This window comes from Pungitius pungitius, chromosome 10 (assembly GCF_949316345.1).
Source record: "Pungitius pungitius chromosome 10, fPunPun2.1, whole genome shotgun sequence".
NCBI lineage: Eukaryota > Metazoa > Chordata > Actinopteri > Perciformes > Gasterosteidae > Pungitius > Pungitius pungitius.
In genome coordinates, this window is record NC_084909.1 from 942,033 (window position 1) to 1,014,121 (window position 72,089).

At 46.1% G+C, this 72,089-nt stretch overlaps 2 protein-coding genes across 4 annotated transcripts; both read left to right on the plus strand.

Moving 5' to 3' along the window:
* Positions 1-5,891: 5,891 nt before the first annotated feature.
* On the plus strand, positions 5,892-25,067 carry wnt6b (wingless-type MMTV integration site family, member 6b). Its single transcript, XM_037489559.2, has 4 exons — positions 5,892-6,337; positions 13,868-14,088; positions 19,056-19,360; positions 22,335-25,067. Exons 1-4 carry the CDS (start codon positions 6,258-6,260, stop codon positions 22,794-22,796), a joined length of 1,068 nt encoding a protein of 355 aa, XP_037345456.2. The 5' UTR covers positions 5,892-6,257; the 3' UTR covers positions 22,797-25,067.
* Positions 25,068-32,345: 7,278 nt separating this feature from the next.
* wnt10a (wingless-type MMTV integration site family, member 10a) lies at positions 32,346-47,211 on the plus strand. Of its 3 annotated transcripts, none has more exons than XM_037489555.2 (5): positions 32,346-32,708; positions 32,969-33,037; positions 34,409-34,674; positions 38,050-38,423; positions 46,566-47,211. In XM_037489555.2, exons 1-5 carry the CDS (start codon positions 32,623-32,625, stop codon positions 47,133-47,135), a joined length of 1,365 nt encoding a protein of 454 aa, XP_037345452.2. In that variant the 5' UTR covers positions 32,346-32,622; the 3' UTR covers positions 47,136-47,211. The 3 variants fall into 3 exon arrangements, with proteins under 3 accessions (XP_037345452.2, XP_037345455.2, XP_062421176.1); XM_037489558.2 differs by having other exon boundaries at positions 34,495-34,674; XM_062565192.1 differs by having other exon boundaries at positions 32,346-33,037.
* Positions 47,212-72,089: the final 24,878 nt, after the last annotated feature.

Here is a 72,089-nt window from a genome sequence, read left to right on the forward strand (position 1 = left end):
ATTAAACAGCCCCATATTGTACACAGGTTTCCCTGTGTACAGGATTCCCACGTTTTTTTTTTTAAATCAAAAAGCAGGTTTTGTGGAAGTACCAGAGCACTCGATCCATAGTTAAATTCACACAGAAAGGTTGCGATGTCACAACAACAGTCACTGTTCAAAGGGCCGCTAAACTCTGTGTACTTTGTTAAAGTCAGAACTAATAATTTACAATGTGAAGTAAGAAAGGGAAATCTCTTAAATCTCCTGTTTTGAATTTGGCTTTGCCCTTATAGTCCTGCGACTACAGCAATGAGGTGACACGTTATTTATAAAGCAATAAAACCTGGCTAACTTGAGAGCTAAGCGCAGACAGCACGTAGTTAAGTGTCCCCCCCACCACCACCACCCACCTTTGCACAAATGTGTCACCATTGGATCAGATCCCCCCCCCCCAAGAGATCCTTCGAACCTCTCGTGAGCTCAAGTGACCTCAGAAGGCATCTGTACCTGGTTTGTGCTTCCCTTCCACTGACGGTCAGCTGGCCGCGTTGTTCGGGATCCAAATAATGTGGGTCCAATTACAAGAAGGGTCACTGAGCTGACACCGGCCCGGCGAGAGAGAGAGAGAGAGAGGGAGAGAGAGAGAGAGAGAGAGAGAGAGAGGGAGAGAGAGAGAGAAGCAGGACGTGTCTGAATCACACCAAATCATGTGTAGCTTTTGTTGACAGATTGTTGAACCGTCGCGTCCATTACGACAGGATTTACTTTCATTACTTGCCGTAACAAGACCATCACTTTGCATAACTTGGGTTCCTTTCACAGTCCATCTCGACGTGTAAAATCATGCGGACCCGGCAGGTATCGATATTTTATTCCACTCACACTCTGCGCGCCCGTTAGGAAGGAATTTCATGAACACGCGTCTCCTGGGGATTCCTGCGATGACTGCGGTTTGCTTTAAAAAAAAAAAAAAAAAAAAGGGGGTCATGTGTTTCTGATTTAGATTTAATTCAAGTTGTCACATAAAAATATTAGCTCCGATGGGATTTTTCTCCAATATATTTTCGAGCATAACCGCCCGGGAATGTGTTTTTGCGGTCGGGGCAGGGCGAGGCGAGGCCCATTTTTTCGACGGGAAAAAACAAAAGGGCACACGGAAAAAGAAAGACAGGAAAAGAAGAAGGAGCGTGAAAGGGGATCGCATCCAGAGATAGGTGGTGCATTCTGGCAGACAGTAGGAATCCGCTTCACGCCCAGATGAAAGGGGGGGGGGGGGATGTGTGCGTAGCCGTGTGATAGGTGTGGCGGCACAGGGGTTAGGGCCCTGTTAGCTTTTCCCGAGCAGAGGAGGAAAGGGAGGGAACCCCCCCGGAACCCCCGGACCGATGCTCTCTCAGTTCAATGGGCGACGTATTGCAACGGGTTCATTTTGATTTAATTGAATTATTTCTGTACAGATGTTCCCCCCCCTCCCAAAAAAAACAGCGCGACGCAGTTTACGGCGCAAAAGCCGGTGTTTCGTTACGGTGTGAAGCCGCACTTTGTGGCGGTCCACTGAGGATTGTGGGACATGGAAGTGGACGCTCTGCTGTGCAGGAGGCTTCAGCAGCCCGAAACGACAACTACGACGTGGCACGTATTTCACCATCTCAGTTTAACATGTTAGCCGCATTAACATGTTAGCTGCATTAACATGTTAGCTGCATTAGCCTGTTAGCTGCATTAACATGTTAGCTGCATTAACCTGTTAGCGACATTAACATGTTAGCTGCATTAGCCTGTTAGCTGCATTAGCCTGTTAGCTGCATTAACCTGTTAGCGACATTAACATGTTAGCTGCATTAGCCTGTTAGCTGCATTAACCTGTTAGCGACATTAACATGTTAGCTGCATTAGCCTGTTAGCTGCATTAACCTGTTAGCTGCATTAACATGTTAGCTGCATTAACATGTTAGCTGCATTAACCAGGGGGGTAGAGGAAGCGATCCCACCTGCGCTGTAACAGCAAGTCTGCACTGGAAAGTGATTGTGTGAAATTGTATTACAGTGAACCAACTTGAGTGCGATAAATGACACGGCAATGTGCAAAATGTTGGAGCTCAGAGAGGCCAAAACCAAAACCATGAGGAGTTTATTAAAAAGGTGCGATATATAAGGGCACCGGCTCCGAAATTGGGTGCAATCGTTTGCCTCTTTCTCTAAAAACACACCATCGTGTGTTTTACTCACGTCATTCTCATCTTGCTACCAGACAATTTACAGAGCAAAAACTGTTATAAGTTAAATGTAATGACTGAAAAATGCACCACTGGCAAGTTCACAGGGAAGCTCCCGTATCTATCAGGGCGTTCTCCTTTAAAACGCTCGACTAAGTCCCTACAGATGTGGGTTTTTACGCGCTGCAAGGACACGTCACATTGTCTCCACTCTGAGCTCCCATCAAAGATGAAACCGTCAGGGAACAACCAACTTTCGAGGGGACTTCCGGTTAAAAAGAAGAGAATAAGAGCTTTGGGGAGGGAGGCCTCGCTTTGGCCCCGGTTGAAGATGTGACTCAGCGGGAAACCGAAATCTGCTGCAGAAAAAAAAACAACACGACAGAAAGGCTTTAACGGACCACACCGGTGGTCTAAGCTCATAAACCGCGAGTGGCTTGCGCGTCTCTGCCAGCTCAGACCGTGTTTGGACGGATTTAGTGCTGAGCTCAACTTAACTTAATGTATTGAAACTGGAATAAAATTGGTAATTCAACACACTGAACTTATTCTAATTTATAGCTGCGTGGCAATGAAGTTAGAAGCTCGGTCCAGAGGAGTCAACCTGCCTTCAAGGAAACTCCAAATCCAACAGCTGGAGTTTCAACATGCTCTTAAGTGGAACGCTCTTATAATGCAGGGTGTTTTTGACACGTCAGTGGTCACTTTAAGGAGACCAGTGCAGCTGGGGGACACCGTGGTGGTGAACCAAGCTGCCCACAGACAAGAATTTGAACAATACACATAATGTACGATAGGAATCTACTGCATGTGGGCTGGTAGCCATCTGTTAGGGGCTGTGCAGCGTCTCCTCCCAGCAGGAAACCAAAGCTGTGAGCCAAGACCCCAGGCCCAACACCCTGCCGGACTTTGAAATCAGATCTTTATTGTCCATAAAGTCTCAGCCAAGTATGAAGAATCAGCCCTCCCTAACAAAACACAAAGATGAGAGAGGACTTGGGGGGGGCGAGTGAGACACGGACAGGGAAACGGAGAAGGAAGTAAAGAGAGGGTAAGGGGTTTGATGTGGACAGAGCGAGTGAGTACACATCGTAGAAACAATGCTCATGTTCCCAACTGTGTCACAGTTATTTATAGGTCATTGGGAGATAACTCAAATTTCCATAACTTTCTCATTTTGTTCCCGGTGGTTCCAGGTCACATGTCAACACGGCACTCTTCACTGGAGTCAGCTTTCCCTGCTCGAACATCAGAGTAAACTCCTCCTTCCGCCACTGTGGGCTCATTATTCACCCTGTTTTGATCACATGTGAAGGGAGATATGCAGCGAGGGAGAGAGATGCATCAAGAGAAAGGGTGAACAAGTAGGTTGGAAATGAGTGAGACCAGGGGGATCTGTACCCTTCAAAAATCAAATCACTTCATCTTTGGGGTCCTCCTCAAGGTGCTCCTGAGATATCCCCTACCCGAGAGTAGGTCAGAAGTGAAGTCCCGGTGACCTTGACCTTTGAACTTTGACCACCAATCCCTACTCAGTTCCTCCTCGAGTCCAGGCAAGGCCGAAATTTGAAGAAATGCCCTGCGGGCGGGGGGGGGGGGGGGGTGAGAGAGTTTGCATTTACAACAATGGACCAAACGGACGGACAGCTCCGAAAGACAAAGCCGCGCCGCACTGAGCTACTGGGGACAGTACCATCGGTTCTGTGGACAGTGCTGGATCTGAAATGTTCTGCATTCCGGAAAAAGCAATTAAATGTCAGTCAAAGTGCATCCTTCAAGAGGACTGAGCCCAAATGGCGGGAAGATGCACGTGATTTGTAAAAGTCCAAAAGAGGTCTGACAAACAGCCCGAAGCCGCACACGTTGTCTGTCTATTCGCATTATGTGTTGGCGTCATTTGAATAGTGTGCAAACAGTCGGGCCGAGCAGTTTTTCAACGGATTTGATTACGCACTCAGCTTAAAGTGCGCATAAGCTGATCCATAGAAATTAGACTTCATCTAACAGGAGCAGAAGATCCTGATGTAATCACCAGCACAGAAGTTCGAAGCACAACAGGACGGGGATTATTGCGGGAAAGGTGACACAATCCCATTGAGTTGGTACAATGGATATAATGAGGGATGTGTGACTGTGGTGGCTAAACATATCAAAAGCTCTCATATCTGTGACTAAATATGTGGCTTCCAAACACTTCACAAGCTACAAATATATTCAAATCAAACTCAGATGACTCGAGTAAATATCTTCACTTCTCGCATTAACATTAAGAAAAATTCCTATGAAATGAAGATCTTTTAGCACCATGTTTCGTGCACCTTTAGAGTTGACTTATGGCACGTTTTCAGCTGCATTACACACACTAATTGATACTTATGGGAGGCGTGAAATTAAATGTGAAAAGTGGCCTCAAGTAAGCTTGATCTTCATGCTGCAGGGAAATAAATGGGACCAATCAATGTCTGACGGAAAGTGAGGGAAAAGCATCAGAAGTTCTAAAATGTCAAGTATACGTGATGGAAATGAACCAAATCAAGCAAAAGCTCCATTATGTTTTGAATGGACCTGTTTCAAGTGGTTTCAACCCTTGCTCGTGGCTCACACAAAACATATTTCAATGGATGAAAAGGTTAGAAAAATAAATTAAACCTGCCCCCTCGATTCAGATTCCATATTTTTGGGCAAAAATCTGAGATAGATTCCGTTTTATTATATTTCTTACCATTGGGAGTTTAGAAATCTTCGCTTTGAAACTGTCAACCTTCAGCCGGGGCTACAGCCAAGGGCATATGACCGGAGCAGAGGCGAGGCGGGGGGCCGGGGGCCTTTTGAAAGACGCGGCTGAGTCAGCCTCGTGTTACACTTGTGATTGATTGTATCACCGCAGTGGAACGAAGTCGGGTGTCGGGGCTTTTATGGGCGACTACAGTACGGCGGCGTTGGATTTCAATGGATATGCCCTTGGCCAGATAGGTGATAATACTACCCAGTCCACACACACACACACACACACACACGCGTATACACACTTTGAGGAATGCAGGGCACACAAACCCATCTCAGAATAAGGTTATGTGAAACAGCAGTTTCTCTTCCCAGGGAACATGGTTTGATCTTTGGGGGGTTTAAGCCAGAGAAAAGAAACTGGCACGGCCATCAGAAAGGTACCACCACACCTGTGCTGACATCACTTCATTCCACGGGCTCTGATTTCGGGTCCACCGTAAACATAAAGAATGACAGGTCCTGGGACCCCCCCCCCCCCCCGTTTCTCTCCCTCTCCCTCTCCCTGTGTGTGTGCGCGCTAATTAACTAATTGCAGTCTCTCTCTCTCTCTCTCTCTCTCTCTCTCTCTCTTTCTGAGTGACAGCCAGGATCTCGCCGCGGGGTGGAAGTAGACGAGCGCATTTTTTTCCTTCCTTCACGATCCAAAGAAAACAACCATCGACGCACCGTGGCGCACAGACGCCTCTACCTGCAGCCGGTGCGCGCCCGCAAGCCTCTTCCACCGAATCCATCGGCGCGCCAGTGCGCCGCGCGCAACCACGAGACGAGCAACATCACCTCCGCAGTACTATTTTGAAAAATTCAAATGTAGTTCATCGTTGAAAAAAAAAAACATCGCACCAAGAGACACCCGGTGGTGCCCCCCCCCCCCCCCCCCCCCGCGCCCCCCTCCTTGAACACCGCGCGCCGCCTCGCGGGTCAGAACGGACTCCTCCGCGCGGGAGTCTCACGTCTCGTTCCTGCGCGGACCCTTCGTGCCAAGCACGTGTGAAAGGCAGATGGACGACAATGAAGAGGTTAACCACACCTTTGAAAAAAAGCGGACATCTCTCCATTAGCCTCTTGACCAGCTTCGTCGCGCACTAAGATGCGCCCCGCGGAAGAGGAGCTGGATGAGGAACTTGTTGCGCTCTCGTCGGCACACGGTTTGTGGTGAAGCAAAGCAGGTACCCTCTATGCATTTAAGGAAGGATCCAACTCGGTGTCGGCTGAGCTCGTCGGTCGTTTAAGCGTCGCTTGGGGGAAACCCGGTGAGGATTCGCTGGCTTCACCATGACGGTTCGTCTATCACGGATCCAACTGGCCCTGTTCTTTATCTTGCTGTGTCCGGTCAACATCATCGGACTCTGGTGGTAAGTGCTCTGAATTTACCACGTGTTTTATGTTAATCCGGCTCGTGTCTCGCCGGGGGATTTAAATGATCTCATCTGACTTGGTTGTATTTGCGGGCACAAACACGGAGGAGCGTAACCACGTTGAACTATATTTATCACCTACCGGCTTTTCACCCAAATACTCCGGATAGCCCGGGAGCCGTGCGCCTTACAAATATGAAATATAGAATTCACTGCTGCAAATGGCTGGAGGGACATTTCAAAAAGAGTGAACACAGGAAATATAACGTTATATATTAAAACATGATAAGATGTAAGTAATAAAATAAAATAAACTGTCTAATGGATTATGTTTTAAAATATTAACACTTAAAACAGCAGTTTTTAAAAAACTTTTTTTAGTCTTTTAGACCAAGAGATCGTGAACCAATCAAATTAAAGTATGTTTCCATCACAAATGTGATGAAGGAGACAGAGAAGGAGGGTGCTGAGAGAGGTGTCTGCTGCTCATTGCCTGCAGTAATACACGGAGGAGAGAGGACGGGGAGATCCGTGTGTGTGTGTGTGTGTGTGTGTGTGTAGTGGGGGGTTCAGAGGCAGGAATGTCAGGTGGCCCTCTAGGCGCAGTGGATATGTCATCATAAAACAATCCATACAGGCTGAGCTCCGCGAGGTGTGTGACAGTCGGACGGACGTACAGACAGACACGGACAGACCCAGATGGACCCGAGAGATCCGCTGATAACATGTTTCCTACTCGTTAATAGCTCTCTCTGTTAGTCTGAGTGCAGTCCAACGGCCAACATGTCTGTCTGTATCTCCCTCTCTCTCCCTCTCTCTCTCTCTCTCTCTCTCTCTCTCTCTCTCTCTCTCTCGCGCACACAAACCTCCGCAAAGCGGCACTTTTTGAATGTGAAGCTTTGTTATTTGTTTTTTTTTTGTTTTTTTACGAATCCTCCCACTGTTCATTCACAGCCCAGTCAAGGTCAATGTGGGTTGTCGTGCCACAGGAGGGGGGGGGGGGGGGGGGGGGGCTGTGCATGTCCTTGCTGCACTGGCAGCGTCTCTTCACATGCAAACGCCACAGATGTGGGACCTTAAGTCCTTTCGTGTTAACATCTGTGGTGTCGCTGAATGAGAAGATGCAAGGCTACGTGTGTGAAGGACTTGTTGTCCTCGAGATGTTTTCATGGAGAGTTACATCCACACCAAGACGCCCGAAACTGTAAGACTCCTGATCTTTGTCCTCTTTTTGTTGGCAAAAAACAAACAAAAAAACCACCACAGTGCGTTTTAAGCCAAAATCTGTGAAGAAAAAAGGACCGGCAGAGTCCGGGTAAACATGTGTTGGGTCCACACCGCACTCCCCGCCGATGGAGTTTGGGTGTCTTCATAACAATTGGTTATCTTTTACATGTTATTCTGGAAGCTGTATTCAGCAGCCACGCCTCAGAAAACGTGTCCTACGATCAGACAAACGGAAACTACGCCACACGAAGTGGGCCAGTGACACAATAGGAACCATTTGGTTGTCTGGTTTTGAGGTTTAAAAGTCACGACTCAGTTCATTTGTCTTAACCTTACGGCGACGTGTGGACTGCAGGATTTCCATCCTGTGACCAAGCGTCTTAGAGAAGGGCCAAAAACAATACAGGCGTTTACGTTTCCTTAAACACTGTCATCCACCAAGGCTGAATCCAATTACCAGAAAGATTAAAAAAAAATAAAAAAACCTGAAAATATATAGTTTGTAAGACAGTATAACAACAAGATAAGCACGTGTTACCTCATCCTTTATAAATCTAGAGTTTGTGAGGAAAATATTAAGTAGCTGCATGTGTGAAACTATGTTCAATCTCTGTCATTTCCCTCTCAGCGTTTTAGTGGCAGCACCACAGGAGAGATTCATTTTAAATAAAACTGAAGTGGATTACGGGAATCAACTCTGAGAAATCTGCTACTTCCTTTTCATCCCCGCTGACACGCGTTGTCGTCTTCTTTCACTCGCTCACTTGTTCGCGGGGCGGCCTCGCACACACTCACACAGACACACATGTGAATGCCTTCTGGCACAGATTCACACACACACACACACACACACACACACGCACACACACACACACACACGCACACACACACACACACACACACACACACACACACACACACACACACACACACACACACACACGCACACACACACACACGCACACACACACACAGTGGCCAACTGTGGAGCAGCTAGGGTGAAGCCACACCTGTGGGTTGCTCCCCCAGGACAATGATGCTCTCTGTTGAAAGCCGCTGGACATACCATCATGCACCTCTCCTCCTCTGTCTCCGCACGTCTCCAGCCGTACCCGTCGTTTGAAGGAAAATACCCGCGGTGCAGATAGGTTGTCGCTGAGGGGGGGGGGGGGGGAGCCGCAGTGACGGACAGAGAGCGACGGAGATGAAATGCGCGGCGATAGCTGTCCTTTCAGAGCCTGTGCTGATTAGAGAGCTCTAATCATTTGGCCAGAGAGCAGAGAGCTCGGAGACCCAGAGGAGTGAGGAATGTCTTTGCTCTCCTATACTGGTTTTCTTTTGTGTGTGTCACAGCGTGCTGCAGGCCTACAGGTGGACACACACACACACACACACACACATTTGTATGTGTGTGTGTTTCAGTATTCTCCTTTATATGTTTACGTGTGTGTGTGTGTCACTCCTAATACGTCTCCAATCAGTGGATCCTGGTTAATCTATTTAACATGCACACGGAAAGAAGTACAAATGCACTCCTTCAGTTATGGGAGAACGCACAGACGCACAGACGCACAGTCTCTAAAATCAAAACCGCCACGATCACTTGAGGAGAGTTTCATTGTAACTGATCTTATCTGGTCCACTCCTCTCCTGGTTTGAAGAGCTAGATGTCTAATCAGGACCAGGGAGATGGGTACAGATAAAGATAATGACGATGTGGGTTTGGCATTAGGGAGAGAAGTGAATTAAACGTGAGTGTGTGTGTGTTTGCACTGCATGCATTTCTGTGGGCATTCATGCTTTAAATATGTCCCAGTGTCAGAAATGCACAGGGCACATGTTACAAATGGTCCAACAAAAGTCACGATACGTCTACGTTTCACCGGGATTGGATGAAACCTTGCTGACGGGTTTTGGGTTGGCAGAAGCCAATTGGAAATGAAAATGTAACACTGCCAGCTATTGTTCAGGCTACACCAGCTAAGCACAGGTTTTAATGCCTTTTTGGATTTAACTAACTCTAACCCCAAATTATAACTTCACATTTACCAAATGACTCACATCGTAGAGCTTTTTTTCAAGGACATGACCTAAATAACGCAAACATATACACCGTTTCTGGAACATATTTGTTAAACACTCTATGACTGTGTGTCACGTCAGCTTTAGTCAGACACCCGTTTACTTTTAAAGCCGCTAATATTAAATTGCATTCCACGTTTCATAGTCTGAGCTGAGCCCCACAATCACCCGTTGCACCTTTCCGACCCCCCTCTGTGAATATATCCATTGCTCGGACAACTTGCACCCTTTGGCTGTCTTTGGGCGTGACCCTGCGCCAAGATGTGACAGCACAACGGACGCCTGAGTGTTTTTCCCCTGAGTCCAATTGCGGTTGTGTTGTTGGTTTTTTTTCGCCTTAGAGACACTTTATTGCACACATTTAAACAGGCGGTGCATTAGGATCACGAGCGCTGAAACATTTCAATGAGACAAACCCCTTTGTTTCTCAACCCTCGTTTTACATCAGCGAAAAAAAAAAAACCCCAACGTGATCCAACATGTCTGGGAGTGATCGACGTGTCCCAGGCCGCGGGGTCAGAAAAACAAGAGGGGGGCAATTATCGGAGGCACACACACACACACACACACACACACACACATAGTCGTACGCCGTCCTCCCGGGGACCGCGACAAGGTGCGGACTATGTTCCCACCCCTCTTCAATTTGCTGTATCCGGACCAATTGAACACGTGCTGTGATTTTCGTTGCCGTTTCTTGATTATAATTCACTGTCGTTGCTTAATGGCTTAATATCTCATTGGTGTCGTACACTGAAGTCTTTCCTTGCGCACACACCCTCTCTTTAGCTGTCTCGCGTTGACCCCCTTCTCCTGATTCTCTCCCCCCACGCTGGCGTCTGAGACACAGCGCTTGTCGTGACTGTCTTCATCTCCAGCATACTTTCGGGATTAAGGAGGGATGAAATTCACTCAATCGTGGGCGGAGAAAAAAAAACAAAAAAAAGAAAGAAAGAAAAAAGAAGAAGGGCCCTGTACAGTAGATCCTAAATGAAACCTGAGGTCGCTTTGAGCGCCAGTGTTTACTCGCTTTCTGATGCAGCCCTCGAGGACACGGTTTGATGTGGGCTACTGGTCGACTTGTCAAAAGCGCTTTCTAGCATTGGACAGACCTTATCATCTTATGTTTGATAGGGGTATTTATTCCGCTTTGTCTTTTTTTTTTTTATCTCCTTCCTCGTGTCTCTGCCCCGGGAACCTCATTGTCACGACGGAGTATTCATGCGAGACAAGGTTTCCTTAAAGCCCTTGATAATATCAATGACTCTACGTCCTGAACGGTATTTTGCACTTATCTTTTCAAGATGTTTCGTGATCGACGGTGGCAGTTTGCACGAAGAGGATCCGAGTGCGGTCTGGCCCTGTGGTTCCCTCTGCGAGAGGGCTTTTATCTGCGTACATGCCTGCCAACTAGTGAACACCTCTTTGTGTTGTTGTTGTTGTTGTATATAAACAACTTTTTTGTGCAAATTGCATTTGTGTGCATGCATGCATGCATCCTCTTGAAACACCGCATTTCAGCTTTAACATTGTACCTTTCATCTTAATATGATGCAGTAGATAGGTATTTTGTTATCTTCGTGGAGGCTTCAGAAGACCCCGCAGCAGGAGAAACACATGATGTTTCTACCAGGATTTGAGTCAACACTCGTAGTATATAGAGCTAAATGCAAAGGACGCCATTCAGCGCATCATTTGTTCGACTCCTGCTCTGTGTGTTCACTGAACCTCCAAAAGCCACCCTAGCTCTGGTCTATTTATTAAAAACGTTTACTTTGCACCTGTGACTTTTGAGGAGTGTGCAAAGTATTTCGATCCTATTCAACTTTGCACGAATGCACACTTTTATGCACCAATCTCCAAAAAAGGGCAAGAATGCAGGCCGCTCGCTGTCATCCTATCATCCAATTATTGCACCCCATTTTTGGATATATTGCCGGCAGTGGGCTTCTCCACCTCAGTTCACTTCACTTTCTGATTCATACTTCCTTCCCCTTTTTCCTCCATTCTCCTGTTTCTAAACTTACACTAGAGACAGTCCATTAATCAGGGATTATCAAATTGTCTTTCAACCCAAATGAAAGAAGGGTTCAGAACAAAAAGGTTTCACTCTGAAGTACCTACCTACTTACCACCTAGTCCAGATGTCTGTTTAAACTCACATGTTCCCACCAATGTGAAGGTTGAAAATGAATTGCATGATGTGGCAGAAGGCAGCATTTCAAATCATTCTGCTTATTTGTTGTGAGAAGTGAGGACAAAGAGAAAATAGTGTTTACAAGGATGTAACATTTCCCAAATCCATTCTATACACAAATAAAGTAATCTCTCGTGCCAAATGTCAAACATGGAATCAGAACAAAAGGAAAGCTGTATGCAAACAGGTCTTTATCATACAGTGCATGAGTACACATCCAATTCATATTTTATATATTATATATTTTATTCTCGCATCTGATCTTCCACACAAAGCAATTTATCTCTTTGCAGTGGAAGCTCTGCTGCAAAAGGAGAACAGGAGGAAACTTTTCTCTCATCGTCAAAGCGCTCGAACTGTCCAAACGTCATCCAGTAAACTCACCAGTTATACAACTCTTCACCTCCCGTTGTAAAAAAAAACAGGCCGGCTATTGTGAGCTTCAGACAGAGCAGCTCACAACGTGCACACGCACAAGCACAGACTCACACGCACATCCAAGCAAACGCAAAATCAATGTCCCACATCCATCCATCCAACAAATGAACACGCACTGTATCGAAATAGAACCGAATTCATGCTTCTCTCTTTCTTTCTCTCTCTCTCTCCTGCAGACACACACACACAGACACACACACACAGACACACACACGCTCAGCCTGAGAGCGGTGGGTATATAATAAGCGGTTGTTGAGAGGGAGTGTGCATTGCTAAATGTTGTGTCTCTACCTGCTAATTAACACATACAGGCCGTCTGTATGATTTCATTACCTGGGTTACTTAAACATGCAAGCACTCGAGCAGAACACACACACACACACACACACAAAGGGTTGCACACACTATAACACCTGTATCAGCGATATAGCATTGTTTCCATTGCCATCTTGTCATTACACTCAATAATCACAGGGGGGATGCAGCAGTGGGTGTCACTGGGGTGTGTACTCAGATATTGGTGTGTGTGTGTGTGTTACACACCAGATATAATGGCTATATGTTACATGTGGTGTCTTAGTGGGTCGCTAACCCTAACCCTCTTAGTGGATAGCAGTATCTGGGCCGTTGCCTCTCGAGCTTCCCTTCAACGACACAAGATTCCCTGTGAATAGTGTTTCCATTCAATCAAGTGTTGACATGTTTGTCAGTCATTTAAATAGCTTTCTCAAATGAAAGAACGAAACCTTCAAAAACACACAGGGACGGTGTGCGTGTGTGTGCGTGTGTGTGTGTGCAAATGTCTCGCCCGGTATCAGACCGCCAAGAGAGCGGATTCGAGAGAGTGTTTGTTCTGCTTCTTAAAACAATCTCTCGAAGCAGATGAATGATATCAGGCGGTGCGATTAACAAGGACAAGGCTGAATAAAAACCTCTCTCTCTCTCTCTCTCTCTCTCTCTCTCTCTCGGTCTCGCCTTTCCTTTTGACTCCCATTTCATGGATCACACCTGCGGGCTTAAAGCCGACTGCAGTTAAGGCGAGGTGAGGAGGAAAAGAATGGGAATAAAGTCATCTCATAAAGCCATTGAAGTGACCACAGCCCATATTTCCCTTTAAGAGTTAGAATAAACTATTTCTTAATTATATACACTCATCCGTCATAGCTATTGAGGAACACAAGATTTATATTTATATATCTTAATGTTTTAATTTGCACTAAATGCTTGATTTTCATTTGCGACTCATTTAAACACTCTTAAGTAATACACGATGTGCCCTTTTCATTGGGATTGGTTTAATCTGGGAGTTGCCTTAGCAGTGCCAGTTCAAGTCCTCAGCTGCTAAAAACATCTCCCGAGGGGCTGTACCATCAGGAAATCCAGAACGTCCGCCTTTAGCTTCACTAAATCCACCCTAGCGTGGAGGTCCACTCGAACCCGAACCTGAGCTCCGAGCCTCCCGTCGGGAAGCACCTTGTTGGAAGCGCTGAGGAAGCAGAGGAGCGGGAACTTGCTGTTGCCATGGTGTCACTGAGAGAAAGTGAGAGAGTTCTATAACCCTGAGGTACCTCCACTTTTTCCAGGGCGGTGGGCAGTCCGCTGGTCATGGACCCCAACAGCATTTGCAGGAAGGCCAAGCGCCTGGCGGGGAAGCAGGCCGAGCTGTGCCAGACCCAGCCGGAGATCGTCAGCGAGGTGGCCAAAGGGGCCCGGCTGGGCGTCAGGGAGTGCCAGTACCAGTTCAGGTACCGCCGGTGGAACTGCACCAGCCACAACAAGTACTTTGGCAAAATACTGCAGCAAGGTGAGTGGGGGAAGGGATGGGTGTTGGCTCGTTGGTAACTACCCTCCTGTCTCTGTTGTCTAATCTGGAGTCCCACATGGGACATCTAACCGATGTGATCGATGCCCCTCTTTTGGCTGGAAGGAAGTGAAGCAGCCTTCCACCATCCAAACAGACTTAAAGTAGCCTTGATCCAATTCTTTTTTATTTCTGGCTCTCTCGGTCCGCCTCACCGAAAGCCTTTCACGGGGCTTTTAAAAAAAAAAAAACCCATCACGTCGCATTCGTGTCGCCGCGAGTCCCTCATCTGAACCCCGTGACCTCTCGATTCGGAGCTGGTGGTCCAGCGTCTGACGGCACTCGGACAGACAAGGGCGGTTGTTGTAGTTCAGACGTATTCGCGCTTCACCGACTCTCCTCTTCATCAGACTGGGCACGCTTGAAAATGGCCGGCTGAAATTGCCCCTTTTCTCCCAGCATCTCTCTTACGATCTCTTGACATCTTCCTCCGGCTCTTTGAAGTCTGTAATATAACTTATGTTGGGTCACCGCTAGGTCTCCCCCAATTACTGTGTTGGTTTTTCTCCTGTATAATTATATCTATAGAGAGCTGCCTGTTTCCTCTTGGACTGCTACCTCAGAGAGCCTTTATCTCTGTGTTTAGTCATCAAACAGCGCTAAATTGATATTAATATACAACAACACATGTGTCAAGCCGGTTATTCTGACTCATTTGTAGAAGATGTGCATGCTAAAGTTGTGTGCTCGTTTGCAACTATTGTCTCAAGGATGTGGATCAGAACATGTTAATCAAGAAAATGTATATTTTTACATGCAGAAGTGTAACCGTCAATACCGAATTTTTGAGTCACAATTTGAATTAGCATACAACATTCAAGTGTGGGTGGCAATCTTATTTTAGATTATTTAAAAATATAGCATTTGTACATATCACAAAGTGTTCCCCCGGTATCAAAACAGAGAACCTCCGAGCCAGAACTTTAACAGTCAATCTCATAGTATTCTCATGTATGTGACAATGGTAACAAAAAGCTTTCATGAAGACCTGATTCATATGTTGCAGTCAGGAAGCTGGCATTAAGTGTCTCTGCCACAAAAAGAAAGAAGAGGAGAAAAGAAGTGCAAGCACAAAGATAGGGAGGGAGAGAAACAAGGGGACAAGAATCTACCAGTAGAAGATAAAATAGCAATTAATCATAAATTCCTGCCTGTCTATAAGAGAGGCCAAAGTGCTCCTCTGGTTTGAAGCCTTAATTACCTGGATCTGCTCTTAATGGCTGTTTATCAAAAAGTAGTAGCAGTAAATGTCAAAATAAAAGTGCCTTTGTGTGTAAGGTTTACTCTCTCTAAGTGGTTTACTTAACCTCATTGACCTCGATGATACCTGAAGCCATAATGGACTCTTTCAGAATATTTTATTGACTGGGTGTCTTCTTTGTAGAGAAATTAGGAAATCGTAATACGGACGGTACAGAACCTTTAAGTCCATTCGTCCCACGAAGGTGGCTTTAAAGCTTCCCGTCTTACCCTCGCAAATTGCATAACACGTATGACAAACCGCGCGGGCCTATATAATTACAGAATTGCAGAATTTGTGCAAACCAAAACATAAATTAGCGTCCCAATCTCTTGGTATGCTTCAACATACCACAGCGGTATATTTACTATAGTATTTCATGGAGTAGAACAACAATGTTACCACCTCTTAAGCTTGTGTAATGCTGTATTTCAGGTATCCGACCGAGAGAAGAGAAAAGCTAACTCCCTGGTGCTCAGAGGGTACGAAGCGATGAGTTCTATAGCTGCTTCAGTCCCTATTGGTTGATCCATGTGTATGTGCAAGTGCACGTTTAGAAAGGTTTTTTATTAAATGCTTTGAAGCAAAGCAGCGACATACGGTCTCGACTTTTTGTAGAACTTTGGAGGATATTCCATTTTAATGCTACGTTTCGGGTTCAAATAAAGCCAGAGGGTGCAGGCGAGCGTGGCCAAGTTGGCCGAAACACACTTGTCTGCTGCCCACTTTGCGAAAATATGTCGGGGCTGTCTTCACCCGCCGTTCAAACCTCGCAGCACTAGTGCTGTGCGGCGCGTTCGTTACTTATTGGCACGGCTGCTGCACGTCACATGACTGACTGTGGAGCTCGTCCGTGGACAAATGAGAGCAATTGATCATGCAGACATTCATGTGCTCCATGTGCTCATAGATTCTGTACGAAATGTGTGTGTGTGTGTGTGTGTGTGTGTGTGTGTGTGTGTGAAGCATTTGAATTGCTGGGGAATAAACAATCATAATTGATTTTTGGCTGTACAGGGGGGTCGCAAAATAAACGAAGCAGTCAGCAATCGTGTGAAACATTTTCTCACGACAGGTGGTCACTCAGGTGAGCAGACGGGTTGGACCTTTACTCACTTTGACTATTCTTGTGTTTCCATATAAGTAAATGGCTGATGTTTCTCTCTAGAGAATTTGTGTTCATGGATTCCTGTTATGTCCATGTTGTCTCAGTATATTTACACTGTCAATTATTTAATGCTCATTCACTCGGATGTATTTGGAAGGGCCTTCTGTCACACTGGATGCTGCAGGATTTCTGTCACATAGATTTAAAGTGCTGTAAGTCTTTCTGCACACGTGACATCTATTTGTGCCGTCGCCATCGTGGGAGAGGGACCCCTCCTCCTCCTCTGTGTTTTCCCTGTGCCGATGAGAGGGTTCCGGGGGCAGAGGATGTCGCATGTGCATTCTGAAAATGTATTTTTATTAAACTGTGCTCCAATGAACTGTGGAGGGATTTTATGTTGAACTGCATTCAGTTTTCAAATCCCATGTCATTAAAGTCAAGGCATAAAATGTGCTAATTCCTGCAGAAGGGCCTTATGGAATTAGAAGCAGATGTAGACAGGCCCAGACACCCACCATGCCAGCGCATTTGTATGGAATTAATGTCTCCTAGGCAAATATGAAACTGGGGGGGCCCTAAGATCATACGACTTGATAGCTTCATTTTCACTTTCATACCTCCATCGGCTTTTCCTATTTTTCCTCTTTGTAAAATGATAAACTAAAAGTCGACAAAAAGCTCTCTTTTTCAAGATATTTTTTCTCATAAACCCAAATAAGAGTTGTAAGAACTTATTTCCCTAAAATCAAGATACTATTCTCTGTGACTGAGAATGCAGTGTTTCTCCGGGGGGGCATCTGGGGACATCTGGACGAGCTCTCAGCTCGCTTGGACACGGCTTGTGTAACTATCGCCATGTTGAACTAACATCGAGTTGTGTGCTGATGAGTCACACATGTGTCTCTTAATAAGTACACAGCCGTTTTGGAGAATGACACTTGATTCGAGTATGTTGCTGCTGTTCTATTCAGTTCTATTCTGCTTCACGGGATAAGCAGTAGGGTGTGGTCTTAACTTAACACACACACACACACACACAGTTAACAAGCCGTGCACAACCACACGGGTAAAATCAACCGATTTATCTAATCTGCAATCAACTGCAGAAGATCCAAAATCCACAGCATTAACAAACGCCGCATGAAGACGTACGTGACCTTTGAGAACTATTGGTCATAAATGCTGTGCGTGTGCTCAGTACAACAATGCTGTTCACGCGTTGACACACATGGACACAAACGTACACATTCTGGCCTGCATCGGACATATTTCTGGGTGTTCGGCTGCACAGCTGGTATTGATATCACGGCGTGCTGGGGTGTGCGTGTCTTGTCGCACGCCACCCATTCTGTGTGTCTGTCTGTGTGTGTGTGTGTGTGTGTGTGTGTTTGTGTGTGTTACCTAATGAATCCCATTCACTGAATCATGCGATATGGAGTTGGCAATGATGGCGGTGGTGACTGAACGCTCACCGCCTTCCAGCTCCTAAAACTCCTTCCCCTAGTCGCCGAATATACATACAAGGCCTCCCTAAGTGGCCATTGCCTCCCTCTCATTCTTCCAAATGCACACACACACACAGACACACACACTTAAATACTCAGTCCTGAGTTTATCATCTATCTAAGCAGAGACCTACACAGACCCCTCTGGTTAAATGTTGTGACAAAAGTTAAATCCTGTCTCACGTTGACTCTTACTGTTACTTACTCTTACTTTGAGCTGGCTTTGTTTTTTCCTTTTACTCATGATATATATTTATATTATACTTTTTATTGTCATTTTTTTACTTCCCAAAGCATCACAGAGCAACAAACTGATGTGTCAGGTTTAAATGGGATTGGTTTTCATAACCCGAGTCTCACAGGACAAAGAGATCAAAGCCCGCCTCGGAGCCGTTCTGTGACATTCTTACAGCTGCAGTGGTTGTGGGTAAAGAGACTGATGCTGAAGCCACCGGGGCGAGGAGAGACAATCCATTTGCAGCGTTCCAAAATAAACCAGCAGCTGCGGCGTGTGAACGACGGAGGGAGAAATAGACTTCCTCTCATCGCCGCGGATCCAACGGCGCTTGGCGGCCGCGCTAATGGACCCCGGGACGGAGAGACGGGCGCTTTGGTCCTGATCCATACGGCGCCCGTTTTGAAAGGGACGTGGCGGCGGCGGCGGCGGCGAGACAGACGCGCGGGTGACTGGGCAGATGATTGGATGGCAGTTGTTGCACCGCGATTGATCGAGTGCGATCAACAGGTGTCTGAATGCAGAGGGGTGTAATGTGCAGCTGTTTATCGTCATGTCACTGTGTCGTAATGGGAAGGGTCGACCTGAAAAGTTCATTCATGTGGGCAAAAGCACATTTGGATTGTTTTCAACCCACTGTAATGAAATGTATTATTGTTATTTATTATTAACATATGGTGTACAACTTTGGGTCTATGCATATCTGTTCATCTCAGCTAGTAACTCTAAACCCTCTGTTTTGACTTTTGATGTTGTGCAAGCCAAACTTGGGTACCAATCAATGAATTTCTCCCCCCCCCCCCCCCCCTCTTTTTCTCGTAGACATCAGGGAGACTGCGTTTGTTTATGCCATCACGGCGGCGGGCGTGACCCACGCCGTGACCCAGGCCTGCAGCATGGGCGACCTCCTGCTGTGCGGGTGCGAGGCGACCCGGAACCGGGCCCCTCCGAGGCCGCCCTCGTCCCCTGCCACCGGAGACGGAGTCAAGTGGGAGTGGGGGGGCTGCGGCGACGACGTGGAGTTTGGCTACGAAAAGTCGAAACAGTTCATGGACGCCAAGAGGAGACGCGGAAAGAGCGACATTAGGACGCTCATCGACCTGCACAACAACGAGGCCGGGCGGCTGGTAAGAAACGGACCCGCAGTCAGAGGCCCGGCGGCGTGCGGTTACTCTGTGACGTCTTTACGTGAGAAACGCGTTGAACACAACGCTAATCTGTGAATCCAAAAAAACAAACTGCTCCTGTGACGTGTGAATTTTCTCCCGAGTCTCGAAGGTTTTCGCTGGAAAAAAGGTGTTGCTTGTCCTGTGGAATGTTCTGTCATTTCACAAACACGCAAAAAGAGAAAAGCCATCGCCCCCGGGGGGGCCATTTATGTGTGGCGGCGTAAGCTGATATTCTAACAAGAATCAGGTTTCTGAAACACAAAAAACGAGAGCGTGCCACACATTTTGCTTTTCACGCCTCCGAGGCAGGTAGCTTCTAGTGTTTCCCACGCAGCGCTCGCAGAGGCTTCAAAGCTCCTTCTCGACTCCTTCTCGACTCCTCTCGACTCCTTCTCGACTCCTTCTCGACTCCTCTCGACTCCTTCTCGACTCCTCTCGACTCCTTCTCGACTCCTCTCGACTCCTTCTCGACTCCTTCTCGACTCCTCTCGACTCCTTCTTGACTCCTCTCGACTCCTTCTCGACTCCTTCTCGACTCCTCTCGACTCCTCTCGACTCCTTCTCGACTCCTCTCGACTCCTCTCGACTCCTCTCGACTCCTTCTCGACTCCTTCTCGACTCCTCTCGACTCCTTCTCGACTCCTTCTCGACTCCTCTCGACTCCTTCTCGACTCCTTCTCGACTCCTCTCGACTCCTCTCGACTCCTCTCGACTCCTTCTCGACTCCTCTCGACTCCTCTCGACTCCTCTCGACTCCTTCTCGACTCCTTCTCGACTCCTCTCGACTCCTTCTCGACTCCTTCTCGACTCCTCTCGACTCCTTCTCGACTCCTTCTCGACTCCTCTCGACTCCTCTCGACTCCTCTCGACTCCTTCTCGACTCCTCTCGACTCCTCTCGACTCCTCTCGACTCCTCTCGACTCCTTCTCGACTCCTCTCGACTCCTTCTCGACTCCTTCTCGACTCCTCTCGACTCCTTCTCGACTCCTTCTCGACTCCTCTCGACTCCTTCTCGACTCCTTCTCGACTCCTCTCGACTCCTTCTCGACTCCTTCTCGACTCCTCTCGACTCCTTCTCGACTCCTTCTCGACTCCTCTCGACTCCTCTCGACTCCTCTCGACTCCTCTCGACTCCTCTCGACTCCTCTCGACTCCTTCTCGACTCCTTCTCGACTCCTCTCGACTCCTCTCGACTCCTCTCGACTCCTTCTCGACTCCTCTCGACTCCTTCTCGACTCCTTCTCGACTCCTCTCGACTCCTTCTCGACTCCTCTCGACTCCTTCTCGACTCCTCTCGACTCCTCTCGACTCCTTCTCGACTCCTTCTCGACTCCTTCTCGACTCCTCTCGACTCCTTCTCGACTCCTCTCGACTCCTCTCGACTCCTCTCGACTCCTTCTCGACTCCTCTCGACTCCTTCTCGACTCCTCTCGACTCCTTCTCGACTCCTCTCGAATCCTCTCGACTCCTTCTCGACTCCTTCTCGACTCCTCTCGACTCCTTCTCGACTCCTCTCGACTCCTTCTCGACTCCTTCTCGACTCCTCTCGACTCCTTCTTGACTCCTCTCGACTCCTTCTCGACTCCTTCTCGACTCCTCTCGACTCCTCTCGACTCCTTCTCGACTCCTCTCGACTCCTCTCGACTCCTCTCGACTCCTTCTCGACTCCTTCTCGACTCCTCTCGACTCCTTCTCGACTCCTTCTCGACTCCTCTCGACTCCTTCTCGACTCCTTCTCGACTCCTCTCGACTCCTCTCGACTCCTCTCGACTCCTTCTCGACTCCTCTCGACTCCTCTCGACTCCTCTCGACTCCTTCTCGACTCCTTCTCGACTCCTCTCGACTCCTTCTCGACTCCTTCTCGACTCCTCTCGACTCCTTCTCGACTCCTTCTCGACTCCTCTCGACTCCTCTCGACTCCTCTCGACTCCTCTCGACTCCTTCTCGACTCCTCTCGACTCCTTCTCGACTCCTCTCGACTCCTTCTCGACTCCTCTCGAATCCTCTCGACTCCTTCTCGACTCCTCTCGACTCCTTCTTGACTCCTCTCGACTCCTTCTCGACTCCTCTCGACTCCTCTCGACTCCTTCTCGACTCCTCTCGACTCCTCTCGACTCCTCTCGACTCCTTCTCGACTCCTCTCGACTCCTCTCGACTCCTTCTTGACTCCTTCTCGACTCCTCTCGACTCCTTCTCGACGACGCAGCAACTTCGGAGAGGAGTCCGTTGGACGTGCGGCTCGGGACAACCGCATGTCAGCTCTGTTTGTGACACCCTCCTGCAGAAATGTCAGATGCAGAGTCACAAAGTTCACCTCGGGTCGGGGGTCAAAGGATGGGCAGAGAGGAGAGAGGAGGATTCTGGGAGTTTAATGCAATTGTAGCATTAGCCAACAAACGTGACGAGAAACCTTCACACAAACGCAGAGAGGTTGAGAAATAAGTCGTAACGCACGCAAACGTCCGTTTGTGTGCAAGCACGCGTGCATACGCCAATACACATTTTGCAAGTGTGTGTGTGTGTGTGTGTGTGTGTGTGATTGGTTAATTATGTGCAGTATAAGTGAATGATCTGTTGTCAAGGCTTGTTAGATGTAGGAAGGCCAGAGGCAACATGGAGGGTGACGGGGGTTGGGGAGTTAAATTCCTTCTGAATAGCGTCTGCTTTTATCTTACCTATCTATCAGTGTGTGTGTGTGTGTGTGTGTGTAATCCAGTTGCTTTATCTGTGATATACTATGAAAACGCAATAATAAATAACTTCTGTGGAGATCTTGTCATTTAACAAAAGCAGACCTGCTTCCCTTTAGCGTACAAGTTTAAAAGCCCTTCCCCTTTTTTTTCTATATTTCTTCTTATTCGCCCTCATTCATCTCCTCCACCTCTCTGCTCCCCCCCCCCCCTCCGCCCCTCCTCCGCTCTCCCGTTCCCAGGCGGTGAAGCTCTACATGCGGACGGAGTGCAAGTGCCACGGGCTGTCGGGGTCGTGCACCCTGCGCACGTGCTGGAAGAAGATGCCTCATTTCCACGAGGTGGGGGACCGCCTGCTGGAGCGCTTCAACGGGGCGTCCAAGGTGATGGGTGGCAACGACGGCAAGACCCTGATCCCCGTGGGCCAGAACATCAAGCCGCCGGACAAGCAGGACCTGATCTACTCGGACGAGTCGCCCGACTTCTGCCTCCCCAACCGGAAGACCGGCTCGCTGGGGACGCGGGGGCGCGTGTGCAACAGCACGGCCATGGACACCAGCGGCTGCGACCTGCTGTGCTGCGAGCGCGGCTACCGGGAGGAGACGGTGGTGCTGGAGGAGAACTGCCTCTGCCGTTTCCACTGGTGCTGCGTGGTCCAGTGCAAGAAGTGCCTGGTCCGAAAAGAGCTCAGCGTGTGCCACTGATGGGACGGAAAGCGCCGGGAGTGCAGCGGCGGTGACCCCGCGCCACATGGCGTGCTCCCTTCTGTCACAGGCCGCGCGTTGGTTGGCTTTAGTTGGCGTGGATGGTTTTTATGTCCGTTTTCACGTTAGTCACATCCAGTGTGCCTCCAGAAAAATGTTCATTTTTTAAATCCCATTTGATCGTGGTTCTGGCTTTTTTGGTTCCAAGGAATGTGATTGTTAACCCAAACACAGAAAGGGGGGGACCACAGGACGTCGAATGGGGAATATGTTTGTTTCTGAGCTACCTATTTTTCTTTTTCTTGTTTTTGAAAATGGTCCAAAGAATGTCTAAATATGCATTTTTTAATTAAATGAAAGAGGAGGTTTCTTGGTGTCCAATACCAATAAAACTAAACGGCTTGATGCTAGCTGCTAGTTTAAACCAAAGAGTTTCTGACCCCCCCCCCTTTTTTTGGTAATGGAATGACCATAGCTGTCCGTTCCCTAAGCCCCGCCCTCCAAGGTTAATTCCTGTTGCTAGACCTGTCGAGCTTCCTATTCTCACGTTTACAATAACATTATAACTTTTACCTCTCATCATTTTTGCATCCAAGGCTTCAGTCCAGCTGGGTAGTTTTTGGGCCTGTAATGTAATGGCAATCGGTTGTTACCACTTTAGGTAGAAACCCCCCAAACTATTTCATTTTTTACACTTTCTCCTTTTGCGTTTCAGAAAAGCACCCAGCGTGCAACCTCTGTGTGGGCAGAGCACCACACATCGCTTCAGGCCTTTTTAAAACATCACAAACATGTCACTGAAAAAGTCCCATCGACTAGCTTGAAGTTAATATCAAACGACAAATAAAGGTCTTGGTATTGTTTTCTCCCACTGGGTCAAAAATAAGCATAAAAGGGAAATGGTATCACATTATCACATTTGAAGAACACTTGTCAACGCCGTGTTTTGCAGGTGTGGACTTGGCCTGCCAGCAAAGACTGTTATTTATATAAAGATATGATGACAAGACTACTCACTTCCATCTCCTCCAGAAGCACTTTGGATACGACGGCTGACATGAACTTTCTCTGCAGTTTGACGACACAACTTTTTTGCGTTTTTTCTGTTTCCATTAAAACCAAAAGAGAAATCTTCCTTCACATTTCATCGTTTAGCATTTGGGAAAATGTATATAATGTATTTTGACGTGTCTGTTATGATATACAGGGCTAATGTAACAATGCACTTTGGATGCTGTACGTGCAGATGTGCGTGTGTGCGTGTGTGTGTGTGTGTGTGTGTGTGGGTGTGCGTGTCGGGTTTCTGTTTGTGCAGGTTTGGCCAGTTATCACCTTATCCTACCGCTGACAGTACCTTTTTATAGGCCTTTATATCTTCCATCCAGCTGCTGTGTGACGTGTTGGTTATTAAAGCCCACTGCTCCGTGTGAGGCAGACACACTCTGGTTTTTGCTCATCTTTAGAGGAAGTGTTTTTCCTATAAACCTGTCATTACCTGTTATTACCTGACTTAAAGTAAGCGTATTGAACTTATAGTACATCGCCTTCCGCTTGTTCTGACGCGGTTGTCGTGTCCGCTGTCGTCTCTCGAGTGAGAGTCGCTGATGTTGAGTGTTATTCACATCTGGCTGTTACAGCAGAGACAACCGTGTGACGTTTATTTTGGAATTTTTAGCAAAAGCAGTTTGATATTTAGCGTGCGCCACGGCAAGGCGCCATTCCTGGCATTTCAATGACCCAACGCAACATGGCCCATTATTACAGTGACCACTGTAAGTATTTTTATGAAGAGCATACGTATAATCAGTATTAGATGAGATCCACAACAACTCTTACACCTAATTTTAGCTAAAGGGCCAGTGGATATTTCTACATCTTTGATATTGTCATTAAACCACGCTTTGGCCAGATTAAATGTCTGCTCACGCTCCTTCAATAAGGAGGCTCAAGATGAAGTCACAGTAACAGCATGGACTTTTATATCTGTCAATTGGCGCGGGTCTCGTACCGTTTCATATCTGAATGTGTTAATTCCTTAAACAAGGTTAGGTAGGAAATAAAAGAGAGCAGACGAAATGAGCAGATTAAAGCATTTGGACTAGTTTGGAAATCATCATTGAAAGGCATTTAGTTTGCTTCCCATTTGGTGATGCTCTTCATGTTGGTATCCTTCAGAAATCCTTTCATATCTAGACGTTATGTTGCATTTACATTTAGGGTTAAACTGTGTGTGACAATCCAAACACTAATCGAATAAAAAGTAAAACATTCTGTTTTTTTTTATCAAATCATTTGCATGTGCAATATTACGAATTCAGGTGTTTACACCCTCATTTTGATGATGTAAATGTGATGAATATTACAGTATATTTGGACATAAATATTGAAGATCAAACCATTTTATATCCAGCAGGAAGAAGCAGCACAAATCTGATCTGATTTTAACCAGACAAAATAAATACTAATTGAATCTCACAGCCCCTTTTCCCTTGCAGGAACAGACGAGGACGGGGGAAGAAAGCGTCGCCTGCGAGTCAGTTTGAGTTCTACAAGTCGACACAAGTTCATATTTTCCAGGAATTTGTGCCACAGAGGTGTGTAGCAGAGTCGGGCCAGCGGTTGTGTTTGAGCCGCGCGGAGGTGGGCCAAAGAACAAGAAAATGCCAGGGGGCTCCTCGCCTGCTCTGATACCTCAGCTCCTTTTGTCCCCTCCTCACCGCTCCTCCTCACCTCCTCACCTCCGCCCTCCTCTCCGTCTCCCTTTAAGCCGCGCAGGCCTTTGCACGGGCCTGAGCCAGAGAAAATAGACAAGCCAGCAGCTAGATTTATTGGAGCATTGGTATAAATATGGTATTCTGTCGACATCTGCGTGCATGCGGCTGCACGTGTCTGCCTTTGTCAGTGTGTGTGTGTGTGTGTGTGTGTGTGTGTGAGAGAGTGGCCATTTTTCCCATGTGTACCTCTGAGAAGGAAATGTTACATGAGGAGTGCAACGTTGTCCCTATAAGAGCTGAGTTTTAGGTTCGTACACACTTATCACACCCAAATGCAACCTTGCATCAAGCATTAATGAAGGGCTACCACTGAAAGTACTGTTGAGCTGCAGAGACTCATTTCCGTAAATCAGTCAGACAAGAAGAGTCCTCCTATTTGTTATCTCCTGCAGTGGAGTCCAGGTGGTCTGATCTTCATACTTACCACTCATTTCTTGCACACTTGCCGAAAAAAAAACAAGAGGAGAGCTATATCATGGATGAGATGATATAAATATGATAGATGGGCGGGTCATTGCAGGGGAAATGAGCAACAAGGGAGGGGAAATTATTAATGAAGGAGGAGGATAAAACTGAGTGAGAGAACCCAACACTATAATGCTCCTCCATTTGTGGGAACTCCTCCAATTCTCCATCAGTCTAGCAGGGAGATGTTACACAAAGGGCCCATCTGGAGATCGACTGTGTGGGGTTTCCTCTCATACCAATGACTGTGATTGTGGGAGTGGGAGGGTCACACATACACACACACACACACACACACACACACACACACACAGCCACACACACACACACACACACACATGCGCGTGTTTAATTCAGGCCGTGAAATGAAGCGCGCTCCCTTCTTTCACAAATGAAATGTGCATTTCCCTGTTTTTTGAGACTTTTGCACACATCCACAGGAACACGCATGACCTCCACTTTGGCTCAGTGTGTGTGCAGGAGACAGGAATCTTCAGGAGTTAATGCAGACCCCGGAGGTGACGGCTCAGCCGCCGCCTGAGGCCCACCGGGCCGCCCAACCAGGCCGCCGGTGCCGTGAGATCTGACGGACCCATTTTGTGCGAAACATTGCATCCTCTCAGCTTAAAGGACCTTTAGCCAAACACGTCCGGAGCATGACTTATCAAGCAGTGGGTTGTTCCCCGAGTCGGGTCAAATGGCTGCGCAGATAAAGCATAGTGAGTTTCTTTTTAAAATACTTTTTTTTTTTTAATGTATTTTGGCAAAACCCCCCCCGTTTGGAGAGCGGCGCTTTATGAGGAGATAGAAGCGCTTTGGTCGGGGAAGCCGTGATCGTTGCAACACCCTGAAACAACACTCTGCTTGAGAAACCCTCGGTGACCCACATCCTTTTCGTGGGTGGACAAACATCGCGATGACCTCACAATGTGTCTTTTACTCATCTCTTTCACCCCCCCACCCCCCCCCGCATCTGTCCCACATCTCGCTCTCAGTCTCTTCCCATCGGCCCTTCCTCGCGATTCATGTCATTCATCAAACTCCGTAACTGTTTTTCTCGCCTTTCTCTCTGTTATCTTGGGGTGTGGAAACATGGCCGCCAGAGGTCGATGGGAGACCGAGGGGGGGGGGTGGGAGGGGGGGGGGGGGGCCTTCGGTCCAACAGTGGTTGCGTTGGCTCAGGGATCTCTTTTGTCTTTAAGGCAGAGTCAATAAACAGGATCGTTGGTGCACCAACAGTCCTGCGGTGCCTTGATGGGGAGACACAGAGTATCTATCTGCGTAGGTGCAACACGGGTGGGGGGGGCGGGTGGGGGGGGGGGAGCTTTGTTCATAGAACCATTTGACCACATCTGTTTCGCGGCGGATGGAGACGCTCCGTTCATTTTCTCTTTTGGACAGCAGATGGCGGCCTTGGAGTGCGTAGCGATGCCTCCGTCCCACCCAGACTCCACTGAGGGGGCCGCTGACAACCATGATCCCAAAAGAATGGCAACTCAGGTGAAACACACTGCAGAAAAGTCAAGTGAGGTGTTGTTAGATAGAGAGTTATATTACATATTGCTGTGTGTGTGTGTGTTTATATGTGATCTTCCATTTTTGAGAACCAAAAAGCCACAAAAATAAAGGTTTTCTTATCAACATTTGTAGTTTAGTGATCCATATAATGAGTCTCGCTATGTCGTTCGCTTTGGATGAAACATGTTTGTAAGCACAAACGCACACACACACACACACACACACACACACATATTCCAGAAGACAGACAACAGCAGCATGCAAACATGTTGTAATCATTCCCATTTAGAGATACGCAGGCGTAAGTGAGGCGGGAAGAAAAATAAGCACTTAAGAAGACTGCGGCATTTAACTGCGTGCGCATGAATGCACACAGGTAGTGCATTTCTTTAAATCTTCCTGATGGCATGATTCACCTGTCTTATCACCCCTCCACGATTACAAAGCAACACATACCTACTGGAGAACCATACACGGTCTGGTGCTCTGCTGGCTGTTTAAACCACGTGTCGTTTCTGGACGAGTGTGGAGAGTAAAGAAAGCCAACGCTTCAAAGCTTACGCTCGCGTTAGTGAGTGAGATAACTGGCTCGAGTGGCTCAGACATGAATGGGAAAATGCTTCTAAAGGATGTAGCTACTCATTAAGAAATCGCAGTGAGCTAATTCCAAGCAGGGCAGTTGTTGCGAGCTGTGATTCTAATCTCTCCCTCCTTCTCTCCGTTAACCTACAGCAGTATTTTCTTTTCCAATAGAAATCAGGGAAGGTGCGTGTTTTGTTAACGGATCCTGAGTAAAGTTTTGCTTCCCCTCAGGCATGTTCTCTCTGCGTACATTCTGTTTATCGCCAGGAACACCCGAAATATGAAGGCCAGTTCTCACAACCCCCGGGGGTGTTTGGATTCCCCGCAGTGACAGGCTAATTGATTAAAACCACAATGGGGTCTTGAAGCTCGGATTGCAACAGAGATGCACTAGTCAGGGAGCGCTGTGTGAGCGCTTCTCTCGTGACGTGCACGTGTTACTGGCACCAGAAGGTGGAACATTGGCAGCAAAGCCTCGCATGACTGGTTGGATGGTTTCATTATATTGAATTAATAAAGTGGACCTGCCAAATTAAGAATTCCAATATCTTATGTCCATGCCCGAGGAAATTTACTACTTTTTTTTTTAACATGAGCTGCGATTTCTCTAAGCTGGAAACCAGTGAAGAACACAGAGATTCCATCGATATGGAAAACTGGGCCCTGTCATTTGTCTCTGTACCTTCTAGTGTCATTTCCCTTTTCCCTCCCTTGGTCTCCACATTTCACACAACATCACAGCGTCCCTGCATGCAAAGGCATTCAAACCCCGGTGCTTATTGACAGCCTTGTGCACCCATAATGTTTTTCTCCTCTATTTATGTCTGCTACGCTTACAAAAACACACACACACACACACACACACACACACACACACACACACACACACACACACACACACACAGCCAAGACTTGGCTTTTGAGCAGTTTGTTGCTAGAGTTGAGCCTTGTAATTGTATAACCTCTGCTCCCCTCTGCTTTGCTCATTATCGCCAGCTCGATCCAAAACTCTCAAAGAAACATAAACTTTGTTTGACCTCCCTTCCGAGAGAGACACACGGAGAGAGAGACACAGAGACACAGAGACACAGAGACACAGAGACACAGAGACACAGAGACACAGAGAGAGAGACAGTGAGACTCAGAAAGTAGTAACAGTGTTTCGGCTTCGTTATTGTCCTCCGCGTGCATCAAATGGTGACAGTAACCATGACAACCGCTCCGCTACTTGTGCAACAATGAAGTTCAAGCAGTAAAGAGGGGGGGGTGGGGGGCGCTGCAAACTAATGAACGCTCTACCGTAAAATATACCAACGTCAAGACGTAACAGGACAGCTCTCCTATGTGAAAGGAAAATAGTACGTCACCATTTATACGTCACCTTTGAGTTTACAAGCGTGACAGAGGTAATCAGACCACGGTCACCACGGTTACCATGAACTACCTCGTTAGGAGGGAGATTATCTGGTTTCTGAGAACAGTTTTGATCTAGTTTGAAGCAATAGTTCCACATTTGGATAAAACGTGGTAAATCGCTTTTTTCTTTTTCCCCACAAGAGTTAAATGAGACAAAACTGAATCATTTGTTTAGATATAAATGCTGATTAAAATCCAGGATTTCTTGTTTTTTTTAAAATAAATTGTTATGTCACTTTTTCATTAGTTGAAAAAATGTCTTTTGTTTTATAACTCATAATCTGAATTTGCATTGTACACGTGGGCATTTACTTTAACTTACTTTAGTCATAAAATCCAGACTTAACAGCTCGATTCATTCAACCGAACCAGCGCAAAGATAAAGTTCTATTATATCCACTAGTAAAGTCAAAGGAGCTCAGCATGGATGGGAAAAAGCGGAAGGAAGCTCTCGCTCCTGAGGCGGCACCTTGAGGCTCGACTAAGGCTCGGCGTTTGCTGCCGATCACAAGGACAAAGATAAGACCTCCTGGAGGAAACTTCTGTGGTCGGACGGAACGAAAATCGAGCTGTTTGGCCACGATGCCCAGCAAATAAGCCGAGGCCTTTAACCCCAAGAACACCAGGCCCCCCCCGTCCAGCACGGCGGTGGTGGTGTTGTGCTGTGGGGCCGCTTTGCTGCCAATGGAACTGGTGCTTTGCAGAGAGCAAATGGGAGAATGAAGAAGGAGGACTGCCTTCGAATTCTTCAAGATGACCTAAAATCGTCAGCCCGGAGGTTGGGACTTGGGCGCCGTTGGGTGTTGCAACAGGACGATGACTCCAAACACACAAGAGGTAATAGAACTTAGGGTTTGAGGATGACCTTCCCAAAGTCCTGACTTAAATCCCTTTGAGAACACGTGTACAACGCTGAGGAACAACTCTGTCAAGAGGAATAGTCAAAGATTCAACGAGAAGCTTGCCAGAAGCGTGTGGATGGCTAACAAAAGCGTACAATTGTCACTTTTTGAGAGTCATAAAAGGTTTTTGTATCTTTGTATCTCAATCAGAGAAAAATCTGACCTGTAGAAATAAGGGGAATCTCAGGAGAGCCACAACATTATGTTCTTTACAAGTGCATGTAAACTTTTGACCACAACCGTATACTTGTTCTTGAATACTGTATGAGCTATGATGTGTTGAGATGGCACCAGACTGTGAAACCGTGACCCGTGCCGCTCCCTGCAGGACAATAAAGTTTATTTGAGCCAGACACTGAACTCAACAGAACGACTGGCAATGTTGGGAACGCTGTTTTCCCCCGTTATTGAATTAAGTGCTCGGCAGGTTCACGTTTCACGCAGCAGCGCGAGATAAAGAAATGTTTTCAAGGATTGCAGGAACATCATGTTAAAAAAAAAAAAAACATGTTCAGCCACAAAACAGGCCGTCATGAACCTGGCTGGAGAGTTTGACATGAATAAAGTTTTGTGTCTTGAGACACAGGAGTCAAGTTGAACTGGGAATAGCCCTGAAATGTTTCCCATATCATTTTTAATGAATGTGAGTGAACGTGTGTGGGACACACACACACACACACACACACACACACACACACACAATAGAGTAAAACAGCAGACCGGGTCTTTGGCAGAAGACTCTGGACCAGATGTGGAAGTTGTGTGTATCATGTGTCTGGATGTTCACTATAGTGTGCGCGCCATATAACTTCCATTATGAATGTTGTGTAACAGTTTCACAGCATGAACATGTGACGTGCTGTTGCCTGCTGGGACCTGCACTTGTCATTCAAGTTTGGAAAAAAAAACTAGGCCCCAAAGTCATTATTCCTGACACATGTTGGGAGTCTTAATGCATGCAAACAGCTCTTAATGGTTTGCTTGAACCACTTTGACTTTGACTGAATAGTCGGTGAATAATTTGAGGTCGTTGACCAAAATCTGAGCACAGACCCGACATTTTGTGAATTATTTAATCGCTGCAATGAAGCGTCCTTATGGAAAATCATCTAAAAGGGAAATACAAAAAGTCATCATGGTAGATGATAAATAGACTTAAAGTTAGCCTCTAAATAATCATGATAAAAAAAGAATATCAGATTTTTATTCTGAACCTGACTGATATCATGTGGTCTTCATCAAAAAAAGGAGCTTTTTGCAGTACTTTACATAAATTCATAATCAAAGATGAAAGGCCATGACACACAGGCAAGGTTTATGAAGAATAGGTTTTATGTACTGAAAATGTGCTGCTCCCAAATATCTTGTCTAAGTGTATTTGTATAGGGGTTAAAAGTCGTTGCTGGATCCTGATATTTCTTAATATCAGTTCTATCCTTAAACTTCATGAAAGGGAAACACAAAATATTTTCAATAGAATTGAATTGAATTGAAAGCAGTGAGCCAGTACATTAAAGTTATTTTAAGTTGTTAAAAATAGTAAAAAGCAAATGTAAGAATTAACATGCAATGTAAAATAATTCATTTCCACGTTATTTTTTTGTCATTGAAGGAAATACAAAGTGTACAATTATGTTCTGACGTAACATTTTTTATTTAGCTGACGCTTTTATGCAACGCGACTTCTACACACACACACACACACACGAAAAAATGAAACAAGTCCGTCTTGCTCCATCATAAACATCCTCCTCATTCTGTCCTCCTCCTCCCCTTCCTCCTCCTCATCTTCCTCCTCAACCAGAGCGCTGAAAGTCAACCCAACCTTCTTAACTTCTGCCACACACTGCCACTGCGTGTAGTCCACACCTTGCAGCGCACCTCCTCCTCCTCCTCCTCCTCCTCCCGTGGATACAAATGTCGTGGCTCGCAGAGGGCGCAGGCTCTGCTTTCCTTATCTAAAAGGATCTCTATCCCGCTCTAACGAGCCACTTGACCTCACTCGGCGCGCCTCTTCTCCCTTTGGGTGACGCAAAAACTCAACAACAAAAACATTTAAAAAACAAAACAAAGAAAAGAAGCAGAGAGAAGTGGGCCGGCGAAGCGCAGCAGTTCAGAGGAGCGCGCGGAGGCACCAGCGGGCAGCAGCGTGCGCCTCGACCCTCTCGGATGTTACATCAACGCAACGGAGATTTACCGGGACGTGTGACTAAGATCACATTTGAAACTCTGACATTCACAACCTCCTCCATTCAGTAAGTTGAGAGGTGGAGGAAACTTTTTGGTGGTTTTTTTTGTTTTTTTGATTTTTTTTTTAATGAGTGTCCCTCCGCTGGCCGGCACATCTGGACGTCGCTGGAAGCTGTCAGAATCCTGACCTGACCCCCGCGGGTTTGTTTCGCCCTCTCTGAACTTTTACGGAGGAATACTGGACTTCAAACTATTGGCTCTTTATTTTGAAAACTTTTGTTTTTATTATTTATTTCATTTCGTAATTTTTTTTTTTAAATAAAAGGTGCAACATGGAACAGTCGGTCCTCAGACTAACGTGTATCCTGGTGGTCTTCTGTCTCCTGCATAAAAGGTGAGTTGAGTTTAATAAGGTACGACTTGACACAAAAATAAGTTCATATCTGAGTTTACTACACTGAAATGCATTTCTGTTTAGAATTTGCATTTAATAAAAGTGGGTTTTAAAACTACCTATTTTCTTCGTATAGCCTCGTTTATTAGTTTATGGGAATTAAACTTTGATGTGTTCAAACAGCACTAATGTCCATTTACCTTCTCTAAGCAAAAGTTCTTCATCACCTTCGTTTTCCGTTAAAAACATAGCATAAAGAAGGAAACATAAGTCTACTCTTACAGTTTATTGCCCATTTTCTGCCCTCCAGTTACTCCTCATTCCCAAACAATGCTGCCAATCAATTAACAGTCGCCCTTTCAAAAGATGTCGAAACAGGTTTACTCTCAAAACACAACAGGTAGGAACACAAACGGGAATTACAGTGACACACAGTTCAACATGCAATGGAGATTTAGACATAAGGCACCACAAAATGAACATTTGATGTTACAGCATGTCGTATTTCAGCTTGTAATTATGCCCCCAAAATGCGGGTTGCTTTTTCAGTCGGGCAAATGTAACTCTTAAGTGAGTTTTTTTGTTTGAAAAGGCTCACTGAAAAGAAACCTCCAGTTACACACGTTGAAGAAGCTATGGAAAGAAAAGTTTCTCCAGCTGTGTGAGCGCCTCTGTGTGTGTGTGTCAACGCACACTCCTCCCTACACCTGGCTATTTGTGCGTGCACATCTGGCTGCGCGAGCACGTGTGCACGCAGATGTGGCCGTGTTTGTGTGTGTGTGTGTGTGTGTGTGAGTGTGCGCGCCGTCAGCCCCACATCGTCTTCATTTGTGCGTCTCGATCATGCAGACTTTGTGAGACACAGCCTATGTTTTACTTGTAATGATAATGAAAAGCAGAGCACCTTGTTGCTCTTTCACTGTTTCTCTGTAGAAGTAGAAAGGAGCTTTGACCGCCCCGTCAACTGAATTACTGGTGTTCCCATGATTGATCAGCCTTCATTACGGGGACGCGCCTCGCAGCTTGCCACACAACGTTGAAAGCTGATGTGACGAGGGCGATTTTTTTGAGCACCAGGGGTAAATTTGTCTCGACAACTCGACACTGTAGCGCGACGAGTAGACGCGGCCCCCTTGCTCCCTCCCACACCTGACTCCGAAAGCCGTTATCGTGCACACCGTCGGAGGGTCAGAAGATCAGGATACAGAACCTGGCCTTTTGACCCAAATGAAGCCTAAATGCAGATCCACCCCGAGTGAACGAAGGGGCTTTAACGGTTTTACATCAAGTCAGGCAGGTTTGCTACCTGTCCCCCAGGTTAGTTGTTTCCGTTTTGTCTTGTCAATAACCTGACCCGTATGCTCCATGCAGGGTAGATTCCAATGAAATCTTAGGCCTGAGGCTGCCCAACATCGACCCGATCCTGAATGCCAACACGGTGTGTCTCACGCTGCCAGGTTTGACACGGCGGCAGCTGGAGGTGTGCATGAGGAACCCCGACGTGACGGCGTCGGCGATCCAGGGAATCCAGATCGCCATCCACGAGTGCCAGCACCAGTTCAGGGGACAACGCTGGAACTGCTCCAGCCTGGAGACCAGGAACAAAATACCCTACGACAGCATCGTCTTCAAGAGAGGTCAGTTTTACGCCGACCAAACAGCAGAAAAAGGGCAGACAGCCCCGGTTCATTTAAGTGAATCACAATTCTCTTTCCTTTGTCAGACATTGTAATCACTGCGCTTGGGAAGTAAGATACTCAAGATGAAGTTATGGAAAATAAGCAAAGTCATCACAAAATCTGACGTGAGAAAAGCAGAAGAGCCCACAGCTTTGGGACGGGACGTCACCTTGAAGGTCTCCGTTGAAAGGAACGACGACCAAGAACAAACGCGCAGTTTCAAAGTTGTGGTTTAATCCTCAAACACACTTTGATAGAATATCTTGAAAGGATGGGCTTAGCAAGATTAGTTTCCACGAAAAACCGCACGTCCTAAACAAGCACTGTGAAATTATTCTCCAAGCATCGATGCGCTTTCCTCACGCAGCGTTTTTCATGTTCATCGAAAAAGTTCGACGTCGCCACAAAACAGTAAAAGTGATTTCTAGAGAGTAGCAGACTGCTTTCTGACTCTGACTGTTGGCAACCCAATAGCTGGTACAAAAGGACAACGGACATCAAAAGCAGTTAGTCACCTGTAGATTAAGCAGCCTCATGCAGACCAGGTTTCCACGACGGATGGCAGAGCTCCGAGCTTTGCGACTAAGCCACAAAGGATGAAAGAGGATCTTTGGTTGAGAAGCCCTTCAGACTCATTCATGTTACGCGCTGGAAAAGGCATCGTTTTTTTTTCCCCTAAGAGACGAAGCACCCGGTGGCTGGTATAGGGTTAGACTTTTTATTTACTACACGATGAACAAGATTAGCAGATTGTTATCTAGTTATTGCGATGACTGTTGAAATGTTAGCAAATACCTTTTCACTAAAAAGACGCAGATCAAGTGTCCACTGACTCTTCTTGCAAATTATAATGACATAAAAATCAAACTATAGTGCACAGACTTTGCCATGATAAACTATGATACATTTATAATACACAAGTATGCAATGTTTAAAAAGCCGTTTGAATCTGGGTTTTTCAGAGTATCGTTTTCGATCGTGTCATCGGATTGTTGGATTGTTCATTCCTCTTCACAAAGAAAATCAAAAGACTCAACTGTCGGATGTCTCCTGGAGGGATGTTGCTATAAATTATTCTTTCTTCTACGAAAATACAAACATCAAACCCACACTTATGCATTCAGCGGTCACACACCTGTGGTTTTACTTTCACTCCTCACTGACTCATTGAAAGGCCGTTTGTCATTATTAGCAGAGGCCGTTGCTGTTTGTCTGGCATCCCTGGTTTGCCTTGGGTGCAGAAACTCCAAACCACTGACGTAAACAACCCCTTTAAATTGGGTGATTCATCTGCTGCGAGTTGATACATTCACAAAATCTCCACGGAAGCCATAAGAAAAGGCTGCACGTTAGCGTGCTGCAGCTGCAAAAGGAGGCCGGTGCCTTCAGTGGACCACGGTTACACGCATGCATAATACCATGGAAATACCCACATACAAACGTATATTGGAACCTGTTCCACACACGCCCGCAGAGCTTCCTCCGGTCTTCTGATAATCTGAGGAAGTGTTGGAGTCGTGTATCAGGGGTTCTCCATGTTAGTTTCACTGGGTGAGTTGCTGCTCTGATCCTCTCCCGCTCTGCCACGTTTCTCGCTCCCGATTGATTCGGAAAACTTTTTTTCGGGCCTACGATCCTTAGCTTGCATCAATGAACTGTGTTAAAGAGGATGTTGGGAAAATAAAATAGAAATAGGAGAATTTCTCCCCGTTGCTGGGGCACCCCCCAAAGCTTTCACTTCCTGCTCGTGGATTTGCTCTCAGCACTTTGCCAACTCTCCGCGGCAAAAGTGTGGGCCTGTTTAGTCGGTTTCTGGAACACAAAGTGACAGTTTCCGTTGAATCTTTAATTCATTTTGTCACTACCTCGACCATCAGCTCAGCCGGGCGTGTCGCGGGCCAATAAATTATTTGTTGGATTGATTTGTTCCCAGCGGTCCGGGTTGCACAGCCCGGCCCAGATCAGGGCAGGAGCTAAAACCAGCTTTCTATGTATGAGGATGGGCCCAAGTGCCGTCCCTTCCTCTGGGCATAGGTGTCAGGGTGGTCGGGGGGCAGATTGTGAGTTATTTAGTTTAATTATGCATCTTCTTTTATGTGCCGATACAAAAGCAAATCCGCTATTATCATATGTTATATATATAATTTAGTAATGTATGTTAACAGATATTCTCTCATCAAAACAACAGTTTAACACTTATTTGTGAAGCTGATTTCAGCAAACTAAGCTCCCGTCTAGTCGTTAGCAATGTGACGTCACTTCCTCATTCACTTGTAGTCGCGTTTTGTCCAACTTTTTATGTCCCCAGTGTCAAGAAATAGAATTTAGAAAAAAGTTGACTTAAACACACAGTCAGGGAAACACGTCAAACAGTGTTAAAAGGGTTAGTTCCAGTTAATAGCTTTTTACTCGACTCCATAAAGCAGCCTGAATCATTTGCCCTTCAGGCGCTGTGCTATAAACTCCAAAGTGGTTCCTTTTAATGTTTTCTTCACAAGTTTCCGCACACAAGTGAGTGACTGCCAGTGAGTCTCCCTCCATTGGACCCAAGGCACCTTGCTTACAGGCAGCAAGACCAGCTCTAACGACATCAGTGCACGCCGTGGAGTGTACTGATGTCGCAAAAGCTTCCGTTTGTCCCACAACCGGCCTCGGTGACCTTACCGCACGTAGCACGTAGCTACTGAGCATCCGACTGTGGCGTCCTTGGAGAAAGCCGCACTGCTGGGATTCAGAGGAAATGTTTGGTGCAGCACAGCAGATGTAAGAGGCGGAGGTAGAGCGACAGTAGGTGGACGGCAATGAGTTGCAAGGCCACATGTGTTCTTGAAAATAAGAACTCACAGCCCTCGGTTTCAGTGTCTGGGTCCTCTGTCAGTCCCGCCATGGGAGTCTGAGGGTCTGTTAGTGTTCAGAGACAAAGTACGCAAGTGTTTGGAACACTTAATTGCTATTGTCTCAGATGTTTCCACAGGTTTTTATGAGTCTTTGGCATATGTAAATACAGTACAAACGTGTGAAAACTTTTGTTATTTTGTTATCCCAACTAGAGGAAGATCTTTTACTACGGCTGAATGTTTAGGAGAGAAATGGTGCAAATTCACAAATTGGATACATTTTGCTTAATATCTACGACACAAGGCAGGTTATTGTATATTTGTTTGTTACATGATCTCAATTCTGTAACACTATAAAATAGCTGAATTCCTCATACTTTGTGTGTTTGTGAGCCTTTTCCTTCCCCTGACTCATTTCCCTACTTACACAGCTCTCCCCGACCTTCCCACTTCCACACGAGTCGTAACACCGCCATGGCGTCCTTTCACCCCACAGGTTTCAGAGAGAGCGCCTTCGCCTACGCCATCGCAGCGGCGGGCGTCGTGCACGCCGTGGCCAACGCCTGCTCCATGGGCAAGCTCAAGGCGTGCAGCTGTGACGAGAAGCGGCGCGGGGACGAGGAGGCCTTTCGCGTCAAACTGCACCGCCTGCAGCTGGAGGCCATCCACCGAGGGAAGGGCATGGTGCACGGCGTCATGGAGCACTTCCCCGCGGACCTGCCGGGCCCCCAGGACTCCTGGGAGTGGGGCGGCTGCAGCCCGGACGTGGAATTCGGCGAGAAGTTCTCGAGGGACTTCCTGGACGCCCGCGAGACCAACCGGGACATTCATGCACGCATGAGGCTGCACAATAACAGAGTGGGGAGACAGGTGAGAAGGGGAGAGAGGATGGGGCTGTTTGAGTGCATCGGGAGTCAGGAAACAGGAAACGTTTATTGTCATTATATGTTGGACATACATGGAAATTGTCTTGGCGGTTGGTGCATGACGGAGGACAGTACAATAACGACAACATTGTGCAGCAATAAGATAAAAATAGTATAATAAAAATATATGCTAGGGGTTAGTAGCCTTAGTACGCTAACGCTAAAGCTATGGGTTAGTAAGTAAGAAGAGATAAAGATAAAATTAGAAATATAAATAAAGATAAAGTGCACCAGCTAAACAAAGTGACAAGTGACAAGTGAAACAGGAAACACAATTTATGACGAAAACAACTAAAAACAAAGCGCACCGAAACCCCGAGGCAGCCATCTGCGGCGCCATCTTGGATGTTGCATGCGATTTACCCGGCAGGGGAGGTTCAATGAAAGGCTTTTTGGGGGCTAGAGAATAAAGGTCAAGCCTTTGATGTTCCAATTGTGGCCAATAAAAAAAAAAAAAAAAAATCTGCCTCTCACTTGAGCAATTGAAAATAATTCGGAGTTACGAGGTAGTCGGTATAGAAAGAGTAGTCAGGTACGATCATTATACCTACATATGTTAGTTATAGTTTTCCCTTTATAGTTTTATTTTGAAGACAAGACACCCTTTGAAGTAATCCTTCATGCATACTATTTAGAGAATCTTAGGCTAAAATGTCAATATGAAGACAGTGCCATCGGGAAATGGAAGAAAAGAGATGAATGACATCATCATCATTGTTCCCCGTTTCCTCTGCAGTTGTTTCGGCTCGTATCCCTCAATCAGTTTGGTTGTTGTTTCCTTGATTATGAAGACAAAACACACATGTGGAGCCCCCAACTTGATGGCCTTCCTGCAGTAGCTGCAGTGGTGGAAATAGTTATAGAACTGGTGACTTGAAATTCCAGTCCAGTGGACTTGGAGGTATTAACTTCAGGTGAGAGCTGATGTGACTGAGTAGTAATGAGCTCATGAAATGGGGTCATGTACCTTTGGGGTCCTCGTGTTGTTGCGTGGATGAAGTGAGGTCACAGCGTGGCCTCGTGTTGTGTTTATTTAACTCATTGAAGCCACGTTCTTCCTCAAAAATTGATGGACGAAGGGCATCCCCATCTAAATCAGGTTGGTCTCTCCTTGTTGGGCATCCTGTCAAAAGGCCGACTTTAGTCCCTAATATGTCAAACACGGTAAATACCGGGTTCAACATAGGCTGCTGTGATAATCACCAACCTTCACTTTGCTGTAAATTCAGCCAGAGGGATGTGCTGTACACTTGAAGAGAGGCCAACTTTCCCCGTAGGTGTAACGGGAAGCAACAACTTGACAGAAGGAGAATTTGGGGTTACTTTACTTGGTGACGTGGGAGCCTAAATATCAAAGAGCCGGAGACAATTGAAGGCCAACTTTACGCAGTGAATCATGTAACATTAAAGGCAAGTTCATAAAAGTGATCCAGTTACACAATTTGACAGGCGGAGTGCCCCCGGGGAAAAGTCAAATTCTAAACGTGTCCTCACACAACTTTCTGGCAAAGGGAACCGGAGCATCAATCAAACAGGGGAGACTTGGACTCAAAGGCTTCAACGTCGAAGCGATGGCAAACCTCGTTTTTATTCTTTTTTTTTTTTTTTTTTAGAAAAGATTCAACGTGAAATGAATTGACTCATAATTGTCCACGTGGATCATGTGAGAGGGCTGTCGTGTCACAGCTCAACACAGACCGGGGATCAGTTCTTGAATCAGTGTGACATTCAGAGGGACAAAGAGAAACACAAAGAAGCCACCGAAGGAACAACCTCAGAATGATTCAGTGCGCGGCTTAATAACACGCTCCTTGGGGACAAGGCACATGCTGTAGAAAGCCTCGAAACACACACACACACACACACACACACACACACCCACACAGGTGGGACTTCAAAATAATACCTCCCCTTCCCGTATCTCTTTCCACCCACCGACCCAACACCACCTCCGCCCCGCACCCCCCCCCCCAACCCCTCCCCCCCCTCCATCCCCCAGCCCCACTCCCCCTTTTCAGAGAAGTAGTCTTTATGCGGAGGAATGCGGTGGTTTCTTAGTGGGGTGTGCATGTCGCCTCATGCCCACCCCAGGGTTCTCACGACGTTCCGTCTTGTTTTTAGCCCTAATTAGTGGCTGCTGGCAGTTTGGAAACAGATGTTTAAAACCCTGCAAAAGATTTTAGACTTCAAACACCGGGGCGGAAAGTAGAAAGAGATTCGCCCTTCCTTCCCTCCTCTCCCCCCCCCCCTCCCCTCCCCCCTGCTGCTCTGCCTCCTCCAGCTTCTCTCTGGCGGGGCTGATTACAGAAATCATGCTCAGCACAGAGGAGAGGGCACGGGACATTAAGGCCCGAGGTCGGATGTCACCGTGTCACTGACCCCATAAACATGTGGCTGCTTGTTTAGATTAACAAAAGAAGTACGTGAGTACATGTGTACTTACTCTTTGTGTTACTAAAAATGATTGTTAGATAAGTAGCTTACATCCTGGCTGACGTGTGGGACACCTTCTGATGTTTCAAGCAGTCTGAATTGACGATTCAGCCCTCCACGGCCTAGTTGCAATGAACCAAAACCAGCTACTGTTCAGTAGTTAATAACAGCGGTTTTAAAAGCCTCCTACATGCTTGAAGTGGCTGCTCTTGAGATGGAAACACTTAACGGGGGCAGTAAATTTAATGGCCAAGTTTTTTTTTTCGTTTTTTTTTCTTCCCGAGGCCTTCTTCTCCATCGTTTAGTGAGCACACCTCGAAAACAAACGCTTGGCGCGCTTTCCTGCGTTGGCGTCGCAAGGCCCCAACGCCACGCGGCGGCCCTGTTGAATCCTGCCGCGTTCCGTTAGGCGGGCGGAGACGGCGCTGGCTCCGCAACAGTCGGGCCCCGTGTCACTGGCGAGTAATTACCATCAACCATCAGGGCGCCTGTCTTCCCGACAGCTGGTGTCTCCCTTCTTTATTTTTTTCTCGGGGCAAAACGAAACATGCACCTCGGTGTCGTCCTATCGTCATCTGCGACTTGACCCGAGAGCAGAGGGCCCAGAGGGGGGCGTTGGATCGGAGCGCGCCCGTGGTTCCGGGCCCTTCGGAGGCCGCTTCGTATCGTCAGTGGCGTGCTCTGCATTCCAGGGTTGTTTCATCCGACCCTCCCTGCACCGCACAAACAACAAGACACTTTCACGTACGTGCAACACGTGCTTCACGGTGAAAGAGCTCTGCAGGTGGAAGTGCTTATGCTTGGTAATGACATTTTACAAGAGTCTCTAAGTAAGAGCTGCGCACATTGTGTGCAATTAACAGTGAGTGAATACTACACACACACACACACAAACGTTATAATATAGTTCTCACTGTACACAGATAGGCTTTTGCTCAGTAATTGCATGTCATTGTGTTTGCATGTGTGCGTGCGTATTTGTCTGCGCACGCTTAACTGTTCTTTTGAAGCGAGGCGTTTGATTTGTTTAAAGTGATGTCTGGGTTTAATGTGCTGCTCGGGGATTTGTTTGTGTGCTTTGATTTCGCCTTGGCTCTCTGCTCGGCTTTAAAGGCCGTTTAGCAGACTGTCTTTGAACTGACAAACACAAGGCAGCACGGCGACTGGTCCGCAGTTTATCAGCAGGAAGGGTCGATTGTGGGACATAAAGACGGTAGATTAGGATTTTCCCAAAAAGCGCTTAGTGGTGATGACATGGATTCGCCAACAATTTAAAATAAGGCCCCCAACGAAGCAAGGAATAAGGCGTACTTATGCTGCTTATGACACACATGTGAACATTTACTTAATATGTCGAGAAACGTCATCATTATTTTATCTAAAAACAAAGAGCAAATCGCTTATTTCGTCACTTGATTTTTCCTCCATCCATCTAAGATTGGTGGCGTCACATGACTTTACCTCTACAAAGAAAATACCTACGCTTTGAGTCCCCCTTTGTTACTTGTTGGTCAGCATTGACATCACCAAATCTTGATGTTCGTTTGCGATGACAAATCCACGCGTTCGCATCGCCTGAACGGCGAAAAATGCCATTGATGGGCCACAACACACTGGTGGCTTCGTCGGGTCAGTAGGCCAAACAAACGCTCCGACACGTGACAAAGTGTGAGCCTGGAGTTGCCCTAGTTGTGAAATACTCCACCGAACTGAAACGTCTGTGGTCCCCTGCTAGCCATGGAACTGGTCAACCCTACACTTATATTGTTTTGTCTGTTTGGCTTCAGGTTCTTACGCTCTGTGTGAAGTAAAGCTCCTGGATCTTTGGTCCACTTAGTTTGCTCCTCTGCATTGAAAGGTGGATCGGCTTCGCTCTGGTCCTGTGTGACCCCCCCCCCCCCCCCCCGGGTCTCCTCCGTTCATGCGGCCCGCTGTGTTAATCTGCCACCAACATGTTGCACTTGATCTCTATGTGGGGTTGCTTTATAGAAGCCTCTGCCTTACTGTCTAAGCCAATTAAAACTTGCCAGATGTTTGTTTCTAACTGCGGTCCGACCGGCGTTGACTTTCGAAGCAAATATACGTCCCTCGTTGTACGTGCAAGCAATCCAACGTACCGCAGTGGGACAAAGACCGTATCATTGTCACTCGTTTTATATTCGGGTTTTTCTTGTTCTCCTCTTGTACAAAATGTGCTCAACTTGTGTTTCTCAGCTCTTTTGTTGGATGGATCAGCACTTCACATGACATTCTGACAGAGCACTTAAAATATTGCAAGAGCTGACAGCTCCCCTATTTCCCATTTATTACCTGTTGAGGCCTTGCCTTTCGACTGCTCGTTAAAAGAATATTTGAAGTAGAGTTAATTCATTTTGATGAGTTTTTTTAGGAGCCTGCAAACTTGTATTAAGCTCTTCCTAGTCAGGGAACATGGTGTGCGGCATGCGTTGTGTGTTTGACAGGATCCACAGAACATCAACAGGACTTACAGTCAAGTATGTTGATTTTTGAATATTTATCACCGTGGAATTCTCTTTACATCTAGAAAGCGTTCTCCTTTTATAATGAAACATTAAATCAGTTTTTCTCCAACCGCCACTGATAAAGTTCTTCCCGTTTGTGTTTGTGAGTGCAAACTTCCCAATATCCAATCAATCAAGAAACTTGATAGAGCTGCTAATGTTGGCTTAACCTGGATATTATTGCGATATCATTAATATACAGATGTGTTAGACGTGCGTGTTTGCGACACTGCATGTAGCTACACATAACATTTATTTTGTGAATGGTGTGCTGCTTGGTTCTGGCAACTGTCGCTACATTGGGAAGGCTACAAGCTAGTTAAGCTAGGTAGCCCCACAAGCTAACAATTTAATCTCACGTTGCACCAGCGAGCCGCTGACTCCATTGCACACACGGAAGCTGTGGTGATTTTGGTGAGGCTGAAACGACCAAATCGCCCCGTGATCCCGTTTAATCCCACTTCAGCCAGTCGGCATGTGGAGAAATCCCAAAGCTTACTCTGCCTGGCTACTGTTGCCCCGCTGTGGTTCGGGCAATCAAATGTTCAGGGTAGGGTTGATTGCATTTTGCTGCAATGAATGGTAAACATTAGGTACAGAGGATTCCTGGATAGTGTTACGTTCAAAAACTGATGAAACACCAGACGGACGGAGGACATCTTGGAATGAACAGTTAAAATCAAAAGTATTTAATAAAGGAAAAGGTGTTGTGCTAAAAAAGAAGTAAAAGTACAAGTATTTATACAGATCAGTAAAGGTGTGAAAGTCAGTGGCTACGCCCCCTGGGAGTGGTCTCCTGGTGAGTTCAATGTAGCTTGGATTTCGAAGTATTACATGAATGCATTTTGGTAGATTACATTACATTGAATACAATCATAGCTGTACATTGGTATTATTCTATTGATTACGGTTTCAAAATTACAGTGGTTTTACAACATTCCCATTACTATATGAATACATATCTCCAGAATCATGGTTGTATTTTGGTGTACACTAAATGCATTTTATTTGTAGGTAATTTATGAACCTGGTCGTAAATTTATTTTTAATATCCTAGAATAGACATGCTGTAGCCTGCTACTGGAAGCGTCACAGTTTAAGTGATTTCCACATGTTGCCTCGAGTCGTTTTCATGTCATCTTGCTGTAGTCCATAAATCCCTCAGAAAACAACATCTCCTTCTTATTTCTCCCTCTGGCAAAATATGACAAAATGTCATTGAATATAACACTTAACTTGTTTTTGTTGTTTTACTGTCCTTTGAGTCCCCCATCCTGCTGTGTGAAGGTACCTTCAAACAGAAGCAATGTGGATGCAATTATGACTTGGTCAGTTGGTCCCTTTAAGGTTTAAGTGGGTTGGAGAGTTTTATGATTACAGACTTTGCTGTGTGTTTAAGGCCAGCACGTTTGTGATTCTGGGGTTGCCTCTGCCCTTAAAAACTGAACCCAACACTGCAATCTGAACTCAGTGCAAGTGCTGTTTTCTAGCTGATATAATGCTGTTTACGATAACGTCTTACAGCCTCTGCCCACCGCGGAGGACAGCTTCTTTGTTGTCTTGAACACTCCGAAACGCCAGTAGACCCACGTTTACCCAAAATGCAGAGCTGAAATGATTTAAAGTCACAGCAGCTACGTTCAATTAATTCTCGTAAAATGCTTAACGTAATCTGTTCATGTTCATCTGGATGGGAGAAAAGGGTCAGCTAAAGGTAAATGTGATGAGTGATAGTAACATAACCATCTTAGTAATAGCAGATATTTTTGCTCCAGAACAAGGAAACATTATCCATATTTCATTTTTTTACTCTAAAACTTGCCTCAGAAGATGCCCTCAACCACTTGTTGTAGCTCTCTCTGAAGAAAAAGTGGAGTAGGAATCGTCAAGTCTCTGGTCTCAGCAGCCGCCTGAATTGACTTTGACTTTGTAGAAGTGGGGAACAGGATTGTCCTGCTACTACAGAATACATATGAATCCTTCCTACCATATCCTTCCTGTCCTACTGCTGCTTATCTAATGGATACGATGAAATAACGGATAGGGTTGGACTCTAATTTCTTACTAATCCGGATGATGTTCCTTTAAATTGGTCACAACTGTGGTTCGCTGAGGGTGTTCTGCGAGGGTGACACAGAACGTGTGGGTGACACTCGTGCTTTGTTTGGAAATAAGCATTATTGCTAGCATGTGTACGGAATGTGTTGAACTATGCAAGATTGTTTTGCGTGTGTGTGTGTGTGTGTGTGTTGATAGGGGTGGCAACAGCAGCAGCATCTGTCAGTAATCTGGGTGGCCTTAGTGTTCCTGTTGGTAATTGGATCTTTAAGTTTAGAGCAAGTGATGACTGACAAGCACAATACACACGCATACGCATGCCCTAGAGGAACAGGAATCATGCTGTGGGGGATGTACCTGTGTGTGTGTGTGTGTGTGTGTGTGTTCTAGCACTCGAGGGGCATGCCGTGTGATTGATTGAGCATGTTGTGTTCTCAGTGCATTCACATGTTCAATTGACATCCCCAAAATCCTTTTGGACCTTTTGTGGTACTTGAACGGTGGCCCGATTGAAGGAGCGGTTTGATAAACGGCTCCACCATGTGTACAAAAAAACCTTTTGTACCCTTGTGACATAATAAAGTATAAACAGTGTAGTTTCACTGGCAAGCAACATCAAAGTGAAAACACAGTAAATGCTCCAATGTGCCATTACATGTTTGCCATGCATGAAGCTAAAACGTGAATAATGATTCGACTGTCTGTTTAGGAAACGCCTCCATCCATCTGTGTTATTTGATATCACTGTGTTTGACAACAGGCCCAGACCACCTGGATTGGTAAATGCGGGACTAATATTCCTCGGGGGAGCTATGCATCATTCGCTATACGGTGTCGTTCTTAATGGTGCAAAAACAAATTCAACCCGAAAAAAATCAGGTTTGAATTATGACATGCAGTCCGCTACCGCCTGTACCTGTGTATACTAGACTTCAAAGGTAGCTGGTAATTAAGAAAGCCATTAATCTTCGCCTACTCCAAGCCCCTCCTCCTCATCCTCGCCTCTGCTCACTTCCTCACTCCGCCCCCCCCGACCGCTCACGTTTGTCTGTCTCCATCTGCCTTTGTTGCAGGTGGTGCTCGACCACATGAGGAGGAAATGCAAGTGCCACGGGACGTCGGGGAGCTGCCAGCTGAAGACCTGCTGGCAGGTCACCCCGGAGTTCCGGCTGGTGGGCTCGCTCCTCAAAGAGCGCTTCCACGTGGCCACGCTCATCAAGGCTCACAACCGAAACACCGGGCAGCTCGACCACTCCAACCACAACAGCAACCACCACCACCACCACCACCACCACAACCACCACCACCACCACAACCACCACAACCACCACCACAACAACCACCACCACAACAACCACCACCACACACACCGGCGGCGGCCCAGCGCCAACGAGCTGGTCTACTTTGAGAAGTCGCCGGACTTCTGCGAGCGGGCCCCGGGGTCGGACTCGGCGGGCACGCAGGGCCGGATCTGCAACAAGACCAGCCCCGGCATGGACAACTGCGAGAGCCTGTGCTGCGGCAGGGGCCACAACATCCTGCAGCAGACGCGCAGCGAGCGCTGCAACTGCAAGTTCCACTGGTGCTGCTACGTGGTGTGCGAAGAATGCAGGATAACCGAGTGGGTCAGTGTCTGTAAATGAAGAAAACACACAAAGAGACTGTAAACACCAGAGAGAAACACAGAGAAAAAGAGACCCCCGCTTTTTTTTTTTTTTTTCTAAATCAAGGCTATAAATTGGAAAGGGGAATGCGACTGTAGTATATGTGCCCCATATGTTTTGGTGGTGGACCGCTGTTTTCCAGAGGAAGCGAGAAACAGAGTGTGAAGTGGTCGAGCCGGCAGAGAGAGAGAGAGAGAGACGTGCATGTCGGTTAAAATGTGTACACATGCCACAACGCGAGGAGAGCTTGGATGTTTACTTTTCCTCGTGAGATAAAAGTAGAATCAGTCAACTATCTAAAAGCTCAGAATCTGACATCTGGGCCTTAAAAAAAAAAAAAAAGGAAAAAAAAGTGTGTTATCAGCGTATGTTGACGGACACACATTTGCCTGATATCAGGTAAGCAAACAGGAAGTTGAGGGTGACCATTAGATTGCATGCGGAAAGAAAATAATAATGCTTCACGGCACCAGCAGCATATAAAGGCCGAGACGAACTTTTCACACATCGGGATTCACGATGCACGGGATTTGACATCAGATCGACATTTGACACCTGGAGCACTTAAGGATTTAGTGTCTTGTTTAAGGGCAGTATAGACGTTTTTTAAGGTTTACAGCAACTATTGTGTCACACCAAAAAATAAAGCTTACTTTATTCTATAGATAGTCTACTACCCTGCTTACAGGGACGACACCCCTCAATACATTATATTTACACACATCCCGAGGCGGATGGACAATTTAAAATAAAAGGCTATATTAAGGAGGTTTTTACATGAGGAAAATACAGCAATGACGAATCACTGTAGCTGAACCTATAATCTAATAAAATACAGTTCTGAAAGTCCACTCATCAGTTTGATTCCTCATATGGGAACCGAAAACACAAACCACTTCCTGCCCTCTAACAGGAGTGTGTTGAAATACGACCCACTCCAAACAGAGCGAAGCCTGTGTGCGCACAGCGAGGTCGGCCCGGTGGCACACGATGCGTTGTCCTTCGTTGAGTGGGACAACGGCCCACGCGTCGTCCGTGTGTGGTGTGTGACGTGAGGCGGCCGTCGCAGTGCATAGACCAGGCCTTTTCTTCGGGCACGTGTCTGGCCAGCGTTGTAAATAGAACCGATTGATGCTGCACACGCACAGGCTTCGGTTTCTCACATCGTAAACATGCCCGAAGGTACCATCCATCAGAGTGTTTTCCTGTTTTGTGACGTGACGTGCTGCGACACTGTAAGCTTCTTGTGGTTTATCTACACTCACATCCTGCACAGTTCTGGGGGATCCCGGGATTTTTATCTAAATGTCGCCGTCAAAGTATATAATTAAGAAAGTTGATTTCTGCCCACGCACGTTTTGGAGATCGCATTTGGTCTCAAGAAAAGTGTATGAGAGAGGATCCTTATCAGTGTAATTTATTTCAAGAAAATATGTTTCTGTGTTGAAAGCACAGGAAAAAATAAATGTGGAATAGTGTTTCCAGTAAAGCGGATTATTTCGATTATTTTGATAAGTAGTTTGCACAGAACTGTGTCCAGGAAAACTCTGGGAGATCTCAGCAATATGCATTTTTTTAATGTCATAAATGTAATGTATGTATGTATTTGTATGTTTTAATATGCTTATTATCTAAGTTATTTTATTTTTGTGGATAACTTAATATTTGTAAGACAATAAAGTGATGAATAATAAATACATGAAAGACGTGCATTTGGTAAGAGAACCGTTGTGTTTATTTGGTCACTCGTCAGCACACTAATGACGAAGCATCCATTAGTTACTGCAACGGGGGTTACTACGGTTACTTCAGAGTCGAGAACGCAGAACAACTGTTCCTCATTGTAAAGACAGACTCTGAGAAAAAAAGTTCAGCCATGAAATGCCCAATTTCTGATGTGGAGAAAGTGTGCGGAAGCTTTCAATCTTTGCACATTTACCGAAAACGACATCAAAAGAGGCCCATCGTTGAAACAGTTTAAACCCCACGGTCTAATTACAGCTAAAGCAGTGATCCCGAATGTCTCAGCTGGAAACCATGAGATACACCCAGACCAGATAGGACCAGTCGAGTGCAGACCCTCCCTTACCAGTTGCTGCTTGCGTGCAGAGAGAAATCCTGTTGAGCGTCCTGACTCACTTAGATATTCCCTGCCCGCAGGGAAGTGACGAAGTCGCCAAGTCAAGTGTGAGAATGCGAGGGAGAAACACTTTCAAAGTAAACAGATGTGCAGCGAAAAGGTGCTATTTCAGAGTCATGCCGTTCTATTATTATCCACATAACATATTGCTCGCTTTCAGGGGGGAGGAGGGGGGGGGGGGGGGGGGGGTTGGAAAAGCTTCCTTCAAAGGCTGCCACCTTTCCTGCTCACTGGTCGTTGGCTTCGGCGCAGCTCACCTTTTCAGAGGGTCGACTTAAGTGAACGTGCTCTTCATCTCCCTTTCTCCACGCGTGAATAGTTTATGAGCAGAAGCTGTTCTCACAGTGGCACCGCAGTGTGTGCGTTAGCGTTTGTCTCTTTGTGCGTGCATTTGAGTGACGAGGTTCCTCTTTCACAGCAAAATCCTCAGAGTTAATTTTCCAGTGTTCGGGAAAGTGTTGAAGTGCAGAGTTAAAATCACCCTGCAAAAAGATTCAACTCTTACAGTCAATTGTACGATAGAGCTGGAGTCATCATCAAGTGTCAAGATCAGATTCATTTACAACACTTAGTAGAGTAAAATTAACAGTTTGATAGGATTGAAATGAAGGCAGAAATCCATGTAAGATGGTGCAAGGGTTAGAGAGGGTGTACCAGGTATTGCAGGGTTGTTGGTTCGATTCCCAGCTTACCCATGTTCAAATGCAAAGTTTCCCTGCACAATACACCCAACTCAACTGCTCCCTGGGCTAAAATGTAAAGTCCATGTGTTTAAAAATGCATCAGATGCAAGAAGCATCAGCTAAATAATATTTTATTCAACACTGAGCAGATATATTATGACACTTATTCCGAGTTAAATTGTTAACACTTTGTTGAGTGTTGATTTAACACTGACAAGACAATATAAACACCAGTTTAGAGTTCAAATTGACTCTCACAGAGTTAATATAACTCACTACCCACTGGTGTTGAGAAACTAACGCTTGAGTATTGTTAAATTTCAACTATATAAGAGTTAAAATTAACTCTATAACAGTGTTAAAATGGCAACACTTTAAAAAGTGTTACATTGACACTGTGGAGTGTGGACCCCATGGGACACTTTAAAAGTGTTAAAATTAACTCCAATAGTGTTCATTTGAGTATGTCCATTTTGCTGTGTATATGTTGGTAGTGACCCGATGCCGAAGGTTGAGAAACCTGCTAAATGCCTGTCGGGTTCTTCCATCCGTGGACTTTGATGGCTTCCACAACGAAGCTCAGCTGATCCTCTCTATTGTGTGTAATGAGAAATTGTGCCCGCTGTTTCTTTTCTGTTTCTTTCATGATTTTATCTTTCATTGAAGACACAAATACCAAAATGAGCATCTGGCCGTTCGGGAACCTGGACAGATATCACAATCCTTGATAAATACTTCTTTGATATCAGATTACCCCAAAGACGGAAAAAACACAACATAAATCTTTATGAGAGTAGCTCTTGCCTGTGAAGAAAAGCCAGGCCTGGACTTGTGTTGAGTTTATTTGAACAGTGGCTGTTATTTTGATAGAGAGCAGGTTCCAAAGGGACTGCAGATCTGAGCTGAAACATCATTACACTGTTGACAGAGATTTATTGTGTTATGATCCCTTTGCATGAACAAGCAAGTCTGCGTCACCTGTTGAGACATTCTCCAATTTATTCAAGGATATGGTCAATCATGTTGCAATGATGCCTAAATTGACACCCGTGTAACATGTAGTGACAGGTGTGCCGTTACTGTGCAGAGCCAAACGGCTTATTGTTTTCAACAATTTATTGTTTTTAAATGCACCGATTGGTGCTCTGAAAACCACATTTCTACCAACACGCTGGTAATAAATACCAAAATGTCCGCAGGTATATTCATTCATCTTAACCTTATTTGTTGTTTTCTGAAATGACTGGTAAATAATATTTTAATACATCAGTTATTCTCCCAGGAAACAAACGAATGAAATACTTTTTTACATTTTCCACATTCCGACAAGCAGCAACAGTGTGTGTGTGGCATTGTGTGTTTGCACTCCATTTGTGCGTTTGTGTGACTTGTGATACTTGAGACCTAAAAATGTTACATTGGTGCCCTTAACACGGGTCGGTTTGACCAAATCGTGCAGAAACCAGAGTCAGCACTAAGGTGCAGAGACGCTGAGGGACCTTCGGGGTTTCGAGATGGAAAACAACACAGTGAAGATAAGGAGACAGGAAGGCAGCTTGATTATAAACACATTTTATCTTTGCTTTTTCCCTCAAGGGTGGATTGGAGAAAAAAAAGTCAACACATTTTCACTCTCAAATCATCAAATTCTGGGGCTTTCTTCTAACTATGATGCTCTACTTTCTTAATTTTTAGGCCTACATCACAAAACTGGATGGGATCGACAATCCGTATTTGATGAGTCTTTACCAAAGAGTCACCTCACTATTGATTATATGACGCAAAAAACGTGGTAAAGCCTTGACGGCGGCCGCTGGTGGGGAGGCGCAGACAATGTGTACACACACAGGGTCACGGGTGGAAACAATCGGGGGCAGTTGCAGACAATCGGACCGACACACAGGAGGAAGGAGCAAGTTGCCTCAAACGAGTGTTCATTTTCAAAATAAAACAGCGTTTCCTGGAAATGACGGATTAAAGCGTTAATACCTTTAGAGGGTCTTATAGAGGGTAACATCGCTTTTTCTGTAGCATGGCTTCTCCTAAAAGATTTCTCATGACCAGACAATCCGATTTCAGCATAAGACTGCTTGAAATGCACCTAAGTAAACTTTGTAATCCCTGACAGACATTTTAGACACATACGTCTGGTCAGTTTAATCCAATCAACTGAAGCAGAGCAAACCTCTGAGGTCAGGTCAGTTTGAAGTTATCTGCTATTGATTGATGCCAATGCACATTCTACAGAAAAATGCTGTTTTCTTTAATTGAAAACAGCCTTTTAAAAGTCTTTTCCAAGACATTTCTGGCTAAATATAGGCTTTGATTATTAATTTAACAATCTTATACCTTGTAGAATCGCTACGTTCCAAATTAAAAATTCGATGTGACAGGAACAGGGAAAAATACAAGCACGCCCAAATTAGGGTTTTCTATATAGTCCTTTCAGCTTCTTTACAAATACTTGATCTGCGCTAACACTGCAGTTTGATCTTTGTCACTTATTCATGGCTTCCTCCACCAGGGAAGGATCGAAGAGGAAACGGGGATCGTGTTTTTTTCGTGGTTCTCCTCTCATTAAATATTAAGAGTAGAGGCCAACGAGTACATGCTTTTAACACCATTTGCAACATGTTCCGCTCGACCTAAGTTGACACTCACTCCACCGGATTCGAGTTCCACTTTCTTGAAGCCTGAGAGGGGATGAGATGGTGGGGAGCGATGCTATGACGCATTCACTTTAACTCACACACACACACACACATACACACACACACACACACATGCTGCAATCGCGTCCTTGTCAGCTTGGGAGATGGGGAGTGACACGAGGAGCAATTTCCTAAAATATTGATCTCCGAGGGTCAAACATTTCTTCACAAGAAGGGCTATATGTGGAAGAAGGCCAACCCCCTCGGGTCTAGTGGTTTTCCCCAAGAAGAACCTTCAGTTTCCCTGATTTCCTCAGGACCGGTTGAAACTTTGAGCTCGACCAAGTAGAAGACGGCAACATGATTGCAGGTGTTTGGGCCACGCTTGGTTAAACGCAAAACTCATACCAGGACAGCACTTGTCTGCTGATGTTCAAATGTGCAGCAAATGAGAGCAAAGGTGCAGACAAGAATGCAGATTTGAGATTGAGATTGAGATCCTTTATCGGGTGAATAATGAAAACGTCGTGGTTAAGTAATAAAGTGGTAAACGGGGATCAAGCTACCAAAGATGCTCGCTGTGAAACAGCGATTCTTTTTACAAGTGCTTGACCTGACAGGGTTAAAGATACATAGATACATTACTGAAAGTATAAATGATTGCATGATATTGGCTGATTGTGTGAGATGCAGCTGCTTGAATATTACTAAATACATTACTTTTCCTTTCTACCAAATTTATGTGTAAAAGAAACGAGTTACTTAAGGTTTGCTGATGGGGGCAAATTGATCACTGGTTGAAACTGAATCTTGAAAATAATCTTTATTCTACAAAAAGTCCTTCCAACATGATCACTTCTCCTAAGACCAATTGGACAATTTGCCGATGAAGCAAAGTTTATTGGCCAGGTTATTTTTATTTGAATAAAAATCGCAATTCTTACTCTATTACAAAATAATAATAAGCAAGCTTTAGAGGTGCTGGAGTAGAGCGTGGCTAACCCTTCTCCCTGCCGCACTCTTTGTTTGAAGCTAAGACAAATAGCTGCTGGCTGCAGCTGCATATCTGCCAAATCTTTTCATCTAAATGTTGAATGCATATTAGAAAAGGTGTGTTTCACAGGACACCGGCCCGAGTTAATCATTGAGACGTTGGTCATTGCCCCCCTAGACAAACGAATGTACCTAATGTGACATTGATGTCACGTCTTTTGTGTCTTCATTCTGTCCTCATTTGTCATGTTGGGATAGTATTCATCATACTATCACAAACGTACTAATCAACATCCTGCAGCACCTCTCATTTGATTTCATAATACATAAGAAAATGCCGAATTGACATGCCTGTATTCATCTTGTACAATTCATGCTTTGTCCATTAGGAATGTTGATTGTGACTCAGCGCCCACGATCCACCTACGCTGTTGACAGCTAGACAATATAGGTAATGTTCTTATGCTTCATTACAACTTCATACTCATGAAGCACATCAAAACCTGTGGGCAATGCTGACATTCTTGCATTTGAGGGAACGGACTGATTCATATGGAGCGGACCGTGAGAGACGGCGACTGCCCGCGGCAGGACGGCCCGGGCCGGACCTTCCAAACGCCCCGCCGAACGCCCCCTCGCCCCCCCCCCCCCCCTCCCAAAAGCAGAGGCGTCTGCCAAGAGGGAGGGGAACCAGGATGGAAGGATCTGAGACTTTTCCACCACCCAGTCTGCTTCAAGCTGGTGTCCAAGAAGAAGGAGGAGGACTGTGTGTATTCAATGATGCTCGACACTTCATTTTAAGTTCATCGGTAGTGCTTCCCTGAATTTTTTTTTTTTTTGGAAATGGAGATGTGGTCCATGTCAATGTCTCCCCAATTGCTTTGATGATGTAGTTCACATACGTCCTGATGAAAAAATGCACACAATGATGCTGCATTGGTAATTACTTCACATGAGTGCGCAGCTACCTTTTCCCACCTTCTCTTATACTGCAGTTGCACTGAATGAACAACAGCCCCCCCCTCCCCCCCTCCCTCTTTGTCATGCTTTGATCTTATCTGCCCCAAACTTAAAAACATCTAAGACAATTCAGTTACTAATTTCTGCGTTAGGAACGGGGGAGATGCAGTGGTGCCCTTTAATCTTCTTCTTTCCACATCCTACCGTGTTCCTCACTGACCCATGGTGGACTGCAGCCCACGTCTTCTACCAAACTAGACTCCAAGCCTCAGAGAAAGGGTGTGTATATCGTTCTAGAGACAGATCTGAAAACTAGTGGTTAGCCAAACGGCTCCATTTGTGGGTCATTTGTAATATGTAGCCTTTTCAAATCCTCAAATATTCTCCTTTGACCTGTTCAACATCAAAGGATTGTTGGTGGTCCGGCCCGTACGGCTGATTGAGCACACTGTTCAGCTTGAGTTATTCAGCTGCCTGTGCATGTGCAGGAAGAGTTACCCTGTGCCATCTCTATGTTTAAGGACATTAACATTTAGACATCGGGATTCAGTTCTGGTGCAGATTGAACATTACACAGGAGGAGCTCCACTTACCCATGGCAAGGAAGCTTTAAAAAGCCTTTTGTTTTGTGTCATTGCCTGAGCCTCACGGTCAACTTATTACACAAATCATGGTTACTATGACAACTGTTCCCAGTTGTGTGCATAGCCTTGAAAAAGACTTAAGTTAACCCTTGTCATCAAGGTATGTACTGTACAAAAGAGCTTCTTCGTATTTCAGTCCAACTTATATAGATTCTTGTGTATCACCTTTTTTTTACCCAAACTACCTCATGGAAGGTCATTTATTTTCCATATGGTAATGAGAATGGAGTGGATGTTACAAATACATGACTGTCACTTGTCACTTTCTGTGTAGCTGGTGCACTTTATTTTTATTTTTAATTTTATCTTTTTTTCTTAACTTACTAACCCATAGCTTTAGCGTACTAACCCATGGCATATACTTTATTTGTATCTTATTGCTGCACTTCGTCTGTTGTCCATTATTTTACTGTCTTCCGTCATGCACCAACCTCCAAGTCAAATTCCATGTATGTCTGATGTATGATGGAAATAAACGTTTCTTGATTCTTTCTTGTTTCTTGATATTTTGATGAACTTTGTTAATTGATGACCAAGCTATCAAGCTTGACAGTTGGCAGAAACACTGCTGAAATTACAGGTGGATTCTTGTCTCTGGATGGAGACGGTGTCAAATATAGGGTGTTGAGGGCTGATGCGATACAGGTTAATCAGACGCTAAAGTTATTTTTGTGGAGAGACGTTTCCTGAGGCCATTTTTAGAACCTTACATAAAGTTAAGAGTGCATGTTGTCTCTGCACAGACCTGCCGGGCGGAGTTCACCATTCATTCCTCACATTCTTCCCTCCTCCGATGCCTCCTGTCCACCCCTCATATTTCTCCTCCGTGATCCCGGGGGGGCAAACTCGCTTCGTTTGCGGTACAACGTGGGCAGAAACGCGGGGGAACATGCTGGGTCACCGGTCCTTACCCACTGAGCCGGGCTCCACTTATACAAAACTGCATGTGTGACGTAAATGCACTCATGAATTCATGTCCACGTGCATCACAATACTGCGTCAATTTATCAGTTAAAATGTATCGACTTCTGGCATCACTTCGCTTTGCAACAGAAGCAATGTAGACGTCCCCTTCGGGGCCTCTTTAAACACACACACACACACACACACTCAAACAGTTTCCAACTCTTTTACAAACATAAAGCCGATACAGTGCATTCCATGTGTTTAACTAAAGGGAAGAGTGTGAGGAATGTTGCTTAAAAACTTTCACCTTCTGTTTCATACAGGTGTGAGGTGTTTCGTGTCCACACAGCCCGACCTCTGCCACCACTCAGAGCTGCAGATTCCGTTCCTCTTTGTTCCAGTTGAACTCAAATGTGACCTTCATGTGCCGCCGGTGTGGAAAATAAGTTGTAGCAGGGCACACGGAATGTATCATTTATTTCAGGCGCCCCTCCCTTCACTTTCTAAGTGTGACAGACGGACGCAATCAGCCACAGATTAAGTGGAGAATCAGTGATGAGGACGGATTTAAACACGTCGGACGGGGAGTGCCGAGGGTTCACTTCTACCACAGTGTTCAGACCTGCCCCTCGCTGGAGACTGGTGAGTGCTCGCACGCGTACATGTGCATGTACACTTTAGATCTTTTTTTTCCGAGTTTGTATGTCTTCCGGCCAGGCAGCGCTCAGGAGTTCAAACCTGAGCCAGATGTAGACAATGACATCTAAAGGAAACGTCTTTTCTTTCTTTACGTTGGTCATTATTGATGGTCATTATTGTCTACAAACCTTCGGCCTTTAGTCCATCCCCATACTTCATACTCCACTGTATGATGTGAATTGTGTTAGAAACATTAGCTTAGCATGCTAGCATACGAAACTGCCTTGTTACTCACAAACCTTTTCACTATTCAGATTTAGTGTGTGATCTCTTTGTAATCCATGCTGTCTCACAGCAAATGTCTTCTGCCGTTACATTGTTACTTGATTACATGTCATTACTGCAACGCCACGTGCTAAATGACCCACGGAATGCGTGTGTGTGTCAGAGAAAATGAGACAAGATGTTTCATTGTGTGTGAAACATGAGGTGCACAAAACTTCCCCCTTCTTCTTCATCGCCACCACCTGCAGATGATGACATAACATTTGAACATTTAACATCCCTACCTGCGCCAGATGTCTCATGCACAGCATTCCTTTTTGTGTGAGGCAGTCTCACCACCCCCCCCCCAAAGCATTGACACGATCACACCCTCTGGATGACGTGTGTGTGTGTGTGTGTGTGTCATAGGGAATTGAGACTTCTTTCTGATGTAGCAAGTGGTCAATCTTCTTACGTTATTTTCCCCAATACAATGACACACGCACCAGACATCTGGAGGGCTGTTCTTTAATTGGGGTTACGACATAAAGGTTATACTCTTGCAGGGATCAGCCAACTGCGTGCGCGTGCATGAATGTGTGCGCTCGCAAGTACATTTGGATTTGGCTCATGTAGGAAACAAAGAGATCAAACGTAGGGAAAGAGCATTTTAGAGTTTGCTTACCTCCCAGTGACACGGCAATAGCCTTCATCTCACCCAGAGGAACCACAACAGAGGATCAAGGGGGGATAGCTAACTGGCATATGACAGATAGCTACCACCTAAAGGGGAATTCCACCCTAAAATAGATTTAATGCACAGGTGGGCTAGACGGCAGTCACCTGTTCTTTCAAAGAGGTCCTTGTACAGCTGTAGGACAAATTGAATTCAGTTGGAATAGATTAAAAGGACAATACAAAGTGGGGCAGAATGTGGCTTGACTTCAGATGGAGAGTCAGCCTGATCTCTGCATGTCCAATAGTTAGAATTGGGAAGATATAATACGCTTTTTAGACATCCCAAATCCGTGGGGGAGGGATCTGTAGACTTCTGACATGCAGATTTTACAAAATAAGTATTTTTTTTAAACTTTGTGATCCCAGTGATTTCTTTCACCATCCACTCATCTTTCAAAAAACAGCTCATGTCACCATTTGGGTAAGTGAAGAGAGAATTTACGTTGGTTATATGATACAAACCTCCGGGCGCATGCCACATAACCACAACGTCCCGGGTCTGGTTTCCGGGGACTCCCTCTTTCTCTGCCTTGAATGTCCAACAAACTGAAAAAATGTCCAAAATAACATTCCTTTAGCTTAGGGCATTCTTTTATGGTTCATGTGAGTTTGTCAAGGCAACTGTGCACCTCATGTTTAAAGTTAGTTTGATGGTCGAAGGACAGTGAAGGAAGCTCTAACATAGGTTTTATTAGGAGGACCACACCCTCGGGCTTGTAGTTTATTGCATCTCCGGCCTCATGCATGCTCACTCATTATTTCCTTTCTTGCATTGCAGCCGTTCTGATCAGTATCAATCACAATTGAGAGGCTTTTTTTCCACATCGCTCTGAAAACTGCACCCAGCATTATGATTGTTTACGTGCCATGCTAGAAAGCAAAAAACCTGTCAGGTGCAGTGACTGTAACTGAGGGGGTTCTCAGTGCACGGTCAGTTCCCAACCTCTCACCACCATCCATCCATTCATCCATCCTTCCAACCACTCACTAAGGGCATCCAGTGCAGTGCAAGCCTCTAATCTGTGGGCCCTGAGCAGCTGCTGCCTTGTGGCTGACAGGGAGCAGGGCTCTTATTATTGTGCACACAAACACACACACACACACACACACGTGCATGGGCTCACGCGCCTGCAAAACGAATATGCACACATGCGCGCACGCACAAATGCATACACCAAAGTCCTCTAATGTGGCAGGCCAGCTGCCAGTGGCGTGCCTTACCCTCGCCAGTGTGACCCAAACACTGGTGCTGCGGCACCTGGTGCCACTGCTGAACTCGGGGGGGACTTTCCAGTGGAGAAGTGACAGAGAGCGACGCACGGGATCACACGATGGGAGGAGATGAGGAGAAGTGAAAGGCAGTGCGGGAGAAGGACGCGGAAGGTCGCAGAAGGACAAACAGGAGCATGCGAGAAGAAGAGCTTGAAGGAAACGTGGAGATAAAACAGACAAACAATTTCATGTAACTGAGTTGCAAAGCATTAAATGTCAGAAATCCTGCAGAGCTCAGTCCAGATCCAATAATATTGTGTAAAGACCGATCAACACACTGACATTTGACCACGTCTCAACACACACTGGCCCGTAGGGGGCCTCATTGTGGTACTCTCAGCAGTTCTTAGGAGATGTTACTGGAACTTGCTTGTCTTTGTGTCTATCCGCCTTAAAGCCTACAGAGCAAAACACATTACATACACATATAGGCTACTTACATAGAAATATGGTACGTTTTTGCAATAGTGCTCAGTCCTCCGTCGACTCCAATCCCACCAATGCCCTGAAGCGACTCTCTTTCGTCCTTTAGAAGATGGATGTGCGTTCCGGTGCATTCCGGTCTTGGCCTTGGAACAGCGGAATGGAGTGTGCTTTGTGTAGTTTGGATTCGAAGGCACCGTGAGAGAAATGTATGCTCTCTGATCCAAGGCTACATACATGAATAGAAAAGCCTTCCCCTTGCATCAGTGTAGCAGGTGACTGCCGGGTTCTGCATGCACCCTGAGGCTAAACGACCGATCATGTGGGTCCATCACTATGCGCTATAAGCATGCCAGCTGAATGGGAATGGCCATGTCAATTCATCGGTCCAACTCTTCCCTGCCCAACCCTGGTCAGCCCAGGCAGCAGGCTGCACATCTGCCGGTGAGGTCAGCAGTCTCTTCCATCGCAGTGACACCAGCACGATGGATGCCTCGGCCACGGAGGTTTTCTCTCCGGTTTCCTCCTCCATAGAAGTTCAGTTCCAGCCTCAGTCCGTCTGCCCCTCTTTGCCCTTCTCTGGTCCCTCCTTCTGTTTCTGTTACCCGTTGCTGTCTTGCGAGTGTGTCGACGTCAGCAACGTGTCTCGATCACGCGAAGCACGTGAGTACAACGCCCGGCTTCCTCGTATCCATGCACCGCGTCCATGTGTCAATTAATTGAACGTTTGTTTTTTTTCACCAACTGCAGCATGTGACTCGCCGCTGTGTCACTTGTTTAGTGCGCCTTGAGTCACACAAAAAACCAAAATAACCTACTTCTGTAATTTGAGCAATTTTCCTAGTGACAGATAGGCCGCCATCTTCAAAAGGGCTACTCAGCTATCCTTAACACACAAAGGGTTGTGACTAAACTGTAAAAGTGATCCCTATTTTAGAGTTTGAAGCTCTATCCAAACAGCTTTGGGTGCGTAATCCACCACTCTCTGGTCATGGAGGAGGGCCAAGTGGACCATAAATAATGATGCAAACGTGTGTCTAACAAAACAGCTCACTGGTCATTAGCAGAAGGAGCGGAAAACTTTCCTATTTCCACTATTTTTGTAATATTTCTGATATGACTTGCTTGAAATTTGCTTTACAGGTGCTGTCACAAATGTTTACGATGTGTATTGGAACTTCCACTCAAATTGAATTCAGGTGAAGCAGGCACAATGCAACAGACACATATACTGTACGCACACACACACACACACACACACACACAGGCACCGTGAGCAGCTGTGTCTGCTCATGGGAGGTGACGGTGTGATCAAAGCTGCCATCTTGTCATTCCACACCAGGAGTGATCACACACACTTGCACGCTGCTAATCAGTAACAGTGGGAGCTACTGAAGGTCGGAAGGAAGCAGGACTAAAGAAGAAAAACCCGTTTCTCATCCAATGTTCACACAAAGTTTTCAGAGACGTGAGTAATTATTTGAAATAACCGCCCACTTACAATATCTGATTAATCCATTGGCCTCTCCTGTCAAGAAACACACAATTGTTTAAATAAAAATAAGTACTGCACTGATACGAGAATGGGGCCTTCGGGGTGAAATGAGAGAGGAAGCATTAACGTCACCTGGGGACATATGGGGTAAAGATACAGTTCTTAGAGTTGACAGATGATGAACAATGATTTATACCTTCCTATTAAAACATACAACCTGTAACATCGATCACCTAAGTGAATGAAAGATGAAATAGACTCGAACAAAAACACAAACAACAAACAGCCCCCCCCCCCCCCCCACTCCAGAATGAGTCAAAGGCTTGTGTCTGGTGGGTCAGCACATGAACTGTGTGATTTTTGTTCCAGGATGAGACCAACAAAAAAAAAAATCCATCTGCTTCATTTATTTGCAGAACCGACGGACTGACCGGTCGTTTTCTGGGGCTTTCTTTTCAATAAAATGGACTATATTTAAACCGCGTTGCGAGTATAAATCTCTCTGACCGTTCTACATGTGGGAAGAAGTCTTTGATTTTGGGGGCAGACTAAGTAATGACTCGGGAGTCGTGAGATGAAGAAGTTTGGTGCTGACCCGCTTTTTGAGGGGGGGGGGGGGGGGGGGCGTGTGCTGCAGCCAAATAATAGGGTGAGGTCGACTGGGAGATCAGGTGAATGAATGGTTGTCACTTTTGAGGATCAAGAGAGAAATGATTTGTTAAATGATCCACACTTACACACACACACACACACACACACGCACACACATCAGTGCGTACACCCACAAGGTCACATGCATTTGATTGACAACACTTTCAGCACACAGTCATAACAAGCTGAAGGAAAATGAGAAAATATCTATAGTTATGTCAATTGAGCCATTTTCTCTGCTAAGAGGAAACCCTCTCTTTTTACTACATGGGTATTTAAAGGCATTTTGGCACAAAGTAGGCTATCAAATAAATTATAATTATTATGCTGCACTGGGGAATATAATGCTTTTGATTTATATATATATATATTCATTCAAAACCAGGTGATTTACCACAAACAAAAGCATTTTTCGTTAGTCTTTCCAGTAAAAGCGCTGCAGCTGCTGCATGACTTCCACACAGTTGCAGAGTGTCTCACTTATTTGGGAATGTTACGGGAACAAGGGACCTGACGGTAAGTGTTTGTGTCTGTGTTGAGTCACCATTCTAAAAAAAAAAAAAAAAAACAGTCACAAAGTGAGGTCAAAAGTCAAATGAGGTCCCGCTCGCCGCGTTCGGGAGCGAACTTTCCTTTTGGTTCTCTGTAGCTTCTTGTGTGGCGCCTGAGATTCGGACGCATCGGCAGACAAAAGGCTCGTTTTTGAGGCCTTATCGTCGACGCGTTTTAACGGCCCCCCCACGCTCGCCGCCCCCCCCCCCCCCGACAGGAGCCGGCGCCGTAATGACAGAAATTGTATCCAGATGTTTCGGGGACGGGATGGGGACCAACGCTCCGAAGGGGGCGTTTCTCACGGGAAGCCTTTTTTCTAGAGGCGAATGCACGAGAGGAGGCCGAGGGGGGGTGCACGTGTGGCCCCTGATTTACATAAAGCTGTGCTTCTTGAGCTCAATGGAATTCCACTTCTGCAGATTCAGAATTCTCATTTTACGAGAGAAATGAGCAGTCGAGATGGAAAAGAAACGGGGACATCTTGCTGAAAATAGCAGTTTGGCATGGAGGAGGCCGTCTGTCAGTCACTCTGTAGTGAGTCAGGTTGCTTGTTTTCTTCGACCTTGAGCCTAACCTCGGCCAAATTGTTAAAGTGGTCTAAGGTTCTTTACCGTAATGACATCTTGGAGCAAAGTTGTTTTGATTTGCCTGAAGGGAGTCTTGACACACAAATGAAGAGCTGAAAACGGACGGTCCAGTTCATGATGTAAACACAGGATCCCTCGGAGGACGCAGAGCATAAACAAGACCTTTTGCAGTTTCACATTTGATCCACATTTCACAACCTATTTCAACACCGTGGGACTGAGACAAAGATAACATCTCATTTAGACCCTCTATTAAAAAAAACATCTGGAGTGAAACACGGCAGCCACGGGCCGGCCGTCGAGGGCAGTTTCCACATTTCCTCATTTTCTGGTGTTATTTTGAACTTTAAATCACTGCACTGGAAAGAAGAACATAGCTGTTCTGTCGTTGGTTATCGTGAAGCTTTTCTCCTTTTTGGAGCCCTGCGCGGTTTTGTCACGGTTGAAATCGGGGGCCTTTCGTAGCCTTGGCAACCACACGAGACAGGGCCGCTGATGAAAATGGGACGATGGCTGTGTGTGTGTGTGTGTGTGTGTGTGTGTGCACATGTGGTATCACTGGAAAGGTTTTTTATCGAGCGGACCAGAGGTCCAGACTGAGGGGTGAGACCATTTGGACAAACGGTTTCTTCCCTCCACGCCGGCCCGACACGGAGCCACCAGGAGCGCAGTGGAGCTTTAGATCCACTTATACCTGCAGGAACATGTAATAATACCTGCTTTATATTCAACACAGACACGCATACTTCACACAGAAGATACTGTTTGGACTCAAGGATATTTTTTTATGTTAAATGTTTTAACATTTTTTTTAATTCATTTATAAATTAATTAAATAATTCATCATTTAAAAGCATGCTTTGTGATAAAGTAGAAATATCTAAACAATGACGTTTTTTTCTCAAGAAAGAGGATTTTAAAATGTTTATATTAATTTATGTAGCTTTTTTTTAGTCATTGTGGGACTTATTTTAATAAATGAACAAAGGCACACTAAAAGATAAACTACAAATGAAAAGAATAGTCAATAAGACATACACATCTGCCCAAAAGGCAGCACCTGCACGTCACGGGCTCCTTAAGCCAACATGAACACCCTGCCACCGTCGGCCAGTAATTTACTGCTTTAATTACAGACAGAAAGAATACCAGAATAAGAGTTTATAACCACTCTAATAGGTGTGACCCCTGCAGGTCTTCTGCGGGGTCAAAGAGGGTCACCATCACTCTTCGCTAAACAAGGTCGGAGCCTGGGAACCTGGAGCGGACTCAAGGCCTCACACATTCAAGTTGGAGGGGAAACGTCAGTAGAAGCAACCCGAGGAATAAAACATGAAGGAAGATGAAGCTGCTTGACATGAAATTGATAAAGGACATATTTGCATTAATAAATGTCAAAAGGTAAATGCAACAGCACCATTTCAAGCATTTGCCTGCTGTCCAAGATAGTTATCAGTTGTATTTAATATTCTGACAGTCTGAAGGATGAAAAAATAAACCATATTTGCCTGTTTTTTGTTCAAGTGAATTAATTCAGTCACAAATACAGATGCAAAATGCATCACAAGACATTTGAAAATTGCTATTTAATGCTTGTTTTTTAAGACAATTTTTCCCTTCCCACCGCAATTTTTCAAATTTTAGCAAAATGTCAACAGTTAAAAAAACAAAAACAAGACCACAGTAAAATGTACCAGATTTGAATACCAAAACTTGTAAATTGAAATAACGTGAATGGTTTGAATCCCTGCATGTTCCATAAGTCCATGGTAAGCCTCAGCATGCATCTTCTTTATGTTACAGTCTGATTTTTGATGGCCGTGCCGATCGTTGTGTATTTGTGTGTCAAGCCGATGGTCCGGGAATATTTTCTCCAGATGCAAAAAACAGCTGCCCCTGTAGAGCCCCATGTGGTGCACCGCCATCACTACTAATCTCTCTGGGAATGTATCTCCATCTCCATATAGGGACTTTGCCTTCGTTTAAATATACCTCAATTACAAGGCTCATTTACTGTCATTGTCCTCCAGGACACATATTTTTTACAAGTCCGGTAATGTCTGACAACATAAGTGATTTAATCTCAATTCGTAATATCTCTTAATTCATGTCATTATTTTGCCTCTGACTTTATTTTTGTTGGGTTTTTCCAGGTAGCATCAGCGTGCATCACGTTCAAGGCTTTTTGTCCCTTGACCCCGATGCTGCCTCCATCATGCATACCCCAGACCATTGGAACCAAATGATACCATTATATGGATGAATGGACACCCAACTGCAGTCACACTCAAAATATAACTTATCAAAACGCGACTCACGGTGCAGCACTTTAATACGTCCTACTCCTCAGCGAGCGCTGGCATCCTAACAGCATTGGACCGAGCAGTCCCATGTGTGCCACATGCAGCACACACATGGCGAGCAGTGTTCGGGCCACGACAGCATGTGCAACAAATAAGTCAAAAAATGATTGCATCTTCATGTGTGTGAAAGCAGAGCAGTTTGCTTTAATGAGAAAATCTGCATGGCTGCATGGCCGCGTAGGCTCCGTAAGGCTTATGTACCGTTTTCCAAAATAACTTCCTTAAGTGTCTGGGTATCATATATCGGTTTCACAACACACGACGACTCTGTAAATTGTGGCCATGACACATGTGGAGGTTCCCCCGAGCAGTTCCTCCAGCGGTTCTCGTGGTGTTTCGCTCTCCCCCCCCCGGAGCAGCTGCACAGAATCGGGGCCAATCTGCCGCCGGGTCTCGACTGTTCGGCTTCCAGAAGCCGACCGACCCAGGCAGACGGAGTTCAGCTTTTCCAGGGATCTCCGATCAAACACGGTCGCCAGCGGGCGGACGCCGGGCAGGCCCGGCAGCGGGCCACCGCGGCAACCAGAGGGGAAAACACCCTCCCTGTGGCTTCCCTCTCCCGCAAAAAATATTAAAGACCTGGCCTTGTTCCGCTGGCCCTCACTGGCGGGCCGCTCCATGCTGGTGTAAATGAAACTTGTCTGAAAATGAGTTTGAAATACAAGTAAAACTTATCGAGGCATCAAGTGTCTGTCCTGGTGGAGGTATCTCTCCTTGCTTCTATCCGTCCTCCCTCCCTCTCTCCCCCCCCCCCCCCGACAGGGCTCCCGGATTAGTCGCTCATTCTTCAAAGGCCCGGGCATATGCGTGCAGATTGACTACAAACACGCAGGATAATTGCACCGTGGGCGAAGGATTTTACACTTTGAATCACAGGACACTTCACTGACTGCTGTTGAGGTTTCATTGTTACCTTTCGCCGGCTTGACAGAAAGCCTCGTGTTCTTAATTCATTACTCAAGTTCAGACCGATCGTCTCTTCATTCGGTGACTCACGAACAATCCGCGTGTGGCAACTCCCCCCTTCCCTCCATCCCCTAGAAAAATACACCAATGTCGCCGAGGTGTAAAAAAAAAAAAGGATGACCTCATCACCTTGGGTTGGAGGGGATATGTTGAGCGTGGAGAAGGCGCATCGGGAGGGAGGCGCGTGGTGGCGTGACGTGATGGTGCCCCCCCCCCCCCCCCCCCCCTTGTGTCTCTTGCGAAAAAAGGTCGCTTTTGTCGGTGCACTTTTTTTTTCAGCTTAGAGAGAAAAAAGAAAAAGTAGCATAAAGTTTGAAAGTCACGCTCCTTTGCTCCGATTGCAGGAGCCGACATCTGCAGAGCAGGTGTTAGAAACAGCTGGAGCTGGGAGGAGGGAGGATTAAGGAGAACTCCTCCATCTATAGGTCATTATGAAGCATTGCAGTTTAGTGTTGATGACAAACAGGCTAAGACATGTCCCCCCCCCACCACCACCACCACCACCACCCCACCTTGAGTAGATCAAAGATTTTATATATATTTTATATATATATATATATATATTTGATGGAGCTCAACCATCAATAAGCGGAGCATTTTTTTACTTTTTATTAAAGCACGATGTCTCGCCTGGTCCCCGTAGAAGACAAAGTGGGACACCAGTGGAACTTTGATGACACCAAATCTGTACGTTTTTTAGATGGTGTTGACGCCATGAATGGCTGTCTGCGGGAGTGATGTCATGTCAGTGTTTTACACCCCACCAGTGGGAAAATGAACATAAAATGAAGTTCAATGCTGTAAAACACAATGGAGCATTTTTATGGCTTTAATGAAAAATAGTTGAATGTTGCGGACATGTGGTCCCAACACACTCCTCGTTTGGTTAATGTACAGCTAATGCCACTGGAGAAGGGAATTAAACATGTTCCCTCATTCTTTTCTCTTTATTACAAACACGTCTAGTTGCCCTGGCAACCACACCGATGCACAAGCGGTTCAAATTAAACTCATGGTGAAAGTCTATCTCAGCAGGACACCGTAAAAATACCAAAGGTTGAAGATTAACTCTATCTTTTTTAAGATTTCCCATCACTGTGTGTGTGTGTGTGTGTTGTTTCCCTCTTTTACAACTCCAGTATAACAGCATCTGAAAGAAAAACTGAACATATTCAGGGGGGCTTTGACTTTGAGACTTGGAAGTTCAACCAATGCGTCGATGACGGAACGTTTTTTTCGCGTTTTTGTGCTTTTTTTAAATTTAATTTAATTTTTTACTGTACCTCTCAGAGATAATCTCCCCACCACGATGCCTTCACAGTGATTACGTCTAATCCACTCTCCAGTATGTGTGTGCATAATCGCCCTGAAGGTTTTTACAGCTCAGTAATACTGACAGTTATGGAGCTATGACAAAGGACAGTGTGTGTGTGTGTGTGTGTGTGTGTCTGTGCACGCGCACATGTATGCATGTGTGTTAATGTGCACATTCCTGGCCCGGCGGAGCGGCCTCTAACGAGCTTCACTCCGACGTGCCCGTGAGATGAACCCGCAGATCAACGCCGTTTGACTCTTTGGCTTCTGACACGGCCGCCAGTCAGCATCAGTGGTTGGATGAAACCAGAGCTTCTGCCCTCAGAGGATCTTCTCTCACCCCCCTCACCCCCCCCCCCCTCTACTCTGCCTTGTTCTCTCAGGTCCTCTCAGGTAAATCTGTTTCATATGACTTTTACAAAAAGGGGCCCTCTGCGAAGGAGGTGGAGCGCGATGTGTACATTGTGACGAAGGGTCGGGGTTAGAACACACAACCTCTAACTGGAGGTCAGTGTTGGTGGACCAGCTTTATTTTAATGATGTTCGTTTTTTTTTCCTCTGAACCCTCCGTAGAGGTTTGTTGCCTTTACCGAATCAACATGAGTTTGAAATGTAAGGTCAAAAACGTTAAAAAGTAAGGTCCCGATCCAGCCCGTGATGAGTCGGGATGAGAACTCGCTGGTCAGCTGTAGCCTCATGTCGTAACACACGGACGTTCTCCAAAACATCCAGCTGTTCCTTCAGAGGCAATCTGAAGAAGAAGAAAAAAGAAACGGGTGGAAATGAATACATTTTGGACATCTAGTTTTCTTTCATTCGATTAGACCACCAGCAACACCCCCCCCCCCCCCCCACTGTCTGACCTGTGTTCACAGAGCTTTCGGAGCAAACCGTTTAATCCAAAACCATAGAACTGTACTTTTCTTTTCTCAAACCCCTTCTTAAGGGGTTTAATTCCCCCCCCCCCCCGAGGTAAAAGGTTAAGGAGCAGCTTATCCCTGTGTCTCCCTCACTCTCTCTCTTTGACTTTTCTCTGTCTCCCTCTGGCTTTTTTTTTCTTCTTCTGTGCTTCTGTCGACGTCCTCGCACGGGGGAGATTTGATGTTTGGATGTTCTCGCAGATATTTTAATGAAAGCTGTAAGCCGATAGAAAATCTACAAACTGTCAAATCAACACGGAACATCTAAGAAGCAGAGGTCGTCTTTGGCAGCTCTTTCTCTCTCGCCAGAAAACGGGCCTTTCAGCCCATACTTGGGTGTCAGGTGGCCTCCACGTTTTCACTGATCTAGTTATTCCGCAGCTCATCGCAGTCACACAAAATCTCTTTATCCTCGTTTCGCTGCCTTCCCCCCCCCCCCCCCCGTCCGTCCGTCTTTCTTACCCCCGCACACTCAAATTATGGAGAGCCACTGAGCCAAAGACGTTCAGAGGAGGGAAAAAAGAAAAAGAAGAAGAAGGAGAAGAAGAAAAAAAAGGAAATTGAGCCCAAAAAAAACAGAGGAGCACGAAAAGTAGCCGTACGCGATGGTCAGATATCATCGTGTTCATGCCTCATTCATAACAGACAAACTGATCAAAACAACACGAGTGGCTCCAAAAGGTCATCTCGGTGGGGGGGGGGGGGGGGGGGGGGTTCGCCGTAGGTCAGCCCAACCCATGAAAGCAGAGGGTCATGGGAAGCTGCAGTTCTTGGCTCGGCTGGATAGGAACATCACCGACAGGCTCTCTGGGAGGAGGATGTTTGTAAAATGGCCGACCACCGATACCACAGCAAAGGGCAGCCACTCGGTGACGGTCCAAGGACATGGCGAGCACGCCATGACCAATGATCGGAACCACGGAGGAGGCCCTGAACAAAAAAAAGGAGTGTGGCCTTTACTCCGGGTTTGGAGTAGGAGAGGATGTGTGTGTGTGTGTGTGTGGGGGGGGGGGGGTTGAGTTGGTTTGATTGCATTTGGAGATAACGATCAGCTCCGTTCCACTCGCAGCTTTATTGTGTTTGATATCAGACGAGCGTCCAGACGGAGCAACTCAACGGGCACGGCGTGCTAATGTACACACACACACACGCATGGAGGGACAGGCCACGTTAGAGTGATTCATCTCTCTTCCAGCACCATGTGAGGTCAGAAGTACAGGTGAAAAGGGAAAAATAGCCTCCAGAGAGTCTGTCATCTACGGTGACTCTCTCAGAGTCGTTTGTCTACATAAGTCTTTTGGGTTTCTTTGTAAGCCGACACATTTTGAACCGCTTTTGTCACTGTGTAGGCACTGCTCACACACACACACACACACACACACTCATGCGAATGTTTGACTCGATGCCGTGGAAACTGGCGATGTTTGGTCCTGATAGTTTCTCTCTCTCTCTCTCTTTAATTGTGGGGAAATGGCTTTCAGATGTTGCAACGCGACTGATCACTTTGGGCCCCGCTCGGGCCCCGTCATGTCCTCCCAAAACCACATCAAGGGGCACAGGCTGATGTGGGACGATAGCAGCCCTGGCGCGGGAGGCCCAGTGTGTGTGTGTGTGCGTGTGTGTGTGGGGTGGGGGGGGCTGCAACGCTCCTCTGGGTGCCCTCGCAATAACAAGATCCACACCGGCAGTGTAATGACGCTGCTGCAGAAAGACAACAAATAAAATGTGATTGGGGCCAATGATGCGCCGTGAAAGAGGGCGGATGGCTTCATGCTGAGGGTGGCTCGTCATCTACAGCACTGAAGCTACACTGAAACACTCTGTCAAACCAGCACAATCAAACCAGGGAAAAACTCAGCACCTGTTGCGGAGAGGGCAGCTCGCTGTGGGTGGAACTGACCCGCGCTCCAGTAATAGAACCCTTTGGGTTGCGTTGGTTTGTTTCCCTTGGACGACTCCTCGCCCCCGGGGTGAGGACTCGTGTAATTCACATGGGAGAATGTAGGGGTTGATGTGTCATGTGTTCCAGCTTTAAGAGCGGGAAAGAAGAAGAAGAAGAAGAGGAAGGGGTGGAGGGGAATTATGGGATGCGATGCTGCCCTCTGCTGTGCAGTAGGAGCATGAAAGTATCTGACTTCTGGCCCCTTTTTAGAAAATAGTGATGGTCATCTAAAGGACTGACCTCATGCATGAAGCCTATATGAAACAAAATCTGATTGTGTTTTATGAGCTGATGATGTGAAAGTGGGATGGAGAGGACTAGATGAAAGAAATGCATCCGCCAGCTGGCCTGCAGCCACAGAACTCTGAAGCTCATCCTGACCTCTGGTTCCGGGAAAATACAACAGCCAGAGACTGGAGAGAGTTGTGTTTTGTTATAATGAAAAATGCACGTAACCAATGTTCTTCGTCTTGACAGCGGAGAGCAAACATGTGACTTTGTTTCGGTGAGTTCTTACTCATTCTTTGAGGTGAGTGCGACTGGTCAACGCTTTTCCCGATCCATCCCATTTTCGCACAGGATCCGGGAGGGATTCCTCAGTGCCTCTGCCCCGTGGGCACGATGAAGCACACAGACGCAAACATCCCAACATCTGTCATGCATATCTCTCCCTCGTCCTCCTGCTCTCTTTCGGTAGCTCCTATTGAGCATCAAAGCCCGGACGCATGGTCCCACGGAGCAGGAATCTCCCCGCGGTGAAACCAGCGCCGCGGGTCCCTTCCAGCTGTGAGACAGATTGAGTTTGAACCTGCGTGTGAACCTCGAGGCGGAAACTGTATTCGGTCAAAGGGTGCGAGCGGCAAGAGGGCTCCTCTTGTTCTGGGTTAGGGTTGACCCAAAGCACAAAACAAAGGATGGAGAGAGATTGGGATTCTCGTGTTTATGTGAAGGGTTAGTTTTGCGGTGCAGGTAAAAAAAAACAATTCACTAGATGGCGTTTTTGGGAATGATTCACATTAGAAAATCATATGTGTTCATAAGTGTCATTTGAACAGTGTGAATAGGATTGAGGCCTTTTTTAGACAAAACGATATGTTTCCACCTGTTGTTGCTGTTGTTATTCTCACTTTAGTGTCTTTGTTGTTGAGAGTGACACAGTCCTGAAGCCTCTAAGAGGACAGGCTGCCAGGGGAAGGGGTTTATTTTGTGTGTGTGTACAAAAATAAGCGAGTGTCGTTGTGTGTCTACTGTCTACTTTTCATGAAATGTGGGATTTTTTTTACAGAGGACTTGCAATTAGGTTCAACCCTGTCCATAAATGTACATGATGACCCCGCACGCGCTGCTATACAAGAAAACATTCCTTAACAAGCAGACAACGGCGCAGCCTGGAGGCCATAAAGAGAAGTGTTAACTAAGCCATAGCTGTTACAAATCACAACATCTGCATCTCATGGACTAAAAATAACATCTGCACAACAATATCCCTCTGTTTATTTCCGTATGTAATGGGGCTGCTGTGGCGCTTTCTTGTAGGCGAATGAACAATCGAGATGTTCCTCAAACTACAAGCTGTAATTTTGACCTCTTCACAGTTGGAACGTAAGTAGAACTTAACCAAAGTAGCTGAAGTTGTGCCAGAAACTCTGATTCTGCGTTTACAGATTAATGAGCCCTACAGGTTTAAATCATTTTGGACCCATTTCCCATCAGAGGACCTTGAGGGCACCTCTGGAAACTGGATTGTAGGTCACTCTTTGAAATGAGGACAGGATACTTTTTTGTTTTTTATTACCCTACAATCTTATATATCTCCCATAATGATTAGAG

Bases quoted from the DNA above. Each gene is read 5' to 3' on its own strand.
- wnt6b (XM_037489559.2), top strand. From the start codon at position 6,258: ATGACGGTTCGTCTATCACGGATCCAACTGGCCCTGTTCTTTATCTTG. The intron at 6,338-13,867 runs GTAAGTGCTCTG...CACTTTTTCCAG, and splicing joins AACATCATCGGACTCTGGTG to GGCGGTGGGCAGTCCGCTGG. The intron at 19,361-22,334 runs GTAAGAAACGGA...TCCCGTTCCCAG, and splicing joins ACAACGAGGCCGGGCGGCTG to GCGGTGAAGCTCTACATGCG.
- wnt10a (XM_037489555.2), top strand. From the start codon at position 32,623: ATGTTACATCAACGCAACGGAGATTTACCGGGACGTGTGACTAAGATC. The intron at 32,709-32,968 runs GTAAGTTGAGAG...TTTAAATAAAAG, and splicing joins TTCACAACCTCCTCCATTCA to GTGCAACATGGAACAGTCGG. The intron at 34,675-38,049 runs GTCAGTTTTACG...TTCACCCCACAG, and splicing joins CAGCATCGTCTTCAAGAGAG to GTTTCAGAGAGAGCGCCTTC.